We start from the raw sequence: 69,265 nt of genomic DNA, 5'->3' as shown, positions 1-69,265 counted from the left end.
ACATTATGTCATATATTATAACTCAGGCCCACACAGAAATGAATTCCAGCAGCTGTTTTTATTATTAGGCTGTAATCTCCCTTTGCTGTCCAAACAGTCTACAGCAACATTTTTCACTAAACGGACCGGACACAGTTGTCATATCTGACGGACCGGTAGCAGGGACGTTGATAGTATTTTGTGAGAGCTGGTGTTGATCATATTACAGGGGGTTCGGGGGTGTCTCCCCCAGGAAAATTTCGAAATTCTGGCTGTTAAATATACCCTTTTAACGCAGTTTGGAAGGGGCATACAAACTTTAACAAAGCAAGCAGGGCCCGTTTTCTGTCTGACTCAGGTGACGTGAACATTGGCTACCTGCATGATAAGGTTTTCACTTCACTGCTGCTTGACACTACCCTGGAAATCCAGAGTTCTCGCGAGAGCACAATTTGAATTGTCTTAATCTGAAAGATTCCAGGGTCTGGTTTACCAGGCTAGCTTGACACTACCTTGCATGGAGACATATTTCACGTTAACAGTGGAGATGTTACCAAAACAATAGCGTTTGGTAAATGGAGATGCAGATCATCTCCCTAATTAATTTCTTTGCGCAACAGCCCACATTATGCGCTCACTCCAGCGAGACGAGTGAAATAAGTGTAGGCCTGTCGGTCATCGGTAGCCTGGGTGTTCCCATGCGGCCTTGCGCGCGATTTGATTCACACTGCTAAGGCAGCCTGGAGACCATGGAGCAAATTTTCGCCTGAGATAGGGAACCAATCACAGAACAGGGGGGGAAAGCAAGACGATGATGAGCTATGCACAGACGCATTTGATAGACATCCGTGGCACCCAATAAACGGATCTGGGCATTTTTTTCAAATACGAGAAAATGAACGTTTGGTTCCCAGACCACGTCTCATTGAGAAGTGGTGGCGCTAGCCAGGCTAGGTCATCGGCATCGCCATAGTCTATTTGCTACGCTATAAGCTACTGTTAGGCCAAAAAGTCGCGATTTATTAGGCTATCCAATCGCTAGGGGCGCGTCTAGATTTCTAGGCTAATCGCTATGCTGTTTTCATGAACATTGCAGGAATGCACTTCATTCACCTACCCACGAGTGGGTCAGTTTCACTTTCGCAAACACGCATACACATTGAATGAGCACTCATAGCCTACCACTTCCACCTAATGTTATGCCTCTATATTTTATGAATTAAGAAGTATTTATTGATCAGGAAAACATTTAGTTTATTTTTAGTTTATTACAGAAGCACCGGGCATAATCTAGCCTAAATTCATAGCATTTTTTTTTTAAATCCGAGGGCCCCCATTGGCTGAGGGCCCCTGTACACGTGCACACTTAGCACAAGCCATGATCCGTCCCTGGCTCACACATAGACATAATAGACACTTTTATTTTAAACTTAACCTTCCTCTGATTTTAATCACCTCAGTTATCAATCAAAGCAAACAGGGAAAAGAAATGGCAACACAATCATGAAAAACACTCAAATAAATAAATGTGCAGATAAGTCTGAATGAAAAGCAGCACTGGTTGAAGCCTGGAAATATTGTAAACAAAGGTTATCTTAATTTGCGATAGTTTATCATAGTCTGGTTAGACTGTTTCCCTACGTGTGTTTAAGTTTCAAATGAATACTTTTTCCTCCTTGGGACAGGCCCATTTGAGTCTTGGAAAATACTTTTCCATTTGCATCGGGATTGAGATGATTAGAACTTAGCAGTCAATTTGAATGCAACAGTTTTGAACAAATTCGTGCAGCGTGCTAATGATGCTAACCGGATTTAATAGCAATTTAGCCAGTCGTCTTGCACGATTAATGTTTGGATTACATGTGCATGCTGAGGAGGGATGTGCCTGTTGAGAGGGAGAGAGAGAGAGTGCACGGGGCAAGGAGAGTCTGTTGAGGTAGGCCTACTGCTATCGCCTACTCTGGTAGAGTTTGACATACTACAATGCAAGATATATTTAGCCTATATTTATTTATGGACAACGTAAGGCAGGAGGTGTGTGTTGATTTTAATTATGAATGTTCTATCGAACGTATTTTTTTATTGATATCGATTACATGTCTATACATATCGCTATCGTTTTATCGCCCAGCCCTATGCTCAATAATAACAATTTTAACACACGCATAAATACTCAGCCTTTCGTGCACTTAGTCTATTGACAGATACACTGCCCTCTGGTGGACAGAACACATAGAACTTAAGTTTGATACCAATATCGGTCTTACTGAAGACATATAATGGTTAAAATATTATTAATACATATTCGAATTTTAATATTAATAAACAAACGAACTTCGAATATGATTTTTGGCCAAAAGTCAAAGCCCTAGTGTGTGCTTCACCTCACTGTGTGCCTTTCACTAATTCACGGATTGGGATAAATGCAGAGACCAAATTTCCTTCACGGGATCAAAAGAGTATATATACTTATACTATACTTATAAACATGAACCAACAAATACAAAAATGCAGCTGTCACACTCAATCAACAAAAAAAAACAACAACTGAAAAAAAAATGAGGCCAACCTTCCTTGACAACTCCGCCCTTCATGAAGATGACACTGAGGATAGTGAAGAGGAGGCCATATTTGGGGTTTCCGGGGATCCTGGGAATGTCACACACAGCGAGTTCAAACATATCGTCTCAGGCTTTTACTCAGACAAGTTTCAACACATTCTCACTCGTTTTTGTTACACACACACACAATAGATCTCACATGCTTTTTAAGTCTCCTCCCATTAAAACGTCACACTCTAAATCCACGGTATTAACAGTACAAGTGCATCTAAAAACTGTATGTCATGGAAAAGTCCATTGCCTTGCACAGACTGAGAGATTAAAGGCTCAGTAAACCATTGCCGGTGTTTTGACTAAATTAGCTGATTAGCTGGTTCAACTCAGGTCGACATTTCTGTATCATAAATTCTTTACTGTAATATTTTAAGATTCTGGATTTTTTATTTCCATGATTTGTAAACTGTAATCATCAAGATTAGAACAATCAAGATTAAAACAAAACAAAAAAAGGCTTGAGATATTTTACTGTATGTGTGCTGAATGTAGATTCTATGAAAAGTTTCACTTTTTGAACTAATTTACAGGAAAAAAGAAAACTTTTCCATAATGTTCTAATTTTTTGAGATGCACCTGTATATGAATGTGAAGCATTTATGGAAAGCATCAAAAATATTTTTCAAGAAACACAGAGGCTGTGTGAACTGGTGCCCACATCAACAAAAAATGTTTCTTGCAGCAATAAATAGATGATCATGGATGGTATTCAAAGTTTCAAAAGCTTCAAAGTTTTTGTGGAAAAAGAGACCTGAATATTTTAAAATCTTTTCAGCTTGATAAACTTTTAAAGTGAGTTTTTTGGGTGTAAGGTAGGTTGGGTTAGTCTGTCTGAAGAGTGAGTGACTGCATTATTTAGGAAGCAACCATGTTAACAATACATGTTGTGACCAGTAAACAGCATCTGATGGATCTAATTTGGGCACTGCTGGTGTAGTTGGGGAACTCGGCTTCCAAGTGGAAGCAAGAAAGTTTTCGGTTCAATTCCCGGCTACCACCATTGTGCCCCTGACCAAAGCACTAAAACCCGGAGTTGTTCCCGAGGGACTGTCCCTGAAATTGCTCACCAAGACGATGTGAATAAGAGTCTCAGCTAAACACTCAAACAAATAAATAATTTCTAGTTTCACCTACAGGCAGACTGGCTCTTCAGCCACAGACTCCAGTTTGTTGATGAGGATGTACACATGGCTTTTAGGGTCGATCTCCACCAGCTTCAGTCCAAACACCTGAACAGAGGAAAGCCACCCATCAATTACTGACAAAGAATACTCCAAGTCAACAGGTCAAGAAATCTAATGTGCATTGACATGATTCTAACTTGGTTATACAGACTGTTGTGCCTTACTTGTCGCATTAAGATGGTCTTTTTACTTATATAGTAGTTATGTATAAACTATCTGTCGGTAGTTGAACTGTGAACTGTAAACATTTAAACACCTTAAAACTTTTATTATGTCTACAACATTAATTTAAACTTAAATTGGGTCAAAGTGCTGTACCAACTGACTTAATAAGGTCTCCTTTCCGTGCGTTTACTTTGATATTACTGAATAGGACCATAGAAATGGACACCCCACCTGCTCGAAAGTACGGCAGACACGCTTCATGATCTCTGCATACATAGCCCTGTATTCCTTGATGACATGCTTTGCTATGTCTGGAAAACAGAGTAGGGACAATGGTGAGGAGGAGCACATTAAATTAAATTCAGTCTGAAACAGAACAAGGTGTTAAGAAGTATATAAGTAAATGCAGACGTGAAGGGATGGCTGCACACAGAACAGTAACAACCACCTACAGAGACATGAAGGTGATACATGTCCCAGATGACAGTCTTGATCAAGTGTCCGTTTTGACAGTGCTATCTTCATGAAATTAGATTAAATTGATTCAACTGACCTGCTCTTCGTATGGGCACCTTCTTCTGGTCCTTTATTAGAATAAACTGGACGACCTCTGCTACCTTTAATGATAATACAAAAAAAGACAAACTGTAAAGAGAGATATTGGATGCAACATAGCAAAAAGAAAAACAGTAAATAATCATTATTTCTTGGAAGAACTGACTGTAAGGACTAAGAGCTACCTTGCAGTTTTGTGATAATGTTGTGATGACACTATGCTGAAACCTCTAAGAACCGTAATGAGGACTCACTTTGCGGTCAACCTGGACCGGAGTAAAGTTCTCTCGTGCCCGCTGGACTTGAGTTGAAGTTAGCTGGGTGAATGACACATCCTCCTCGTCATCCGACTCTACCTCTGCTTGTTGTGAGCGCGGCAACTGATTCCAACACAATTAAATAAGTCAGCCATATTTCCATATCGGCATGCACTGCAGGCTAAACAACAATTGATAGGTTATTACACAGACACAGCAAGGGGTTTAATGCAGCCTCCTCGTATGAGGCAGGTCTTACATTTGGTGCTTTGTTTTGGGAGGCCGAGAGCCTCTTCCTCTGTGACATCGTGCCCAAACACCTTAAGAGAAAACAAACGTTACCGTTAATGTATTTGCCCACCCAAGTCAACCAGTGCGCTTACACAACATCTCAATTATGTTCATCTTGATCATACCGTGTTGTATGCAACATGTAACATGAACGTTAACGTCAGATCAAAATGTGTGTTTAGTTAACTTACCTAACGTTAGGCTACTTCCCTTTTGTTGTCATGTAATGTTAGCAACATCTAGTTAATTATGAGCTCAATCTTAGCTATGCTGATAATCAACACCAACACAACATACTCGTTAAACTAAAATATACAGTTATATAAAAATGCAACATTATTGTAAAACAGTTTCCAACACTCACCAGCTAGCCTGCCAGCTAACTTCCCGCTTGATTCTGAAACGACGCTCTAAAATGACGTAGGAAGATGCATGTCAGCCCTAAAACCAAAGACCCTTGATTACTAGCTCCGCTTTAACCCTCTCTGCTAAACAGTGCTTCTGATGCTACCAGGTCAGTAAGCCTATGAACATGTTATAATTTAGCCCCTCTGTGCCAGTGACTGGACGTAATTATAAGCATAGATAAAAAATGAAAGAAAAAAAAAAAAAAAAAAAGAAAAAAAAAAGGTGTTCGATTATGATGCACAAATTGAACATCTCAGTTGAAGCCTAGTTGGGCACAGAAGTGGGAAAGATTTTAGAACCTAGATTAGGCCAGTCTCTCAGGCCTACCCGCCTTTCATCTGAGTTTACAGTGCAAGTAAATACAATTTTTTACACAAAAACGTTCGTTCACATACATGTTCAAAGCCACCACGACACAAGTGAAATGAACGCATGTTGTCTACAAACTTGCGCCTTATTTGGTCCGTAGCCTTAACTTTAAATGTAACATGCCTTATTTCGTGGACAGAATGACTTTCGTGTGACGAAATACATATATTCATTACGAAACCATGTTACATCGTAACGCCTTTTGTCCACGGAATGCACAAACTGGTTCATTGTGTCCACGAAACACTGAAGAGAGCACATCATTTCGTGGACGAAATTGACTGGTGGCCTTTTCCTTTCGTGGACATAATGTTGAATGCAGTATTCACTGCCGTAGACGAAATGTTTGGTCAAAAGTAATTCTGTCTGTAAATACGGAATGCACGCATCATTCTGTCCTATTTCAATTTCCACAGAATTATTGTTCTGTTACAGAAGGCATTCCGTCCACGCAAGTTACTTAACAACTTACGAAATGCATTCAGTGACATATGCTTTCATTATGTGGACGAAATGCATAAAATAATCACGAAATCAGTTTTGTGACTTGCTACATTTTGTGAGTCAGCAGTTTACGGAATTAATTATGTGTCACGGTCATTCCATTACGTGGACGAAATGCATAACAGAATCACGAAATCAGTTTTGTGACCTGCTACAATAGGCTACATTTCGTGAGTCAGCACTTTATGGAATTAATTATGTGTCAGGATAATTTCATTACGTGGACGAAATGCATAAAATAATCACGAAATCAGTTTTGTGACCTGCTACAATACATTTCGTGAGTCAGCAGTTTACTAAATGAATTATGTGTCAGGATAATTTCATTACGTGGACGAAATGCATAAGAGAATCACTAAATCAGTTTTGTGACCTGCTACAATACATTTCGTGAGTCAGCAGTTTACGAAATGAATTATGTGTCAGGATAATTTCATTACGTGGACGAAATGCATAAGAGAATCACGAAATCAGTTTTGTAACCTGCTAAAATACATTTTGCGAGTCAGCAGTTTGCGGAATAAATTAGCCAGTGGGTCCCATTTAGAAGTGGCACTTGCGCCTCCCGTTATTCACAGAGCTGCGTGAAATGTATTGCAACTTTTCGCCAGGAGGTGGCAGTTTAAGTCCGCTGTAGCATTGCCGGTAAACGGGACAGCTGGCTGCATTCAGAGGCTTTGCAACGACAGTGTGATTGGCAATCCGCGAACCAGAGCCAATGTTTCCCTGATCAATGCATATGCCTACTTCTTAATTCATCAAATATATAGAGGCATAACATTAGCCTATGTGGTAGTGGTAGGCGTGAGTGCTCATTCAAAGTCTATGCGTGTCTGTGCAAGTGAAACTGACAAACTCGTGGGCTAAGCAACGATATTTAAAACAATGATTGAAGTGGATTCCTGTAATGTTCATGAAAACAGTATAGCGATTGGATAGCCTAATAAATCGCGACTTTGTAGGCCTAACAGTAGGCCTAGTTTATCGTCTCGCTGGAGTGCGCGCATAATAGGCCTAATCGCTATGCCTACTTGCCTGTCAAAATAAAGGGCTTTCCTTTGTTTCACGGAGCTCTGACTAACTTGAAGTGGCCACTTCTAAATGGTAGCTACCCACTGGCTAATTCATTCCGCAAACTGCTGACTCACGAAATGTATTTTAGCAGGTCACAAAACTGATTTCGTGATTCTATTATACATTTCGTCCATGTAATGAAATTATCGTGACACATAATTCATTCTGTAAACTGCTGACTCACGAAATGTATTGTAGCAGGTCACAAAACTGATTTCGTGATTCTGTTATGCATTTCGTCCACATAATGGAATTATCATGACATGGGTAGAGTGGGGGAAAACGCCCCCCTTAAGGAATGTGATATTACTGTGAAACAAAAAGCTAAATATATGTAGAATTGCTATCCTAGTTTTGAGTGACAATGTCATGAATTATAAACCAAATATTAATTAGTATTTTACCAACAACAAAAATTGTGCAAAAGGGGTGTTTTGCCCCAGCGGTGGGGTAAAATGCCCCCACCCTTTCAAAGCAATGCCCCTCATACATTAATAGCAAAACCAAAAGTAAACAACTAAAGTAAACAAAATCTATTGTGGAGCAATAAAATATAATCAATAAATTGATTACAAGCTACTATATTTGATCAATATATTGGCAATATCCAACTTTGTTTTAGTGACTGCTGAAAATTAGAACACTTGCCTAAAAATCCATTTTTCTTTTGTTTTCTTGAAGTACAGAGCATGCATCCATTTTATGGTGTGTACTTGTACATTACCATTGTCAACATAGTGCATAGAAATAAAAACAACAACATTTTACTTCATCTAGTGATTAGTTTGTGAAATATAGGAGGGGGGGCGTTTTCCCCCACTATACCCTAATTCATTCCGTAAACTGCTGACTCACGAAATGTATTGCAGCAGGTCACAAAACTGATTTCGTGATTCTCTTATGCATTTCGTCCACGTAATGAAATGACCGTGACACATAATTCATTCTGTAAACTGCTGACTCACTAAATATTGCATCAGGTCACAAAACTGAAAAGGCCACCAGTCAATTTCGTCCACGAAATGGTGTGCTCTTTTCAGTGTTTCGTGGACACAATGCAAACCAATTTGTGCATTCCGTGGACAAAAGGCGTTACGATGTAACATGATTTCGTAATGAATATATGTATTTTGTCACACGAAAGTCATTCTGTCCACGAAATAAGGCATGTTACATTTGGCGCCCCATATCACTTAGGCTACTACCTACTGTATTTTCAAACAGACTGATACAAAAACTTCCCTCAAGTTTGAGCAACACTGACACGCCTCCTTCCCGACAAAACATGCCACTGCCAGTAAGTTAACAGCCTACATCAAAGCTCATGCATGCGTATAAAGAACCTGACCAGTCGCTGTACACAACTAAAGATTGAATGAATATTCGGATACCATGGGGCTCGGTTGGGCAGTCACTCTTGCGTCTTCGTTTTGTGTTTTATTTACCTGCGTAAACTTAGTGGAGCACGCAGGGGCGAACAGGCATGTCAGATCCACAAAGGTAAGTCTGGAATCCACAATCAGCAACAGTTTTAAGCTATAAGCTATAAATAATGGACTTACTAATAGGCCTACAGATGTAGGGGAGTCCGGGTATGGTTGTAATACTTTTTTCTTTACCACCTGTAACTATGCTAATTTTTTGAGCTACAATCCTGTATCCTTTTTTTTCTCTCAAAATACCCACATTTGTGTAGGTAATTTTTCTACAAGAAAATCACAGACCTTGATGTAGAATACAAGATGATCGTTGTTACAACCTACCCCACTACCGTTGTAACATAGGCAAAAGACAGAAAAAGAGGCCACCATGCAATATGTGGGGCATTGAAATAGGTCTATGAACACAAGAAAACATTGTATTTTTTTGTTATTTTGTTTTCCTTTGACTAGAACCAAAGTAGCTGTATGTGTAGCCTACATTTTTGTAGGCTATGAGATGTGTCACGTGTGTATGGGTTTGTGAGTGTGTGTGTTTCTCTGTGTAAATTTGACTCAATATAGCATGTTGCACAGAACTTGTACTATCTGCCAGTGTTAATAATTACATCTGACAAAAACAATGCCAGGGAAATTACAGTGTAATGTCTTAAATCATTTAAAGTCATCTGGAAAGGAGGATGCATTTTCCAAGTGAGGTGTGGGAAAGGTCAACCCTCCCCCCACCCCCCAATAGCCTACTGAAGCATTCTTTAAAAAAATTCAAATCTAGCAATTGTACTAATTCGAAAACATGTGGGGTGGATTGTAACACAACCTACCCCGACCACCGTCAACCATATCTTGCTGTATAGGCTAGGCCTAGTGATTTGGTTTATGCTTGGATGAAATGCATCATTTTTTACCTCAGAGACATTTAATATCATATGAGGCATGTGGTTTCATCTTCAATTGTAAAAGTGCTAAACAAAATAAAGCCTCAGTGAAACATTTTACTTTCTTATGTCAAAATTAGTTTTTCCTCTGTAAAATTATAATGGATGTCCTTCTAGGCATAAAAATCACCATGTGTGATAGTGTGTAATTGTGCAAATGCTAATGCGATCACATGTCTTATTCCTGTTTTGTGGAAATGGTGGTGTTACAACTCACACCATGTTACAACCATACCCGGTCTTCAATATTGCAATTACATCCAGGTACAAATGTGTAGGCCCACAACTAAGAGACTTATGAGCGTCTGCCTTCCATCAACATAACCTATCCACGCGGCCACAGTCTTCTGTGATTTCGTGAAGGAATTATGTAGGTCGACCTAGGCCAGCAAACATGGAATTCAGTGAAAGCTTATGACATGCTTACATTTTATGTTGTTAACTGGACACTCTTACTCCACTGAAAAGAAAGAAAAAAAAGTCATAATGTAAGTTGTAATGCCTGATTTCATGTTCACATCTGGTCCCACAGCTGGAAATCACAGATTTTCACGTGAAGAGTACTGTGGTGTCCAGGTACGCACGCACCACCGTCACCAGCACTGTCTTCAATCAGCTGCCTCAGGCCACAGAAGCCACCTTTGAAGTGGACCTGCCTCCCACTGCCTTCATATCCAACTTTACAATGTAAGTTGTTGTGATTGAGCGGACTGCCAACTCTGATAATGCACACAGCTCCAGCCTCCTGGTGCATGTTTAGGCATGCTGATGGATATCAGATGTAGTCTTTCTTCTAGGAACAAAAGATTTAGATCGATAGTAGATGCTTTATTCATCCCAAGGGAAATTGTAGGCATCCAGTAGCTTAGACATAGCCTAGAAATCTAGAGGGCTAGTCTAGCAACTCTCCGTTGGCTTGTGAGCTCGAAAAATTAAACTTCTATCAGGCCAATCAAATCGTGCACGAGTCGTTAGGCGGGCTTAACATAATGATTGATGGCAGAGTTGCAACGGTTTGGCTTGAATTCCCTGCTACGTGAAAACAAATAAGATAATGTTGCTGTTGGCGAACAGTGTGACACGAGTTAAGCTTTTATTAAGTTGGCAAAAGTTTGAACTAGCCAACTAGCTCCGCTGGTGTGAAACGCATGGGACTCATAGCGCTGTCCTATTGCGTGCAGAGAGAATTTGAAAGACAACCGATTATCCCGCCCCTCGGACTGAGCACTGCGAGCGGTGAGTGCCCAGACCCTACATTTTAATGTGGGTCTGGCTCGTCAGGCTAGCTTAGACAACCATAACACAACAAACACACATAAACACATATATCTCACATACATAAAAATTAAAAAAAGAGTTAAAAATGTGTGAAGTGGTTACACAGGTCTGGTATGGACTGACCATGTGATGCAACAACCATGATAAGGTGCTATAGAGTGCAATGGTGGTAGTGCAAAAGTGAACAGTGCAGGGATTAAACAGTGCGATAGCTTTGCTTATTATTACATATTAACTATGACTATAAAAATACAAAAATGGAAACATAATAGAATTGTTTGACAAACAAGAACAAAATAATATACTTTAAGAACAATATATAACAGTGAATAAGTTCTAAGATGTAGATGTTGTCACCACAGTCCATTGTGTAGGTGGGCTAATAGCCTGTAAGACAGTCAGGTATACAGCAGACAAAGTGATATAAACGTAGGGGCTAGGAGAGACAGACTCAAGCTGAAAAGTAAATTTCTCCCCTCCACTTTTGTGTGGTATTGACGAGTTGGATGGCCCTGGGAACAAAGGACCTCCTCAACCTGTTGAGCATGACAGTGAAAGAAGTATGCCACTGAACATGCTCCTCTGTTTAATGAACGTGCTGTGTAGTTGGTGGCGGTCATTGTCCATGATGGCCAGCATCCTGCTCATGGTCCGTTTCTCTGCAGTTGTTGCGAGTGACTCCAGCTCAATGCCAACAACAGAGCCAGCTTTCCGTACCAGCCTGTTCAGTCGCCCAGTGTCCCTCTTCTGCAAACTTCGTCAAAAACGTCAAACTTCTGCATGATGTGACTGAAGTCAGAAGTGTACAGGGTGAACAGGAACGGTGAAACACACTCACAGTGAGATGCAGTCCTTCAGCCTGACAAACTGGGGTCTCTCCGTCAGGTAGTCTGTGATCCAGGATACCAGGTGAGCATCAACCCCCCATCTGCACAAGCTTGTCTTTCAATCTGACAGGCTGAATGGTGTTAAAGACGCTGGAGAAATCAAAGAACATGATTCACACAGCACTTTTCCCCTTGTCCAGATAAGATTGCACTCTGTGCAGTAGGTATGATGGCATCCTCCACACTCACCTTATCCTGGTATGCAAACTGGAGCCGGTTGAGTGAGTGGTTGACCTGGGGTCTGTGGATGTGAAGTAGCAGTCGCTCCATTGTCTTCATCATGTGTGATGTTAGAGCGATTGGCCTAGTCATTTAGCTCACTGGGATGTGGCTTCTTAGGAACTAGGATGAGACATGATGTCTTCCACAGTGCTGGTACCTTCCCCAGTCAGAGGCTCAGGTTGAAGACATGCTGCAGAGGCTCCCCCAGTTCCACTGACATGACATGACATGATGTCCTTAACATCGCTGGTGATCGAAGGCTTATTATTTGGAAAGCAGCGTACAGTTCTTGTGGGAACTACAATGTCCATACAGAAATGTAGGTAGTCAGTAGTGCAGTGTGTGACCCCCCCTCAATATCATCACCATGTGATTCCTGCAGCACATTCCAGTCTGTCGACTCGAAGCAGTCCCTCAGGACCCCCCTCTGCCTCAGGAGACCATTTCCTGAAGGAGCGTGTGGTGGTTGGTTGTCTGCGGACGGACGATTGGAATGTATTGTGGTTGTAGGAAGACCAGGTTGTGATCTGCTCTCCCCAGCGGTGGCAGTGAAGTGGCTGTGTATGCATACTGTGTAGGACAATTAACAAACTGATAAAAGGCAGACAGGGTTGAGTTCAGTGTTATATTCCAGTTAGCTTGGCTCTCTTAGGAATGTTTTTGCGTGAGCAAAGACTGAATTGATGGTCACTGTAATGGATGCCATTCCTTGGGCCTGAAGCTCTTAATGTCTGTGAAAGAGGTCTTTGTGCATTTGCACGCAGACAGGCATATAAACACACATATAAACACACAGACAGACAGACACACACACACACACACACACACACACACACACACACACACACACACACACTGTAGTCATCATGTAGCCATGAAAATGTCTACCAGAAAATTGACACGGATTGCATCTCAGCAGAAACAATAATTTATAGTTGCCTGTTGGCGAACTGTGAGTCCTCCTAATTTTTAATTCATATCCATTACTTCTTTAGCACCTCTGATGGAAAGGATTATGTGTCTCAAGTCAAGCAAAAACAGGTTGCCAAAAAAATCTACGATGATGCCAAGAAGAAAGGGCAAACGGCAGGACTGGTGGCAACAAGGTGAGCAACTGATGTTACAAAGCCTATCATGTAAAGGTCGTGGATTAATGACTTGTTATGTTGACATGTTGTCACTTGCCATGCCAAACAAGTTGTTTTCATGCGCATACTGTGCTCAGAGCAGGTCCTATAAGACTACAAGTCAACAAAAGTTCCATGGTCTACTTCCCTTTCAGACCTGCACCCTTTGCGTTCTAGGTGGATATTTTATTGCCTATATGCCACACACCTCCTTTTTCAGCCAGCACAAACATTTCCAATGGACCATCACCAATATTGTTTTAGTGTACCTGTTTACACGGACCCGGTTGTGTGTTACACCTAGTGAATGAACATGTTACAGTTTTTCTCAGTCGCTTTGGTACATTTCTCGGATCATCCTCGACATTTGCAAAACAGTAAGTGCTTTCCTCAATGCCACAAATTCTCATCCACATCACACTGAATATCATCTTGCTTGACATGTTATGACAACTTGTTCAACCATTTTGCATGTAAAGACTTATGCTATGAACTAATGCCTAAATGTTGTGGGGGTTGAGACTATTCAACAGAGACCCATTATAATACATTTTGATCAACATGACATAAGCAATTGATAATGTAGGAAACCGGAGAGAATTGTACATAATCATTTGCATGGATATACCAAAGCATTTGCAACTTTTTCAAGGAAATGAGAAACTGTTTTTCTGATGTGCACAGATGACACAATGGTGTGAAGATTGAATGAACAGGTAGTTTTGAGAATTTCAATTCTGATCTGAGAAATGTACCAAAGCGACTGAGAAAAACTGTAAAATGCTGAAGGATTTATGCGTGTGTCGAAGTTGAATAATGAGTTACCCTGTTGGACATAAACAAGGTATTTAGTGTCGGAGTGAACATGAAAGGAGGAGGATATAGCAGAAGATGCCATTACTGATGCATGTAGAACAAGGGAACACACATTCAGAACAACACAAGACAAGCAGCGGGGTGTACTACGAATCTCGATTAGTGGGTTAGCGAGGTATGTTGGGCTCAAAGCCATGCTATGCTGTGACACGAAAGTGGATCTGTTTTAGGGTCGCTATATCACCATGGTATCTTATGCTGTCAACCAAACCTGATCGGGAGGAGGTTATGTGCTAAGTTATAGCTCAAATCGTGTAATCTACCGCACACTGACCAATCAATTGTCTTAAAAACGAAGTTCTCTCACGTGTAGGATTCTGTCATATATCTGACAGGTGGAGCTCCGCCTCTACTAACATTTTCGATCTCGAATGTGCTTTAATAGTGCTCTGCGTGCAAATATCCCACTATGGACGTGCATACCATACAACATCTGATGACAATTGATTTATTTGATGTTATAGGTTAGACACAAAAAATTACCGCAGTGTAGATTAAACTATCGCTCATGAATGCGGAAGTAATTGTTTTTAAATAGAGGCAGTCTTGTGCGTCTCCACGTTTCACGATTGGCCAACGTCATCCCAACACCGAGAATGCGCACAGATCTGAGCTGAAAGCCTAGTTTGACAAATATATCACATAACTGCAATCGTAGTATCACTTAAAGGAGAATTCCGGTGTGATATTGACCTAAAGTGTATTGAAACATGATACCGAGTGTGAACGTATGTCTCATAGCCCATCTCGGCTTGTCCCCTGCACTCCAAAATCTGGCGCTAGTTAGCCGATGCTACCAACAGCTTTTTCAATAGTGGTGCTTCGGCATCGGGCTAGCCATGCAAATAAATCACTGTTTTACACCCATTTACGAGGCTCAATGTATCTCCACACTTCATTGGTAGACTTCCGAGGGCCCTGACATTTAAAACGAGACATTGAGAACTTTGAAAAAGCACTGGTAGTTTACTTACAAGACGATTTATAAAGACAGTATCTTCACGAAGTTTAGCGTTTGCAGCCATCTTGAATTTAGTCACGATAAGTCGAGCAACGAGTAAGAATGAACAGGTATGATAAGGGATCAGATTCCAAAAATAATTCAGTGGAAATGCATGGATTCCAGTTGCTGCTACTGGAAGAAACTGGAATCCATGCATTTCCACTGAATACTGTCTGTATAAATCGTCTTGTAAGTAAACTACCAGTGCTTTTTCAAAGTTCTCAATGTCTCGTTTTAAATGTCAGGGCCCTTGTAAGTCTACCAATGAAGTGTGGAGATACATTGAGCTTCGTAAATGGGTGTAAAACAGTGATTTATTTGCATGGCTAGCCCGATGCCGAAGCACCACTATTAAAAAAGCTGTTGGTAGCATCGGCTAACTAGCGCCAGATTTTGGAGTGCAGGGGACAAGCCGAGATGGGCTATGAGACATACGTTAACACTCGGTATCATGTTTCAATACACTTTAGGTCAATCACACCGGAATTCTCCTTTAACGTATACCCCTGAGTCAAGGCGTCAAGCCTCAATATGTCTACATAGCCTAGATATGTCTAACGTGCTTCGTAGTATACCCCACTGGTCATTCTAAACTCAGAGTCCAGTGCACCCTGAGCCTGGGGCCCAGTCCACTTAACCGATTACACACACATGCACACCTGTGAATCTGGGGATATGACAAGTAACTCCATTCTTAGGGGTAAGAATGTGAAGAGTAAAGTCCAAGTTAGTTTTATGCCAGTTTTGTTTTGTAAGAAATGCCTGAAAAGATATCTATTTGTGATTGATTTTAAGAGCATATCTTAAATTCACCAAAAAAAATTAGCCATTCTGATTCGCCCATACTGAGTGTGTGTGTGTGTGTGTGTGTGTGTGTGTGTGTGTGTGTGTGTGTGTGTGTGTGTGCGCGCGTGTGCGCATGTACACGCATGAATGTGTTGTCTGTAATCTCAGGATCTGTTCTGAACTCTTTGATGTGTGTAAAAACTCTGCTCCTTAGGAAAGAGTTTTCGGACAAATTCAGCATTGCGGTCAGCGTGCCCCCTGGTAAGCATCTCTCATTCCAGCTGTCCTTCGAGCAGCTGCTTGCTCGGACATTGGGCCGCTACGAGCTGGTCCTGGGCCTGAGACCTGGCCGGCCGGTCCAGAATCTCACAGTGGACGTGTCCATCATTGAGCGCACTGGGATCAGTTTTGTACGTGTGCTGCCTCTCCGAACTGGGTCCAGTGCCCTGGGAGGTGGGTTTTTATGTTGACGTTACAGTATGTTTACGTTTGTGTTTGTGTTTCTTGGCCAACGGTTTTGTCCAAAGTGATTTATTACAATAAACATTACATTACAATAATTAATTGGTTAATAGTTTATAGTTAATTAATAGTTTCCATGGGGTCTGACATTTAATAACATGAATTTTAGGCCTTAAAAAGTACATTAAAGTATTGAGCATTAGGTCTTAAGCACATTTAGGTAGATCTTAATTATGTTAACACTCATTTCACATCTTAATTTCCGTCATTTGAAAACAAACAAAATACCTTGAATGCCCTGTAGGCCACACATGAATGTCATTTCTTAGTCAGTCAGACCTTCATTAGTGTTAAAATCTATAGAAATACAATGACCAAAACAACCTTTTTAAAAGCATAACTTCTAATGACTTTTGCTAGAGTGCAGCTTTGAAGTCAAATGACCAAATTATCCATTTATTAATCCAAATGAACTGACAACCCCACTGTTTCCCCACATCAGAAACTACCCCCCCTCCCTCTACACTGTTGGAACAGACAGGTCCAACGAGAGCCCAAGTGTTCTACAGCCCCACCATACAGCAACAGAATAGCTTAAGGGGTCTCAATGCAGACTTTGTCATCGAGTACGACGTCATCCTCACCAACCTAATTGGGGATGTGCAGGTAATATGGTATGGTGTGCACCATCATTTGTTATTTTAACTCTTTATTTTTCCATATTTCAACAACGTTTGCAGAATGCACTAACATACAGTGCAATCTTGAGCCCCCACACAGCACAAACGAGTGCAATTAGCAAAGGCTACATAATTGGAGACGGCTCTATCTACGGCTCTGACTACATCTGGCTTCTGGCATCATCTACTGGCTGTTTGCAGAACAACATGCATTATTAAAAATCTGTTTTATTGAATATTATTAATGTAACGTACCCTCCTGTACATTTTGAATGTACAGTGTAATTCTAATATTCCTATTTTTATTCTATAGTTTCCACATCATTTTTATATGCATACTTGACATATTTTAAAAAACAAAGAAGGTACCTAGCTCCTCCACCCTCCAGGACTATGTGTTGTCCCTCAGCATACATGACTGAACTTATCAATAAAACCAAACACAGCTGATTTAGCTCATAGAGTATCAGAATGCACTGACTTAAATTCGCTGTTCTGAATGGTTAAGTTGTATGGAGTATTAACCATGGTAAAGCAGTGTAGCAGCAGGCGTGTATTCCATAACTCTTATGACAACACGATTACGTAATTAAAGGTGTACCCTTTCACCCGTTCTCGTGAAAGATATTTGAGCTCAACTGCCAATAAAAATGTGCCACTCTTTCCTGAACAGCAGCGCGGGAAACTTGTTTTCCTCAACACCTGTTTTCCTTTCAGGTGTACGATGGATACTTTGTGCACTACTTCGCTCCTCGAGAACTGCCAGTCGTGCCGAAGGAAGTGATCTTTGTCATCGACGTGAGCGGATCAATGTCTGGGCCAAAACTCGCTCAGACTAAGGAGGCCATGGACACCATACTGACTGACTTACGGAGCCACGATCACTTCAACATTCTCACCTTCCACTCCAAAGTGGACGTCTGGCAAAACCATACGGTTCCAGCCACAGAAGACAACATCAAGCGTGCCAGAGCATTTGTGAGGGAAATGAAGGTCAAGGGTTGTAAGTGCCACTGTCTGTTCGATCATCTCAACAACAAGCTCATCTTTACTTACTGTAATTGTCAATGTGTGATGCAATATCAACATTGTGAGAATGTATGATATACACAATCAACATCAGCATTATGTGCACTGTGAGGATGTGAATATGTATATCATCAATATCAACACATATGCATTTACTTTATTATATATATATTGTTAAATACTAAAGCTTTGCAAGGATATGGGAATCAGAGGTGGATAAAAATGCTGTTTTTGTGTCACGCTCTCCTGCATCATGGTCAACACCAGCCACAAACATCAACGATGCCCTGGTGAAAGCAGGGAGGCTCCTGCAGCGCTCCTCCTCTCAGTCAGACACTCGGCTGGTCCCTATGGTGATCTTCCTGACCGACGGATCAGCCAATGAGGGTGTGACCAATAAAGACCAGATGCGAAAGAACGCGAAAAAGGCGCTTGGGTCCGCCGCCCTGTTTGGGCTGGCTTTTGGCGACAGGGCCGACTACGACCTTCTTCGACAGCTCTCTATGGAAAACAGGTATCTATCATTCAAAGATATCTATTTAAGCAATAAGCCCCGAGAGGCCGTAGGTTACACTGATTCTACAACAGTTAAGGGGCGTTGTTAGGCACGACGCGCTAGCGGAGTCGAGTGGCTTATTGCTTTTCTAAAGCTGTTACTATAAATACCTGGCAAAGTTTCATAAAGTAAAGGCACAGCAACTAGAATCTGAATGGTTGCCAAGCAACGTCGAGACGCAGCTACTTTAACTTTTTTATCAAGTTATGGTAGCGCAGTAATATAGAACGAAATGCGGTCAAGGTGTATGTTTATGCTGCATTTTACAACGGCATTGAACGTGATTCAGTAAAGGACCAGAACTATCAGTTTAAGAACAATCAATTTATCATTCAATTAAAGTAAATTGTCCAGTGAGTGACTGATGATAAATGTTCATGCAAACAGGGGTGTGGCTCGGAGAGTGTATACGGATTCCAAAGCAATCCTCCAGCTTAAAGGCTTCTACGACGAGGTAGCCAGCCCACTCCTCTCCGATGTCCAACTGAGCTACAGTGATGACCAGGCCTACGATGTGACCCGCTCCCTATTCCCCAACTACTTCCAAGGCTCTGAGCTGGTGGTGGCAGGCAGGGTGCATCCAGGAGTGAATGACCTTGGCGTGACTTTGAACGCCTTTGACACCAAGAAGCACCTGACCGTGGAAAACAGCATTCCCATCTCCGATGTGGGCAAACCAGGCGACCTTGATCCTGGCGAAAGCTCTCAGCTCGACCAGGAGGAAATCTCCGGGTTTGTGCAGCGCCTGTGGGCGTATTTCACCATTAAAGAGCTGCTCCTGACCGCCGAAAACACCAGCAACGCATCCACCCGTGCCCTGCTGGAGCAGAACGCCACAAGCCTCTCTCTGAAGTATAACTTTGTCACACCAGTCACCTCGCTGGTGGTGGTCAAGCCGGACGTGGAGGAAGACACAGAGGCGCTGCCACCAGCAGACTCTCCTCCCCCAGAAAGCAAATCCAGTCAATCCAAGTCAAGCAGTCATAGTGAGTCTCTTCAGGGCTGAAGTGGGGATTATCTGCCGTGTCTGGATCATTCATACCAAACCATTCAAAATCTTAAACATGTCCAATTCAGTAAAGTCAAATCAATACATTTACATCACTTCTGAAATATTTGAAGAAATCTATGGTTCGAAGGATGATGGCTATTTAAAATGTTTAACATCTATAGGTTATTCGGTCATAATTAAAGGTTTAAGAAGTCTGTCTTAGCTATTCGTAAACATGTCAGCATTTCATTTCAGATATTGAGGCTTTCACTGTCCTGATGTGGTGATCTCAAACTATTTGATATTTCCAACATAGGTTCCCGCAGAGCTCATTCCTCAAGATCCTTTTCCTCCTCAGGTATGTCAGAATAATGTCTGCAAGATCTTTGCCACAGCTGTTCGTTTTTCTTTTTTTAAAATCTACTTTTTCATTGCTGTTTCATATTTACAGCGTATGGCGACCCACATTTCCTGGTGCACCTGCCACAACTGGAGGCGAATCTCTGTTTCACCATCGACGGCCATGCTAACGATGTCCTACGCCTTGTGGAAGACACTGAAAAAGGTATATCGCTCTCCTAGTCTATTCTCACACAGACCGTGAAATATTACATGTCATTTTGAAATTACTGTACTAAATTACATTAACCAAATACTGTATTATAATTATGCATACATCTGGAGCATTGGATCATTGGCTTGGAAACAAATGGGTGAAATACTGATGTACATGGAATTGCAACAGTCCGATTCAGCCTTGGCCTCCTGTTGTTAATGTTGCTCAGGCATTACTGTCGACGGCCATCTGATGTGGGCTCCATCTGACGTGGACCACGAAGACCTGGAGCGCACCTACTTGGACCAGATCGTGGTGTCCAGGAGTGGACCCAAGGCAGTGGTAGTCACGGTGACCCTGAACTCGGTGAACATCTCCAGCCATGGGCGTCCAGACAGAACCCTTCGCACCGATGTCATGGGTTCCATCCGTGTTCAGGACTTCCGGGTGGAACTGGACGAGCATCTCCGCTGCTGGGTGGATCTGGGTCAGGGTGTGAGCTTCCTGCTTCTATTTCATCATTACAAACACCCAAACTACATGCAGCTGGACCACCTGGGCTTCTACATCGCCATGGGAGATGGGCTCTCTGTGCGGACTGAAGGACTTCTTGGTAGGGGAAATAAATATTCGTTATTTCTGCCCTGTTAATGGATTGGAGGGATAAAGGTATAGATTTTGACCATAGCAGCATACTGTTAAATGCTGCTGCCTTCAATGAGAGGATGCAAGAAGTTATTTTGGAATGCAGAAACAATTACGCCAATACCTTTAATAACAGACTTACTTACGTAAGATACCTCTGTGCAATGTAATATGTCCGAGGTATACTGTTAAGAGTACAGTGATAGTTGTCATAAGCATTTATATTGAAACAGTAAGAAAAATTAATATAACAGGATCTATGTATATTGTTACTGTTCCATGCTTGAATTCAAATGATTATGGGCCAGATGACCATCTAATTAATTGATAAAAACACCCCTCCCTTTAGACTTTTAGAACTATTAAGTTTCAGTATTTGGCAGGAGCTTTTGTATAAAGCAACCTTGTAAACATTTAACAAGACTAGAAAATGACAACATCCGTAACAAATTAAGGATTGTGCATAATGCAACCAAATGTGCTGTTGTCGTTAAAGTTGTTTCCGTCACCGAACTTACACAGTGAGTTTATTTGTTTGCCCTCGAATAGGCCAGTTCCTGCACGCTGATATTATGATCGAGGAAACAGAGAAGACAGGACACCTACGCAGGGCCAAGGCCAGAGGTCACAGTGCTCCACTAGCCTTTGGGACGCTGCAGAGAGGTGAAGCGCAGGTCCCTGTTACCTTGAAGAGGAAGATGATAAAGGACACGGTGAGGAAACCCCATGCGGGACTCTGCTGGGAAGTGAGCCAAGCCAATGTGGACAAGATCTTGGCCAAGCCCTATCAGGCTTATGTACACTGATGGCCACTCTCATCACTCCACACGCCAAGTGTGCCTGTGTGTGTGTGGTCGTACACATGATGGCTCTCTTTTATACTGTTCATCATACACCTATCTACACCTCAGTGGACTTACGAATTGAAGTTACAAATCATCAATCGGTTGTTTATTCAGTGGAATGGACGGAGCATTAAGCTCTTCCATAGTAAAGCCCTGGACAAAAATAAATGCGGAGAAGGGGCCAAAGTTGGGTGGAGCGGTGGCAACGTCACCAACTGGGTCAACCCGGGTCCGATTCCCACCATTGTGAGTCTGTGACGCTTTGGACAAAAGTGTCTGCTAAATATAATTTAACTTCAGATTTACTGTGCATTACAGGTTTAGAAAGCTAAACCCACTTGTGCACTTAGACTAAATGGCTTAATGAAAATGCAGTATGGAGTATGGCATTGTTATCTGAAATCCCATAAATAATCTTTTTATAATTGCCATATAAAAGTGTCACTTGAGTTCATTACACTAGATAATGAGACCAGAACTCAGAAGTGGTCCTTGGCTTATTTGGTGCCTATTATGGACCACATTTGTGCATTTTCTTAGGTTGCTTCATGGGTACCATCACAGATACAAAGGGTCTGAGTTTATGTGTCAAAGGTCAAAAATATAAATTGTGATAAACTAATGTTTTTTTTAAAGTGAGGTATATATTTTATTATAACTGGTTGTGTTAACGACTTGGAAATGCATTTCACATTTCCACATTAAGAAACTGTAACTAAAGAATCACATACTACTAAAAAGAATATGTTAAAACTCAAACAAAATAAATACACAACTATAAGAGTCTGTCATGTGCCTTTTTATTTTTTAATATTTTTATTTTCATATTTCTGTTTGATGTACTTTGTTGTACAGGACATTAGGTACTGTTCACACACCGTACTAGTGTTCTAGCCAGAACCATGAGCCATCTAGTCATCAGTCCATAATGGTTGGGAAAGTTTTAAGGATAGGTTGTGTTGTCTCTGCACATCAATCTCAACCAAATGACATGGCACAAAAATTTGAAATATAAAACATTTGTCATACTTAAATTAAATAAATAAAAGCATAGGGTAAACAATAGCGATATGAATGTAAGGATGGATAATCAAAATCTGAAATGTTAATTAAAACCTTAAATAAGTTCCAGTCTCACCAGTCACTGATATCACAAAGATACTCCACTTGGATGTGGTCCCTCTGCAACTCAATGCTTTCAAATTGTCATGCCCCATAATTCAGAGTGTGGTTAGCGTTTCTTAAGTGGGGTGTAAATGGGTGTTTTACCAGACTTGTAAGTGAATGATCGTGTTATTGGAGGTAGTCAGGGGGTTGTGGACTACCCCACCCTTGTTGCACCCCCCAAGCTGCACGCTATGGGAAAGCTTTGTGACATTTCTCAGACGATAGGCTATTTCATGGAGCAAAGGCTTCAGTACAGACTCTACTCGACATTAAACATGTTAGTAATCATTACTATCATTCAACCTAAACACAACCCCTCCAAAAGCATAACAATCTCTAACTGCTATTGGTAGTTCCTTTTAGGCATAGAGATGAATCGATGCTAATGGTCAATGGGTAGGAATGACTTCATTTTGATGCACTATAATTAGTGTCTCACGTCTCACTTCAGTAAAAACAAACAAACAAAATAATCATAGTAATTCAAGTAGAAACATAGAACAAACTCAAATAAGAGCATTTGTTTTTAAGACATAAAATGTAAATTGTAAATCCCCAAACCACTACGCAGGGGCTTTAAGAAGAGAGAAGGGAGGAAAGGGAAGGAGAAAAAGAACACTTGATGGAACACAGGTATGAGAAATCAGTTCTACTGAGAGTAAGAGAGGAAAAGGCTAGAGGAGGAGGAGGGCATGTGGTAGTGGATGGTGATGGTAAGGGGAGGGCAAGTCTGTGGCAGGTTAAATTGCCCATGTGTTAGGCTGGCATTCTGTGGCAGTGGGGTGTCTGGCACCTCGACATTGGGGCATCTCGGCCAACTCCCCTTTGAGATATGACCGTTAGTAAGATCTTCAGAAATCTCTCGGACTGCAAGAGATAAAATGTCCTATTAAGCATTTTCCTTTGTAAAGGGGAGACGGGAGGAGATGCCAAGCATCCACTCCAACAGTCACTTCCATTTTTGCACAGGTACCATCTGTAGTTCATTATTTCCTGAACGTTTTATGTTGTTGCTGTTGTTGTTGGAGTTCACAGCCTAAACTTCAGGAGAGGTGGGCAGGGTGGGCTGAGTTTGGGTCAGGGGAAAAGGATGATGGGAAAAGTGGCATCTGTGACATCACACTTATTCTGTTGATTACATGAAAGGCCTAAGCCAATCACAGCACACATCTGAAAAGGCATGTCAACACGCACTCGACTTGCAACGTCATCTCCGTAAACACAACTCCGTAAACATCATAAGATTGCGTCCATTTTCATGTGCTGGGTTCAGCTGAAATATGTTTTAACCTGTCATCAAGTTACAGTTATTCTTACAGGATGCTTGTCATTATGTCACACTAGACATCCAGTCATTTCCCTTCACACAAACACACTCTTTCTCTCTCTGGTTCACTCTTTTTTCATCTCAACCTTGTCTTTCTCCCAATCAAACACATATTCTTTTTCCCTCAAACTCTCTCCCCTTTAGTTTCCTTGGCAACATACCACTGTCCCTTATTATTTCACTGTTAGTCTCCTGCTTCTCATAAACATGTGTGGTAAAAACTCACACACACTCTTTGTCGCTAAGAGACACACTGCAACCACCTCTGCGCACAGAAATAGCCTATTTCTCAAACAAATCAAAAACAAAATCAGTGGTCCTTAAACTGAAACTGATTTCTACAGTCCCAATCCTCACTGTCTGGCACCGTCGTGGTTACAGGTCTTGTCCTACACTTGCCAAAAAACCAAAGTATCTCTTGATAATGTCTGTGCTGACAGTCCTGGGAGCAGTGAACAGGGTGTTTTTTGAATGTAAGTGGAGAATGTATGGAATCAGGAGATGATTTTAGGTCCTATCCACTCTAGTGTTGTGTCAGCGTGGGCATTAATGTGTCCCAAGCAGGAAATGAGCATGCATATGTATGAGCTATGACTGTGGCCAGTAGAAATAGTCTCCTTTGTTACTCGCTTTCATTTGAGCTGGACACAGCCATCTGTCCTGTCCTTTTTTTTTTTATTATTGGTCGTCATACGATATGAAAGGCATTGTATTCTGTTGTGTGCATGAGTGTGTTTGTGTTCCAAAGCTTGATTGTTATGTCAGATACCTGACTGATAACTGAACTCGTATGTGATGCAGTCTGATTTCAAGGTGCTTTCACCAAGGATTTCAGAGTGTCTGTGTGTGTGCGTGCGTGTGTGTGTGGTGTGTGTGTGTGCGTGTGTGTTTCTGTTTTGTGTATGTATATAAGACAAAAAAGTGTGCATATAACAATGTAACAACGCAAAGCTACCATGACACAGGTCTGTGAGTTACTGAAACAGCCTCAACCAAACACTCAGCTAAAAATGGAAAAAGGAGGAGAAAACCAAAAGCAACCCAAAGGCAAACAGAAGTCATGGAAGCGGACTCTCTCCTTTCCCCCCAAAAAAAGCCTGGAGCCACGACACCAAAAACAGTCACACACAGAGTCACGGACGTTCTGTGTCCGGACAAAGCAAGGAATGTCCAAAGAACCACACGGAACCAAAAACAGAATGAAGAATCTATACAGCATAGAGAGTGCAGCAAGAAGGGTAGGGGGGTTGTGGGGTTAAGGGTTGTCGGAGAAAAGAGGACAAAAAAAAGAAGGCTACACACACGTGTCTGTGTCTGAGTGTGCACAGAGAGAGCAAGAGAGAGAGAGAGGGGGAGGGTGTTTGTGGGGGAGAAAAGGTGTGTGTGCGTGAGATGTGGGCTTTGGGGTACAGGTGAGGGGTTTAGGGTTGTTCAAAGCTGTTCCACAACTCCTCACCTTTCTACCCCAAACCCATGTCTCCCCCCTCCCCTCCCCTCACCCCCCACCCCTCCCCCACTGACACACACACCCACACACTGTGGCACCGCTCACTGCTCGTCCTCGCCAAACACATCGTTCTGTTTGCGCTTCATGTTCTCAAAGTCAAAGTCACTGCCCGTCATGCGCTTGTAGATGTCTTTGATGTCATTGCAGGTAGTCTCGAAGTGGGTGGTGGCGTCGTACGCTCTGGAGGCGAAGACCTGTCGCGAGGAAAGAACCGTGCACAAATCTGAATTAAGAACATGAGGCTATGCTACTGTCAGGACAACCTTTGTGTGTGTGTGTGTGTGTGTGTGTGTGTGTGTGTGTGTGTGTGTGTGTGTTCCTGGGCAAAATGTTTTCCTCAGGAATAATGGAAGCATTCAAAACATGTAACACCCAAACTGCCTAAAGGTCTGGCTGGTTTAGTTCCCTCCTTCCTTTACCCTGGAAATCCAAGGGTTGAGCACAATTTGAATTTGCTCAAGGAGTCACTCTGGCAATGAGTAATGATGCCAATTACTTATGTCCCTTGTATCGTAGGCTACCAAATCACATCGGTGCATCTGATATAGGCGGGCCAGAGGCGAGCTAAACTGATGACGACAGCGCTGCAATGAATCAGTAAACATTGGTCGTAGTTATCCAATTGCGTGCAGTGAGATTTTCAAATGCATGCTTGGTGCCGCCCCTCGAGTTGGGCCAATACATTAGTCATGGACAGACCCTTAATGTTTCGGATTTGGGTCTGGAATCTCCAGGCTATCCTTCCTCCTAAATGTATCATAATTATCTGAGCAACGATTCATATGTATATGTGTGTTATGCCTTGTGTCTGTGTGTGTGTGTGTGTGTGTGTGTGTGTGTGTGCGTGTGTCTGTGCGTGTGTGTGTGTGTGTGTGTGTGTATGTATGGGCGTATGTGTATGTTTGTGTCTGAGTGTTTGGTCATTGTGATCACTGACCTGGCTCTCAGATCCGTCGTCTGAAGGCTCGTAGAGGTCGCTGATGGCCACAAACCTGCGCAACCAATCAGAGGGCACAGCATGTCAAATGAGTTCCTGCTGGGTGTCACTTGACTGCTCTCTGGCCTAGTTTTTGAATTGTGTAACCTTGGACTGCCAGCAGAGACAAGCATACACAAAGCAAGTTCAAAAGCAACTGATACCCAGTATACCATACAGTAGACATACAACTATGTGCAGATTAGATGTCACAGTGGTCTTGTTTATATAGGAAAAACAATGTATATATTACAGTATATGATAGTCATTTATCATTACTGACAACCCACTGCATAATACTGTAACTTTTTTCTCCAGAAACCCGAGTACAATCATTATGACTAAAGGTGCTATTATTTTTCCCACTATGAACATAAAAGGTTTATTTCTCTCTTTTTTTCCATAAATGTTCAAATCCATGTCAGTGAGCACTTCACCTTTGCATTCATTTTAAGTGTAGTGTAGTGTTTATATTTTAAGTTCAGTATAGCGGTAGGTGAGGAGATAGAGCGGAGAGTCTGGAGTACTACTGACTTCTGGTCGATGGGCTCCAGTAGTTCGAGGGCGGGCTCGATCTCAGCCTCGGGTTCGCTTGTCTCCACGGTGGTGCTGACAATGGCGATGTACTTCCCCTGGGCAGCCACGTTGTGCGCATATGAGATCATACACACATAGATGTCTGCAGGCAGGGAGACACACACACACACACACACACACACACACACACACACACACACACACACACACACAGGGAATCAGACATAGGCATGTGATCCACACAGCTTCATGCCATATCAGGGTTGGTTCAGGGTTGGCCACAATCTTCAATGTTAGAGTATATCCTTCTAATCAATATCAGAAAAGGATATTTTGTGTATATATTGACACACTAAAAGTTCCTTATTCTTTACAAAGTAAACCTGGGAATATGTTCTGTTCATGTTCTGATTCATGTCACTTTAATTCCTATTTTGTGAATGACACAAGGCTCTGAATACATTGAAGGATTTCTCATTGTTTTCCTTAATAACATGCTAGTTATGGTTACTTATTAAGAACCATCTTGAGTATGAATGAGTGTAAGCACTGAGCTCTTTTAAATCTGTTGACATGGTGTGACCCTGGCCGCTCACCGGAGTTGCGGTTGACCTGATTCTGGGGAATGATGATCTGACAGGAGTTGGCATCGCTGGTATTCTTGATGGGGTGGCTCAGGACACAGATCACCCTGATCACCTGACCCGCTTTCCGCACGCGGTCAGGGATGTAGCTGGGGTCACAGATGAGCTGCTTGCAGCGTGCGACCTACCCCCCCAAAATCAAAAGAATTGATCTCATCTCATCTCAATCAATAAAAAGGTCACAGGAAATGGAGTAAAAACAGATGGTGTATGTACCTCTCCCTCTGACTTCACACCGACCACACGGCCGTTCTCCATCACAATCTCATCCACTGGTTTGTTCAGCATGTATGTGCCACCATAAATCGCACTTAACCTGCACAAAATAGATAAATACATACAGTATAAGTGTCATTGTTATCAATGAACAGTCACACTTTATATGCGAAATGACATATTGACAAGCGTTGAAAGGGGCGGTGGTAGTGTAGTGGTTAAGGAGCTGGGCTAGCGTGCAGTAGCCTGAAAGTTGTCGGTTCAATTCCCGGCTTCCACCGTTGTGCCCTTGAGCAAGGCACTTAACCCCAAGTTGCTCCGGGGACAACTTGTAATATACAGTAGCTGACATATGTAAGTCACTTTGGTCAAGAAGTGTCTGCTAAATGTAATGTAATGTAATGTAATGTAATGAAAGGTCTACCACCACCTTTCGGACCATAATCTATGCATAGAAGCCACTGGGAATGAGAAGCACTCACCGGGCGAATCCCTGAGGCAGTTCTCCCAGCCCATAGAGGGGGTAAAGATAGGGACTCTTGCCATAGCGAGCAAGGGACTCGCTGTACAGCTTAATGCGGTTAATGGTCTCCAGGCAAGGCTGATCCATGTAGCTGACAGAGAAGCACACAACACAGATGCAGATATAGTCATCATTAGCATCAGGTAAAACACACCAAGAAGTGTCTAAACCTTTTAAATGGCTTTGTTAAAGCGATACGCCACCATTGGGGGAAATACGCTCATTTTCCACCTCCCCTCCCATTAAACAATTGAGTTTTACCTTTCCCCAGTTAATCCAGCTGTTCTCTGAGTCTGGCGATACCACTTTTAGAAACAGCTAAAAGAAATGGCATAGATCATTGAATCGGATTAGACCATTAGCATCTCGCCTGCTAGCATCACGGTGAGAAATGACTACGATTCTCAAGTTAGAAAGTGTAATAGGACTAATGGAAAAGGAAACGTGGCGATTTTCTAGGCTGATTTGGCTGATACTAGACATGAACTATGCTCTCATTCTGGCGTAATAATCAAGGAACGTTGCGAGTTATAGCCTACCGGGACTATTTTCAGGTGCTGTGTGATATCATTGTGCTGCTGCGCCCATGGTACGTTCACACGTATGTCAAATCAGCCTAGAAAATCGGCACGTTTCATTTTCCATCTTATTACACTTTCGAACTTGAGAAGAGACAAGATTTAAGTAGGAAAATTACTGGAAACCTAGTCACTTTTAAGCGTGATGCTAGCAGGCGAGATGCTAATGGTCTAATCCAATTGAATGATCTACTCAGAGCAGCGTACCCAAACTTTTTCCCCGCGGACCACCTTCTACATCCTGACTCGGCTCGCGTACCCCCACCATCCAACACATCAAAAAGTAACACATTCTATTGACGCATTCCAGGCATCGTTGTTTAATTAGCCACCCTACATGATAACATAATCAAAATGTGCAACTGGTCTATGAGCTCTCACGTAAAAAAAAAACAGTGTGGAGAACCACATTAGAATGGTTAGGTAGCATCTTACTGCAGACCACGCACTGTGGCTTTGGGCAGTCTGTCTCCCAATCCACGTGAAGCCTAGGGCTATATGCCTCATCATACTTTTGTTTTCTTCGCGCAGTCTTTTCTGTCTCGTTCTTTCTTTTATTCCCCTGCGCTCCATCTCCACCTTCATTAGTATGCCCCCCACCCCATTCCATCGTTACCTGTGTCCTGCTCTGTTTCTCTCGCTTCGCTTTAATTAGGCCTTTTGGACAGTGTCCCTGTTTTTAGCCAGTTTTCCATGTTTACGCAGCCTTCTACCTAGCCTATACTTCAACGAAACTAACGCGCCAGATATTCTGGCTGCCCGCAGGAAATCACGTGTATTGTGTGTAGCTTATTTTTTAATGAAAACATAGCCTATTATAGAGTTAACAAATGATTTTCATTTAATTTCACGTTTCCATATCATTATAACCCGATTCGAAATTATGTATATTATTTATTAATTAATTAGAATATTAATTAATTAATCATTTTTAACTCCTTTCCGCCATTGCCCTTTTCATCTCGCGTACCCCCTAGTGGCAGCTCGCGTACCACCGGGGGTACACATACCACAGTTTGGGAATCCCTGACTCAGAGAATGGCTGGGTGAACTGGAGAAAGGTAAAACTCAATTGTTTAACTCGAGGAGAGGTGGAAAATGAGTGTATTTCTCCAAATGGCGGCGTATCCCTTTAACTCTAAAAATGCATTCAATATGGTTATGGTTATGGTTGCTTGGAAGACGCTTTTATCCAAAGCAGCTTAGAACAGAATAACAATTAACATTACAGTAGCTTTAAAATAAACAGTTTGTTGTTGTAAATTAAAATATAACGACATGTCAGCTTTACTTTATCGCAGCACTCACTCATCTGTCCTATAGAGAGCCAGGGCGTGGCCCGTGAAGTCGATGACATCCTGGCCAAGGTCAAACTTCTTGTAGACGTCTCTCATTGAGGTCGCCTTTGGATCAACGCCCTCAAAGGTCTTAGGGTCGTTCTCGTCAAAGTTAGCCACAAACACGAGGAACTTCCTGAACCTTCTCTTCTCAAACATGCCCATCAGGTCTGGCAGTGAGAAGAAAATAGTTACAATCACAAAAAAATCAGGTTTTTAGATGAAGAAACACTCTCTACTGTTTATTGTTGCCCATCTAAATGAACTAACTGGTACTAACTTTTCTCAAAGGAAATACAAATCAATGAGACAATCTTGAAAACTGTTTGACATGTATCATCTCTGAAATGTTTTGAAACAGATACTCACTGGAAGCCAGAGCCTCCGTCTCGGTGGAGGGCACCTTGTAGATCTTCCCTCCCTTGTAGACAAAGCTGCCTTCCACCACCTTGAAGTCCAGGTAGCGAGTCACCTCTGTGTACAGCAGCATCTTCACCAGCTGCCCTACAGGTTAGAGAGACATATACACATGTGAACAGAGGGTGATATGTCACACACAGCTCTCTCTCTCTATCTCTCTCTCTCTTTTTTTCTCTCTCTCTCTCTCACACACACACAAACACACACACACACACACACACACACACACACACACACACACACACACACACACACACTGTGTTGACGACTTACCATTGGCCATGAGGAACTTGGGGATGAGGTCCACGTTCCAATCCCTGCCTCGGCCCATAGACTCAGGAGGGCTGTCACTAAGGCCAAAGCGCTTGTACAGCTGGGGAGATCGAGAACATTTTTCACAATCACATTTTCACAACCTATTTCATAATCACTTAGGGTAATAACCTAGAGAATAGTTATGGCATTAGCCATCACTCACTTAGTCACCAGACAAATAGCACAAAATGTTTTTCAATATGATGCTCTCATAAATTAAATAAAGTAGGCTACATTTATCAGGAAAAAGACACCTGTGAGAACTATTTCAGTCTGGCAAAAGATGTGCTGTGACGGTGGTCTTACCTCCTCTAAAGGGGTGATGGAGGAACTCTCGCCCCCATAGTAAGGGTTCCTGTCCATGTGTAGAACCTTCTTGCCATTTACGGACATGATCCCAGACAAGATGCACTCCTATGTAATTTAAAACATATCATTTAAATCTGTTCATTGTATTGCATGACCCTCCCAATAGCAAAACAGATTTAAACATGTTATGCTTTGTCAAATTAAAGGTAAAAATAAATGATTAATGCAAATTCAAGTTCAACTCATGATTGTAATATCACGTAAATATTTCACTATCATATTATGGTCAGTCAGGATAGACAAGTGGAATTTATTTCAGGACTTTGCAACGGAACAGCGTCTAAATATGGCAACTCCATGATTTTCCAAAGCATGTAGCTGCCATAGTTTTGCATTATAACCTCTAGACACCAGGAAGCTAAAATCTATCGAGATTAATGTGACACTAGCCATTTCTAAAACAGACACATATGACCTCCCGCACCCAAAACTGCGATCAATCGCATCCACAGTGTAGAAGAGCAGTGCATCATGGGATATATTCGGTTAGCCAGAACCCCACCCATGCAAATGAAAATGGTCTATGAGTCTCGCGGAAGCGCGCAAATCACACTGTTTACATCGCATTACAATAAATGCACATGATTATACAGCAGTTGTGCCAAGAGCAGGACTCGTTATTTAACCAGAATGTTATTCCAATATTGCTGAGATTCTGTTGTCTAGGGTAGGGGCCGGTGGTGGAGGATATCCATATGCCATGGCTACCGCTATTATGTAATTTCGGTGCCGAGTTAATGCAGCTCGATTGCTTGGTCGACACTGGGAAACTTGGCAAGATTAGTGTAGGCCCATTCATTGCGCATCGCACAAGGCTTTCAATGGTAAACAACATTTAAACCTGTTTAATTGAGCTGAGCAAAATGTGCCGCGTTTTGTTAGGTCGGTTGCCACTGGTGCCCATAACACTATCGGCCAGTAACTGCACCGCAATGACGCTATATTACTGAATTAACACCAGATAATCAGAATGTAACTTCATTCGCCAACTGTTCGCTGTCAATGGTGGTCCTATTTCCTTGGGTTACTCGTACGACAGACCACGTAGTACTGGGCGTGTTACCAGGCCTCTCCACGTAGCATCTTTATTGTGAAGGAGAAAAGGGTACTATATAAATATTTTCATCCCATTAACCAACTGTGGTTTCAGTATAACATCGTACATTATGCTGACATAGGCTGCTGTCAATGTTTTTTTTTTTACATAGTATGGCCTAGAAGACCGTCGTGTTATCGTTGTTAGAGTTACTGTGTCATTACATGCCTTCTGTGACTGAGAGCAATGAAGTCATCGTCACAGCCATTGTCTGTATCAAAAAAATGTCGCAAAACGAGGAAATGTTTGCCTTTGTCATCAAATGCGCATATTATTTGAGAACAGCACTGTTGATGTTATGTAACAATGCACAAACCACAACAATTGAAACTGTAATTTAATTTCACTTTGGGCGAGTGTCCATGCAATATTAAATGAAAAACATAGACCCAACCATGACACACTACTGTTGTCAGTTTAGCATATGCCTCCTATCAACCAGAGTGGTCAGGCTACTGGTTCCCGATGGTTGACCGTGCCTTACCGTAAGACCAGTGCCCAAAACGATCACATCATATTCCTCATCCATGGCGTCCTTTCGGTCCTGGTCTTTTCAGGCTCCCCTAGTCAGTAAAATGTTCTTCGTAAAGGCGTAAAATAGCTTTTGGCAGGTTGTGGAGTCCTGGTATGGCTTATGAATCCAACCTCTGTATGAGAATTGAATAGGATGCGCTGCACCCGGCGAAAAGCAACGAGGATGTGACCCAGGGCACAGAACTACTCTCAGATGAGATCCTTTCGCGTCTGAAAATAGGGCGTCGATGGTGGCACTGGTAGTATCAAGTACTACTATCACCTCCTCAATGACTGCCATTCTTTTCCCCGCTTTTCATTGAATGAAATAAACGCTCCTTTGTTAACTTTGGAATATTGATTCTCCCTGCATTACAAAGACAGCGTAATAAGAGCATAACATGTAAAGCTACAATTAAACATACAAGCTTTTGAAATCAGTCACGCACTCACGTTTATTGGAAGAGTGACCTTGTTGCGAATGCTGTGTTCTTCCGCCTGTAAATCAATGCACAACGTTTTTATAGTAAAAATGTTGCATTTTATCTGAATTCATTTTCTAAGGAATGTGTAGCGTTTTGCTCTCTCTATCTCTCTCTCTCTGACATGTATCACGAAACCATGAACAATTTCACCTGGACCAAAATATGAACTGTGGACCAACAGATTTGTGGAAATCTTAACTAACTTAGGCTATTAGTCTCCTTCTACAAAGTAAACGTTATGCAACACTGAAGCAGGACCTACGCAAGGTATAGTAACCTGGTTTGCCGCACACGGTGCGCAGGTTAAAATGTCAGGACCATGGACAGCGAATTTAACTCTTTGATCTTTGAGCACTAGTTAATGCTTAACGATGTAATGCCTTTAACAAGAGACACATAGCCTATGTTGGCATGGAATTGTTACTGCATCAAAAGCCACTGATGCTTGAATTTCACAATAGGCTAAATCCATTAACACCTGATATTGAAACTGAATCATGACATGAATCCAGCATTATGTACACCCACTCACGCTAACCAAAATAAGCTGAGAAAACAAATAACCTGTATTTGAAGAGAAAGAATATCAGTATGACGACTGTAATGTCACACCCCCATAGAAATTGAGCAGTATGAATGGCGTTCAATGATGTGTAGGCTCTAAGATGTGATGACTTCAGGTGCCCCTCTGAATGAACAATTAAAGTAACTTTGTAGCATTCTGTGTGCCCCACAGATTTTGCAAACACTACTCACTCCAGCACTTATTGGGTTAATCAGTGTACGTTTGCGAAATTCTTCTGCTCCTAGGCTACTCAGTCTGTGGAGACAGACATATTCTTCATTGCGCTTGAAAAACACTTAGCAATTCATATCAAAGCTATGGGACCCGATTGTGCCACTGCGGAATTCTTATGAGCCACGTTTTAAAAATCATGTTAGGTATTTGGCAATGTTGATTTGGTACCACTGTGCTGATTCCTGTAGAAGCAAGGGATTTCGAAAAACCAATGAAAAACGCGGCATAACTTTTTTTCTGCATAGTTGATTCAACTGCAGTACATATCTGTAGCCAACAGAGGATGCTACTGTGCAGCGTGACAGGAAGTAAAGTATTAACTTGCAAATCACGAGCTTAAGCAAAGAGGAGTCAAAAGTCCGGTGGCAATAGATTTATAAGAGTTCAACTGGGAGTAGGCCACTCAGTTGGAAGTCTGAGAAGGGGAGCCGAAAACTCTTCTTTCCGAGACTGAAGCGATAGTGAGTTGCTATCGAGTCTTTTACCCCATTCCTATCGGAAGACTAGGATGGGAGAGACGGAGCCGGGGAGAAGGATTTCCCCGGTGAAAAACTTCGTTGCAGGTGGAGTCGCCGGAGCGTGCCTTTTATTTGCTGGACACCCACTTGATACGATCAAGGTATCTTCAAAGTATAACTGTATTCAGCTGTCAGCATAGCTTGTTATTTGTCAGTCAAACCTACAATTACAACAACTCTAGATCCATACATTGTGTTAATTCCGCAAGGTGTAAGGCGTACAGGTCCATTCATTGTCCCCTGGATCATACAGGACACAATCAGGCTAAACCTGCCCTTCGATTATGGGTCAATAGGCTTCTGAAAAAATACCTTTAGTGTCCAGCATCATGCAGAAAGAGTTCGTGACATCGAAGTGCTTAGATAAATCCACCTGCTGACAGATTGCTCTCTAATCCCTTGTGAATCAGACTAGGTTTTTAATGACGCCATGTCTCACGTTTCTAACTCGTTTGGCCACTTTGTACATTGCATTTGCTCACATTTACACCTTGCAACACTGGCTTGCGCACAGTCTTGTGGTCTTGTCAGTCACAATAAAGCTGTGTAATCTCCAGAATAATTTACAGTCAGACGTAGCCTATAAAGTTCTCTGTTTGTAGTCTACCACAGACGGTCCGAAATGAGGGAATCAAACTAGATATTTAAAATAGATGAACTGGAGTTGAGGCAACGGTCGAGTCAGACGAAGTGTCGAGTGGTCAGTGTCAGTGTCAGTGTCCGTTGACAGTTGCTATTTGCCGGCTACAGCATAACGTCAGCAATCTCAACGTGTCAGTCAGGCTTCTACTAGAATAGCCAAGGGTAGGCCTAGGTATTGTTTGACAGAGTAGAGTAAAATAGTAAAAGGCTTGGGTACAACACAATGGAAATCGCTAATGTAGGTAGCCCTGTGGTTTAGTGACAAGTTCAAAGTGGCATTGCCATTCAATTGTGAACTGAAGGTTACGAGTTACGTCTATTTATAACTTGGCGTGCCATTCCACGTTACTTTACGCAGAAAATGTACTTTTATTTGACCCGACGTACTGTGAAAAATTGGACTGGAAACTCACTTTGCTTTTTACTGTATGCGACAACCCCTCTCAAGTTTATCTGAAGAATAGCAGACAATAGATTAAACACGAGGCAGTCCACCCTATCCCAGAAGATCCTCCTTATCAAGGTGAAGCAGGTTGTCTGTGTAGGCCTACTTAGAGTCTTGTCATATTTGTCAAAGTGCTGTTACTTAGACTGACAATTGAAGAAAATACCTCTAAATGATTTTCTACTTGTAAACTGGCATCTAACATGTAAAGTTCCATTTAATTATTTTTGTTGTTGTTATAAATAGTGAAAAGCAATGGCCCCTTAAGTAATGCATAAAACCTTTCCTAACTAATCATTTCTAAACAGGTTCGCCTTCAAACACAACCCAAAGTCTCCCCTACCCAATATGTGCTCTACACAGGAACATATGACTGTTTTAGAAAGACAGTGTCCAAAGAGGTGAGAGTCAGCTGATGTGAAACCAGTGGTATTTCTCTTAAAGAACAATTCAGTTCACTTCTTACCATTTAAATAAATTCCACATTGATATGTCTTACATTTACCTATCTATCTATCTATCTATCTATCTATCTATCTATCTATCTGTCTATCTATCTATCCCTGTCTCCATCTCTGTCTATTTTCAGGGAATTTTGGGTCTTTACAGAGGCATGGGGGCCCCTCTGGCTGGCGTTGCCCCGATGATGGCCATTAGCTTCTTTGGCTTCGGACTGGGGAAGCAGCTGCTTCAGTCTGACCCCAACATCCCTCACACGTGAGTAGGCGGGGGGGGGGGGGGGGGGGGGGGGTTGGGGGGGCTTTCTCAGCGCAAGTCAGCGGTCAGCTTGGTACAGCAGGTGGACAGATTTGTTGTCTCTGTGTGGTATGGTGTTGTGTATATGGTGTACACATGAGTGGGGGGAATGGCCAGAGTACTCGCTTCAGCAGGTCTAAAAATAACAGTGTGTTTGAAGCCCCCCATGTCCACCTATCACTCTCTTCCATTTCACCCACCCCTTCTGCATCACCGACTCAATGCCATCATCTGTCCTCGCCCCCCTCCCTGTGTCTGTGCTGTCCCTCTCTAGGTATGCTCAGATCTTTATGTCTGGTATGTTGGGAGGAGTCTTCACCACCGTGATCGTAGCACCTGGAGAAAGAATAAAATGTTTGCTTCAGGCAAGGGATACTCTTACATGGTTACATTTAACAGACTATGCATAAATATAGCTTAGCTTGGTCAACCTATCCAGTGATATAATATGAGCAGGGCCATGTCCCAGAGCAATATGTGTGTATTTGCCTCTGTCTTTATTGAAGTACTTGTGTTTGTGTTTATGTTTATGTTTACTTATTTGTTTTTTGTTTTTTCACTGTTTTTAGGTTCAGTCCACTTCTGGTCAGTTAAAGTATGCTGGACCTGTGGACTGTGCAATCAGGCTTTACAAGGAGCAGGGGATTCGCAGTGTTTACAAAGGAACAGTACTAACTCTTATCAGAGGTATCAATAGTGGACATTTGACATGTTTGTGTTGTTGTTTGTTTGTATGTCAGAGATGTCTGACTGATGTATGTTTTCTAACAATCTGTCTGCTACAAATATTCCAAAATATTCAGTTTGAAAAGGTCATCGGGTTTTAAAATCATTAAGCACATTGCCTTCCAGACCTCTGTCCACTACCTGTTCAGCAAACAAACATTAATTATAAAAACAATTTTGAAGGATCTCTGTTCATGTGTATAAATGACTAACCTAGTTTTAAATTATGTATTTTCTACCTCCTTCAGATGTGCCTTCCAATGGTCTATATTTCTTGACCTATGAGTATGTGAAACGCCTACTAACGCCAGAAGGTGAAAGGTAGGTTATATTTTGACTTCCTGTATCTTACATATCATGTTATTTACCATTTTTCTTAGTCACTTCGGTGCAATTCTCAGGCAAGAATTGAAATTCTTGAAACGGCTTGTTCCAACTCCTTATTATCTTATCACTTTTTCACATCATAATAGCAGTTCTCATTGCTTCGAACAAACAGTAAATGCAACAAACAGACCTTATTTCATCGTTTGAGTCATTACATTCAAAAGTGTTGAACTAGTCGTCATAATCTTTCAAGCATGTTTTAAATGAACAAAAATATGTGGCCTGACAGACAGGAATGTCAGGATGTATAGAAAGATGTATCTGTACAGTATATCTGGCTTACAGTGGGGTGCCCAAAGTGTGTTTCCTATGTTTTACTGTAAATTAGTAATTTCTCATTTGCACAATGCTGTAAAATCCTTTGTTTTCTTACTGTAACACTAGGTGGGTTTACATGGGCGATTTTATTCCGATTAGAATCGGAATAATGGCTCAATATGAATAGAAATGACACATATGATCGGAATAAAACCGATCCAATTAGAATTTTAATCGGAATGAAAGGGGCGGGGTATTCCGTTCTTATACCAAATGTATATGGTCAATAGGGTTGCCTGCTGTAACTTCTCAAGCAAAAGTAAAGCAGCAAGAGCTATTCCGATCACATTCTAGAGTGCTTGAGAGCACCTGATTGGATTATAATGTACCCCATGTAAACAGATGGCATGACATTTTCAGTCGGAATAGTTTAATTGGAATGACAAAAAACCTACCCATGTAAACCCACCTACTGTGTGCCAACGAATTGCAGTACGAACAGTAGAGTACAGTAACATTTTTGAAACATATCCAGTCTCTTGCAATCAATCCCTCCGCCCCACACACAGACACTCATTTGTAACTTGAAATAGCTATGCCGCACAGAAAATAGTACTTCCTTGTGCATTATTCATTAGAAAATTCTTATAGTCAAACTGCTTTGTCATATTGATGACATGACAAAGCAGATTGACTATCTTGTTCATAAACGATGGTGTAAGCGGTGCAGTTTGCACTAATTGTGAAATGCGCAAACTGTTGTGCAAACGTCAATGATGATTCTAGAAATGCACCAAAGCAACTAAAATGCACCAAAGAACTAAAAACTTTTACACCTTTATTTTCATTATATTTTCTACCTATAATGAATGAAAGGTAGTATAGTTATTTTAGGGTGATCATAATCGTATATTCCTTTTCACTCCCTGGTTTTCTTCAGTGTTCACCACCTCAGTACTCCCAAAATTATTCTGGCTGGTGGAACAGCAGGCATCTTGAACTGGGTGATTGCCCTCCCTCCAGATGTGCTGAAGTCCAACTTCCAGACAGGTAGGCTATAAGTGATAACCTGCTTTTGGGAACCTTTGATCAGCAAATTCCAAGCTGTGTGCAGTAACTGACCACATGATGATCTCAGGAGGTGTTTCTCAGGTCAAAAAAAATTAAATGTGGGAATGATGTGGGGTCTGAAGTTCAACACTGCCCCCTGGTGGTTATGACACAACACAACGAGTATTCTGCACACTTATGAGCACACTTGACCATGCATTATGTAGTCGGGTCAAGTCAAGATACCTCTTTGCATTGTACAGCTGCGGATGGACGCTACAGGGGACTAATGGATGTTCTCAAGGAATTAATACGAGAGGAAGGAGCCCGTGCGCTCTACAAGGGCTTCACTGCTGTCATGCTGAGAGCTTTCCCTGCCAATGCGGTAAATAGTAGTTTACTGTTTGATCTATATTCTTTCATTTATTAACAGTGACTCAGAGTATATTTAAATGGATACATTATGGTTATGGTTATGGGATTTTGCAGACGCCTTTGTCCAAAGCGACACACAAATACAAAAACAACATAATATTTAAAAATTTAACAGGGAACAGATTATAATGTTGGTCAAACTATAATAAGGAGAATAGCAATAATAAACAACAATGTCGATTCAATCAATAGCCTAATAAAATAAGCAATGAAAATGAGAGAAAAAACAATAATAAACAAAAGTGTCCATCAGGCTTGTGCAAAATTCCAGAATTGAATTGGAACTGGCCCTTAAATTCCAATTTAATTCTTGAATTTCACTTGCATTTCAATTGAGGTAGCAAACAGGAAGCAGAATTGCAATTCGAATTGTGCACAACCCTGATGTCCATTCAATCAATAATATAAAAAACAATGACATGGTAAGAATACATTAAGGAGAATATCAATAATAAACAATAATGTCAAATTAATCAACAGCCTAATGGAAATAAAACAATAATTTACAAACCATAACGCATACGAAGTGCTTAAAGAACTAAGTGCATGTTCATTATGCATGAAATGTACAAATATATTGTGATCTTGGCTTATTTATTGATCATCATGGCTAATGCTACAGTCAAGCGAATTTCCTCTAAAAAAGGGTTATCTCTGTGATTTTAGACGGAGGCAGGTTCTAAACTCCATGTGTTTCATATTTCAAGGCTTGTTTCCTGGGGTTTGAAGTGGCCCTGAAGGGCCTGAACTGGTTGGCTCCTGGCTGGTGATCTATGTGATTCTGAGGAGACCTCCTTCAAGTGTGCCTCGCCTCAGCACACAATGGATATGCCTTTAGTTCTTACACCTGACAGTATTGGTCAGTAATGTTGTATTTAAAAGTGCGAGCTGTATGTAGTTTTTTGTATAAAAAAGTACAATTATTTTAAGACTACAATGATGGTATTCTACAGGCAAACTATTGTGGAGTTTATAAAAAAAAAATTATATTATGCTGTGGAACATCTGTGGAACCAGTTGTTTACATGTATGTTTTATTTTCTGGGCCAAAAATGCAGACAATTGTGTACAAACTTTATTGAAACTAAGATACAGGTTTTGTGGAATGTAACAGGGAAAACTAAAAATGCAATCATAGGTAGAAAAGTTTTTTTTATTTTTTTTATCAGAAACTACATGCTGCACTTTTATCGTAAATTACATTTGTAATTGTACAGTTTGAATAACATATAAGATGTGCATATCTCATGATGTAATGTATTAGGCATATTTATATAACTACACACATTCTCAGAAATACCAGTTTTACACCAATCAACCAAAAATATATGCATAGTGGCTGTCTAAAATCCACATGTTAAAACGTTTGTGCCCAAATTATGTAAACTGAATGTTTATTTTGTATCATTCAATCAACTGTGGAATATCTGATGAAAAGCCAAATGTGGAAATATTTGAATATGTCATTTTTATTCATTAAACATTTTCTTCGTAGATTTTGTTATTTTTTTTTAAATAAACATTTTATTAATCAGTTAGTGTCCTGGTTTTATTTTAAATGTAGTTCTCTGACAACTTGCATTTTCAGGCTACCTTTGACCTAATTACATCACCCATTCTAGTAGTAGGTATGAGGTTTGTTCCTATTGGCCAGGGATATGATGAGTCTAATGTGAATTGTTCTGAATAGTTCCAAATCAAATATTGCAGTAAAACTATACAATTAGCAATGAGCTAGATATATGTGGTATGGACGACCAGAGATAACGCCTGATCATTGAAGAGTCACTAGAATTCGTTCACTGCCATGTTTTATTTACATTTATAAAACTACAACATCCATGCATCACCCCAAGGTCATAGTCCATCAAATCACTTCCTGTGCCAGGATCTCTACCTATCAGCTGACGGGAGAGAAGGTGAGGGTGTTACTTTCTTGAGAAGTGGCTAGTGTTTTTTTTTTTTATTATTATTTGTTAACAATTCTTCAATTAATCTCAATGAAAGGTTAAAACATTTCTCCCGATAACTTGTACAGACATACATATGAGTCCATTGACATAATTTTTGATTTTTGGTTCAAGACTTCTGAGGTAGCAAGCTAGTTAGCAGGCACTGGTATTTCTCTTTGCAATAGCGGCTGCAGCATGTAGCTGCTAACACAACATTATACCACGTTTTGTGTTTAGTTGTTAGGAATAACAAGTCCGTTAATACAAGTTACGTCAGAATATGAGAGAAACGTAGAAATTGTATTAGACAAAGTATTTAACAAAGATCATGGATACCAGTGTTTGCAGCACCATGCCTTAGATAACGTCACGTTGCTCTTTAGCAGAAATCTACTTGCATCAGCATATTAATCCCAGGAACTACAACAATTAATAATATATTTCTGTATTCCATGTACAATGCATATTTATATGCATGACAAAACTGAAGTGTATTGTAATTGCTTGGCTTGAATATTATCTACTCTTAATGAGTTTATTAATGACTCCTCCACAGTGTTGGGAAGAAACGTTAACGTTAGTAAAGGGTGTTTTTTGTAATGAGCATTATGCTTTCACTCACTGTTGCCAGCTGTAATAAATTACAACTAACTTCTCAGTAAACGTAGTAATCTGATTCATTAGAGATTAGTCAGGAACCAACGGTCCTGTTGTGAATAACAGCACAGGTGGTGGTTATATTTCCCTTCTTGTCAAACTTTGTTTTAGTTTGAATTAAGGCTCCTATGCGGTCGCAATGCCCTTGGAGGTGAGTTGGCCTTTCCCACAGTGCCCCCGACTGGGATGGAGGCTGTCCAGCTCCCTGGTAATGGGCATGGTGGGATCCTATAGCTTCTTATGGACCAGTGAGTCTTCCCCACATATCACATTTACACACAATCAAGAGTTGTAACTGTTACTATAAAAGAGGCTTTAAGTTTGCAGTTGCAGTCTTTTTTATCTCCATTTGTCTTGTCATGACTCTTGATTGCAGGATACATGAACTGCATGAAAGTCCACAACCAGAATGTTCTCCTGGACTTAATTGATCAACGTCCCAAGGACCGTCCTCTCATCACTCTGTCCAATCATGAGTCCTGCATGGATGACCCACACATATGGGGTAGGAGACGTGTTTTGACACTATATTGTAGACTTTTACTGTTGTGTATGTCCCTTGCTGAATCAGAAAAGCCATGGCAAGTTGTAACTGCATGTATAGCAATGCTAAGTCCAGAAAATCTTATTTACATGGCACAATTCATACTAGGGGTGTAACGGTACACAAAAATCACAAAAGTCACGGTTCGGTTCATTTTCGGTACAGCAAGCCTGTAGGTACTGCTAACTTAAAACGGACAATATGTAGGGAACATATTCTGCATTACAAAGACTTAATTATGAGTTATTTGTACACTATTAGCACTTGTGGTTTAGTGCCTAGTTCCATTTGAAAAGAGCATCTTTGATAAGTATTATTAGGAGTGAATAACTGTTCTTGTGGTACTACCACCTTACAAGCCCCATACTGAGCCATGCATATTTAGGTCATAATTCATATGTAAACAACTTATTTAATAACTATGAATAAGGGGTAATTAGGAGCTTACATAGGGGGAATTCTTAATTAAGGGTCTAGTAAAGGTAGAATAAGGTCTTGCAGAATAAGGTATTAATTAGTGACATATAATGACTAACAAATGGCTAGTATGCTACTAATATACATGTTAGTAGGCAGCTAATTATTGGTGAATATGCGTGTCTTAATATAAAGTGTTACCAAGAATGCTTGCTTTGTGAGGTTACCAGCTAATGAAGTGTTTTTGTTGTTGTCATTGTAGGGGTGCTGAAGCTTCGGCAGTTGTGGAACTTCAAGAAAATGAGATGGTAAGTTTGCATTAAAGGGGCAGTACCAAGTTGAAGAGAGAAGGTAAATGACCAGGATGTGACTTAATTAGCATCATTTTACCTTTTTAGTTAGATTAATATAGTGCTTGTTTAGATGGCTTAAATTGCTCTCCTGTATGTGTCTGCATCTTTACCCTGGCCATAGGACCCCTGCAGCCTCTGATATCTGCTTTACCAAGGAGTTCCACTCACGCTTTTTCAGTAGAGGGAAGTGTGTACCAGTGTGTCGAGGTGAGGCGACTTCTCTTCCCCAGGTGCTTTTGAAAGTTGTGCAGTCATGGTGTACACTGCTTTTCAAAGGTTTGGGATCACTTGCTTTTGAAGAAAAGATAGAATTCTTTGGTGCCATTTCCTAGTCAGCCTATAAGGCTTTAAGTGTTCAGGCACTGTCTGAATTCAGTCAGGCATGGGATGTGCTGTTTTAGAATTGAAAATGGGCAATATGCCCATAGGCCTACAGTTGAGGCCAAAATGATTAGCCCCCCCAGGAATTATGGAACATTTTAATGTTTGCAGCATTAATAAAACTTGATATATTCAAACCTTCACCAGTGCTATTTAGTAGCTTTTGGTACATTTTGGAATATAAAATACATTTTTAGCCTTGCTTTATATCAAATATAGTGAAAAAGGGGGTGGTCAAAAATATTAGCCACCATGATGGGGTGGTCAATAATATTACCCCTCATGTGAATTTTTGCTTTCAAAACACACCTAATTAACCAATCAGCTTTCAAACCACACCTGTGCAGTCAATTCGCCTTATTCACCCGGCGGCCAGAACGAGGTTACAGGGTACACTGCCCAAAAAAACTCACTGAAGGTTTCCAGAGCTCTGGCAGGCCAGCGAACCCTTCTTTTTCTGTTTGGCAGTTTGCAAACGGAGTGCATTACCACCATCTGCTGGACTGAAGTGTGATGGGAAGTGTACCCTGTAGCCTCGTTCTGGCCGCTGGGTGAAATAAGGCGAATTGGCTTCCTAACACTTCTGCATTCAATCAGCATTAAAGGACTCCAAGGAACAGGGAGCTTGAACCCATTATTGAGAGGTACTACTTTTACTCACCATGCCAAAGACAAAGGATATCAGTCTTGAGCTCAGAAAGAAGATAGTGGAGGCTCATGATAAGGGGGAAGGCTATACTGCCATTTCCAAGCATTTCACAGTCTCTAGAACCGCTGTACCTTGCATCATTGCCAAGTACAAGGAGACAAACTCTGTAAGATACAAACCTGGGCGTGGCCGTAAGCACAATATTTCCAGAACTATGGAGATGAAAAATAGTCAGAGATGTCAGGTAGAAGCCCGAAGCATCTGCCAAGATGATTGTTGCTGACCTGGGGCCCATTGCACAAAACTAGAATAAGGGATTAAGCCGGGATATCTTGGTTATCCTGGCTCAATTTATCCGTGATCCGGTTGCACAAAAGCAGGAGAGGGGGCAGCAGAATATGTTATGGTATAAGTCACCATGGCGATTTATTCTGTGGAGCTAGCCTGCTCCAGACCAGGCTAAGTTCCAGGATCTATTTAATCTCATCCCTTATCTCAGTCAGCAGTCACCACAAACGGAAACCAATAGTTATTCCACTGCCCACTACATATTGTTATCACATATAACTAGACCCACTGTCATTATTTAAACATTTGTGATCATTAATTAACTTTTACATATCGCCATTTCCGACCTGTCATGCGACAATGTGACGTCACAAGAGCGCCGTAACCATTTTGTGCGTGGTGGTCGCGACACTACTGTAGTTGCAATATTCTCCTAAACAGAGGTGTTGCTGTTTGTTGCTGTTGTGAAAAGGCTATCGCTACCTACTTTACACCGTAGAAGAAGCAATGAAGCCGCTCTAGTTGCCATGGTGAATCTGTGATCGGTGGCGGGGTCTCTTTGAGGGAGCCGTGAGTGCGCACTTATCCAGGATAGGTTTCACCTGGCTTGATGAATCCTTATCTGCTCATCCTGGCTTGGTCTTTGCGCAACCAATTAAGCCTGTACGCTCTTGTTTTGGATTCCTTGAGCGCAGCTCAGTAACTTATCCCGGATGTCTTAATTCTGCTTTTGTGCAACGGGCCCCTGGCCTCTTCTGGAGTTGATGTTTCAAGAACACAGTTGTGCTGTCCATTGTGGTGGGCTTCAGGGCCATCGTCCCAGAAGAACCCCTTTACTCAAAGAGCGGCACATCACAGCCAGACTGAGGTTTACCTGTGAACATTTGAAAGGTAAAGATGAGTTTTGGAAGTCTGTGCTTTGGTCTGATGACACTAAACTGGAACCATTTGGGCCCATGGATGTTGCTTATGTTTGGCGAAGAAAGGGAGATGCCTTCAACCCTAAGAATACAGTTCCCACAGTAAAACATAGTGGTGGGAGCATCATTCTGTGGAGCTGTTTTGCAGCCTCAGGCACAGGGAGCCTTGTTTGGGTGCATAGCATCATGACAAAATAAATTTATGTTGAAATTTTGAGGGATAATATGCAGAAATCTGCTCATAGTTTAGCCTTAGGTCATCGCTGGGTCTTCCAACAAGACAATTACCCAAAGAATACATCGACAGACATTTCTGAGCGACCTGAAACTTTTGAAAAGCAGTGTACATTATGTAACTGAACCGTAAGTTTTGTAAGTGATATGTTACTTGTTAGAGCCTTTTCCTATATGTTAGCCCCTCTCTCGCTTCGCCAAGAATGCATTCAGAATGCGTTCTTGCGCTCAGAATTAATAAATTATCCCATTTTATTGCTCCCTGTTGTTAAATGTAATTTTCTGTGATATAAAGTAAAATGAAAACAGTTGCTAACAGGACTTGTGTCACAGGTGATGGGGTTTATCAGAGAGGCATGGACTTCCTTTTGGACAGACTCAATCGAGGGGATTGGGTACATATATTCCCTGAGGGTATGGAAAGTGAATTAGACTACTCTGCAGCTTGTAGTCTTTATGCAGTATGCAGTCATTATGCTATTATCAAACATTGGATTTACATTTAGTTAGATAATTTTTTATATTTTTGCAGGAAAGGTCAACATGACCCACGAGTGGATACGGTTGAAATGGGGTAAGACTACTTTTACCTTGTCATATTTTTTTTTTCCCCGTAAATGTTTTATTCAACATCAGTTTTGTAAACATGTTGTTTTTATGCTTCTAATTCTAGGTGTGGGAAGATTGATAGCTGAATGTACTCTTGATCCAATTATCTTGCCTATGTGGCATTTGGGTGAGTTAGGCTACATTCGCATTGCAAGCCTTAATGTTCCATTCAGAGTTTTTGCTCAAAATACACAATTTTTTTGTGTGGCTGTTTTTTTAAATGTGGTCAATATCAGACTGGTGACAGTCCTGAACCGAACTGACTCAAATGTGCAAATGATCAAAATCAACAAAACAGCATGCTACCTTATAGAAGTACACATGGAGACATAACAGTGTCATTTATGAGTGAGTCCAACCGATATGGGATTTTAAAGACCGAACTGATCTGTTAATCTGATATTCATTTTTAACAAATACAATGTAAAAATATACTCTAATATTTAGTGCATTGAACTGAACAAGGAGGGACATTGTGTTTAAATAGGTCTAACTATCTTCCATCCAAATGAAAGGCTCATATACAATAAATTATGAAATAATTTAATTATTATGAATAATAACGTCAGGTCTTTGTTCTTATTTGTGGTAAACACCTTTGTTACGATAACTTTCAAGTTATTTACTTTATGCTTTATGATGGTATTTGTTGTGTTTTTTACACACCGTTAACAGCTTTAAACAGTGTGATACTAAGGAAAATTGCATAATGTAAGTTATTATACGGCTCTTCACAATGTAAGTAGAACGCTCCATTGACTTGGATGGGATTTCCCAAAGTACTACGGTCCTTATTTGCATCTAAGGACATCTGAAATAGTAACATTTTCATTCAAAAGTGAAGGCAAACGGTTGATCAGCTGTGTTCTAAAAAACGTTTAATTTAAGTTCAGCGTGTGTTGCAAACTATTTTTCGATTTCTCAACAAAAGCCTCAACGAAACGGTAACAAATAAATGTAAAGAGACATATCGTGGAGTTTATTTTTTTGTTTTGGCAAGTAGCCGTATAATAAGCTGGATAATGTATAGAACGCCGGTCATTATTGGGAAAATAAGTCCCTTCAGGGCAAAGCAAGACCCCTCCTGTGGCGCGTCAGTGTCCGGTTCGCCCTGTCGGGACTTATTTTCCCAATAATGACCGGCGTTCTATACATTATCCCTTACATAACGTCCATACTCTCATATGACATAAGGCTTGAACACATTGCAGTTATTTAAGCCACAGGGCCATATCCGTGCCATATCGCCACCCATGTTAACAGGTTACAGAAGCCACAGTGCCTCTGCCATATCCGCGTCTCAGGCATGGCTTAAACCATGCTGCAACCACGACCCAGCTAGAGAATAGAAGGGACGCCTATTTTCTAAACTGCGAGCAGTTCTGTGCAGAAATACACTGTAGATAGTCTATATATAATATAGTCTATATATACTATAGTTGATGGTGTTTAAAAGGGGAAGTGGAGGTCACACGTGTGCTATATAAAGTAGTAGAAATAGGGTGACCACCAACCAGACTCTGAAAAGGAGGAAGTTGTGTCTAAAAGTAAGGAGAAATTGGTCAAAATGAGGATCGATATTTGGCTTTCCTTTACTTAATTTTAAAATAGTTATCAGCTGTTATAAACGCCAATACAGATAGATCGACAAATAGCCAATATCACCGATAATATCAGCACACCAATTTATTGGTCAGGCTCTATTTATAAGTTGGTGTGCAGTAAAGTTATTTTCTTTGCATATTTTGGTCGCTTCATTGGCTTGAGTCTTTAGCTTATTTAAACTTGGCTTTAAGGTTCGACAGTGCAGCAACATTTCACTCCATAGGATGGGATGGGATAATGTGAACGTAGGCTCAAAATTGGTGAATCCACTGCATGTTCATTATGGTTTCACAGTTTCTTTTGCAGTCAAACTCATTTTTGAATTGTGATGTTAATGTTTTAGTAGCATCTTTATATAGATGTCAGCACCTATCATTTCTTATCGTTTCTGACCTGTTTCAGGTATGAACGATGTCCTACCCAATACTCATCCCTACATACCCCGGACTGGAAAGGTGAGAGCACTAAAAGGTTATTATTGACCTACAGTATGTGATTCAATTAGGTTATATTATTATGATGAAGAGAAATAACCCAAATATCACATAACCCACTCTTGCAGCCAATTACAATTTATGTGGGGAAGCCTTTTACTGTGAAACACCTTGTGGATTCGCTAAAAGCAGAAAACAAAAGCCAGGTGACTTGTATGGTTTTCTTTCCAGCATACAGGCACCTTTCTCCAGGCGTATAACCTCAATAACAATCAATTTGCTTTGACACAGATGGAGATGAGGAAGGTCCTCACAGACTTCATCCAGGAGGAGTTCCGCAGCTTAAAATCCCAAGCGGAGGCCCTGCATCAGCGGATACAGAACCAAGGATGAGGCCTTGGCTGGCACTTTCGACTACCCTCAGGGACAAGGCTGAAGAAGGCCAGAGCATATGACCAGATCAGCCAGCCTCCTGAAAAATCACATGTATACACACACACGCATACATACACACAAACATACATACATACCAGACCAGACACTCACCACAGCAGCAGGTGGACCACAAATATATCTGATACTCATCAGATAGCAGGATTCCTTTTTTACAGTTTTCTGATTATCCTGTCCCTCTTGAAACAATCCCAGCTGGAACAACAACTGCAATGGGCTTTTTAAAAGTGCATGTGCCAAATTGTTTAGCCTGGAAGCTGTATTTACCCTGAGTGCTGAATAATGAAGACATGTCATGTACAGTTTAGAGGCAATCACTTTCTGATTGCCTCATTAACATTACTGAGTGTCTCAACCAAGAAGTGGACTTGTGAAGGAACTTGGTTGTGAAGGGGAATTAGTATTTTTTATAACTCACTATTTAACAGTGGTGTTTCCATGAGAAATGTATGCCCATTTTTGCCAGTTTTTCAAAAGTTTCAAAAATGTAGTTGCTATATTTAGATTTTTGAGGCAGTCAGTGAACTATATATACACTACTCACAAAAAGTTAGGGATATCTGGCTTTCGGGTGAAATGTAATGTTTCAGTACAGAAAGTGTTGGACATGTGCATTCAAAAGTTTAGAAAAGGTCACATTAAGTTCACCTGTAAAGAGTATAATGGATTTTAGGTTTATCCTAAAATTTCACCCGAAAGCCGAATATCTCTGACTTTTTGTGAGTAGTGTATGTATAGCGAATATACACGTTTCATATCTATAAGTGCGGTCTATGCCAGGTAGACTGAAAATGGCCTAAAGTGTCTGTTGTACATCATTCATTGATAACCTACTTTACAATGAAATGTTTCTAGTGTATGCAAATTTACAGCCGACTGAATCATCTCCCCTCTAAAATTATCTGGCATTAGTATTCTATCAGACTGAAATGGTTTTAGTTATTGCATACTGAGACTCAGCAAGTATTCTAGTTGATATTTGACTTGCTGATGTTTAAGGTTTCCGAAATTGTGCTTAAATTATTGATGTAGGAGTATTTATGTTGGTGCCATGGTTTTTCTCTGTGCCCTTTCCACTTACTTGTTTGTAATAGAGCAGCTTGGAATGACTAAACTGTTTAATAATTTACCTCATATTTTTATAAACAGTTATTTTGAATTACCTCTTGATTCTGTACCCTTGTGCACCCCCCCCCCCCCCCCCCTCTTTTTTCCCCCATCTCACCTGGCAGATAGCACCAAATGGATTTTGTGTCCGTCCTGTCAGCATGTGATTAAAACTCCGCCTCAAGTCAAATTGTTTCACTTTACCTACAGTGAATAAAATATTTATTTGATAATGCCTCAGAGTCTTGGAAGCAATGCAGTCAACACTAACAGTGTTACAAAGATGGCACCGAAAAGGGCTCAGTTTAGATTATTTTTGTTCGTTGTTCCTGGAAGGTGCTGTCCGTTGTCTAGTGAATTACTTCTATACTCTTTGGTGATAGCCTTGGTACATTAGAGAAACATCTAAAAACTTTGTAATCAACATCCAGCTATTTAGTCCAGTTAGCTGACCCATAGGCCTTCTTAGTATTTTTTTTACTTAGCATTTTTTTTTTTTATTCATGGTTATTGTTACTACGATTGTAATATTGTTATTTACTTGTGGCCTCCAAACAACTTAGACGAGATTTGGGAATGATTCATGAAAGATTAGAGTCGTTTAACTAATGCCCCCCCCCCCCCCCCCCCCCCCCCCCCCCATTCAAGCTTTACTCAAAAGACTACAATCTTTCAAAAATCTTTCCCAAATCTTGTCAAAGTTGTTTGGTGTAAGGAGGCCATTAGTTGATTTGATCTTACTAGGTTATGTATTGTTTATTATTTTATGATGAAGCCTAAGTCCCTTTGGTTTGTCGAAACGTATGTACACAGAAAACAGGAAAGAGGTGTTGTGATCCTTGTATTTTCAAGTCTCTGGACCATGGTCTGGACCGTGTAGGCTACTTTGACAGAATCTTTACCACGTGACTTATCCCTACAGCTCCAGAGAGCACTCAAAGCAACGTCAACAACGTCATTCGTTGAGGATCCTGAAGATGGCGGACCGAAAAATACTCAGCTGTAGCATCATTTTTGCAGTGTTATTTTACGTTGCATCTTTCGGGAAATGCAACGACCAAGTACCTTTGATGATGTGGTCAAGTGCAGGGTAAGGGGAACATTTATTTTAAACACCATCAGTGTTTGTTTTTCAGTTTACTGATGGTAGCTGTCCAGTGCTGCAACCTGCTAAGCCTAGTTAGCGTTAGCCACCTGCAGGGATGACATTTTGTCATTCATCGCAGTTCACTATGCTGGGGTTTCTTTACATCTATTTCATACTCCGCTCGTTGACATACCAAGACTGGATTACCCCAAATGTACTGCATTAGAATCCAGAACTGTATGTATTGGACGCCAATATTATAGAAATGATAGCTAGCTATCCGTCAAACATCTTCATCGGAATGAATCCGTTAGCTAACGTACCGAGGTTCGCTTATGCCTCGTTAAAAAGAATTAGCCTATCGTGTCTACATACTGTTTATTCTCTAATGTATCAATTAAAAAAATCAAGCTGTAGTCTCCTGTCAAACTTGACGAATGCCCCGTGTTTATTTCCCAGCTCCCCGTTGCAGTCTCAAACGCCACCGGCGGCGGGGCATATCGTTTCCAGCTCTCAGCTGGAGTCCTACCTGAAGACGGCTCTTAGTAATACCCCACACAACGTACTGCTCTTCCTGCAGGACAAGGTAGCCTTTACATTTGTGTGACAGGATATTCGAACAAACATGGCACCACACAGACTTTCCCTCATTATACACCTGAACTGACTCAGACCTAGTAATTAAAACATAACCCAAGTGTCTAACACATACATGGGAATTTTGCCAAGCTAATGTCAGTGGCGTCCACTGTAATACACTAGGCCCTACTTCTGTTGTTTGGCATTGGTGATGCCTCCTCACTGTTAGGCTTAACACCCAAAACCTACTTAATTACATGGAAGATGTTACATTCTTGGGTGTAATTTGTGACGTGTGTACCCCTGTTCAATGGGGAATTTGAAGCCTGGTGTAATATAAAACAAATGTTTTTTTTTTTATAGTTTAATCTTTAGAGTGCTGTTTTTTAATATATTTGTGGAACATTTAATTTGTGAAAAGGTGTGACCTGTCTTGTGACCAGTGCTTCACATTTGTGTGCATCATCTGCAGCTGACTTCCTTGTTTTGCTTTTGTTTCCAGTTGAGTGTGGATGATTTCACCATGTATGGAGGAGTGTTTGGGAACAAACAGGATAGCGCCTTCTCAAATCTCGAGGTACACACAGGCTTCAGTCCTTTTGCTCTCATCCATTGGCCCTGTTACTGCGCCCTCCTTTGCCCATGCAAGAACTGCACACAAATGCTGATAATGAGTTAACTAGCTGGAAATGTAAGGCTCATTGCCTAATTAGCCTATAGCCTTGAAAGAAAATATATATATTTTGTGACTGTCGTCTTCTGTCAGTGCATTTGCATATACTTCCTTGAAGAAGTCCTGAAAGACCATGTAAGAGAGTAAGGGAGGCAAAATCATCACATAGGTTAAAAATGAAACGCATTTTGCTAACCATGCTTTCTTCAGACATACTCAAATTGATTGAACTCAAAAAAGCCAACTCAACAGATTGACATCAGTCTTTGTAGCTACAGCACAGTCCCTCAAACGCTGTCCTTCTGCAACCTCTAGGCGGCGCTGCATTCCTCCAACCCTCTGATGCTGCCGTCGGTGGCTCGTCCTGTGGCCAATGCTGTGACGGGGATCCTGCAGGAGCAGCTGGACACGTCCCCCCTCTACATGGACCCTGAGACCCTCGCACAGCTCCGACTCAACGCATCTGTTGCCGCCCTGCTGGTGTTCCGCCTTCCCTATGCCACAAGGTAATTTCCGTAAGAGAACAGAGCTCTGAATCTTGGCTGTTCCTACGCCATTGGAAATCTTCAATTAAGTTCTCAATTCCTGCATGAAACTCCTGCAGTCAGTGTTGACACTGCTCTTGATACAGCCTTGTCAGGAGAAAAGTGTGTAACATTACTAGGTCGCCCAAAGAGCAATTAATGATTACACTTCAACCTTTAGATTGCATTCCCATATGGTACTTTAAGGTTTGATTAATATTGGAGTGAAAAAAAAAAACTGTATCACTCCAAGTGGGAATGCGGTATAATAAATAAGGTGTGTACAACCAATCCAGGGTGCTCCTGATGAGTATCCAAGTTTGCACAACCAATCCAGGGTGCTCCTGATGAGTATCCAAGTATGCACAACCAATCCAGGGTGCTCCTGATGAGTTTATCCAAGTATGCACAACCAATCTAGGGTGCTCCTGATGAGTTTATCCAATCCAGGGTGCTCCTGATGAGTTTATCCAATCCAGGGTGCTCCTGTAGAGTTTATCCAAGTATGCACAACATAGAAAGGTAGAAATGTATACAGATAAGGAGGCCTAAGAGCAGGATCAAGACATCCTTCCTTAGAAAAAATGTAAATTCTCTCCATATCATCCTTAAAAACCTCTATGTAGTGATTGTGTAGTGCTTTCAAAGACCTTTTGGTGATGAAATGGCTTTGATTGTTCACTTCTTGCACAGTGCTGATATGATGTCTGCTAAAGAAGTCCTTAGTGGAAACGGTAAGCACAAGACTTCTGTTTCTTTGACTCTTTCTATTGTTTGTCTGAAATTGTTGAACTTGTTAAAGCTGCTTATTTTCTGAATTTATACATTTTTGTGTAAATAAGGTAATTAGAATAATATGCAATATTAGTGGGATAAAAAGGTGCTGATGTTGACATTGGTGAACTGTGTTTGTTTTCCTTGTCTGTAGATGAGGTGATTGGTCAGGTCTTGAGCATCATGAACAGCCAGGCTGTCCCTTACACTGCAGTTTACACAGCGCTGCAGCCATCTCGAGTAAGTAGCTCTCTGTGTCTTACACCATCCTTAGTACAAGTGTACCAACAGTACAGATGTACCTCTATAGTATTTCTGAAGACTAGTTCACTCTGCTCCAACCAAAAAACAAATGACAGCAAATCCCAACACAACATGTAAATGTTGACTGTTCTTGGATCAGTGTGTCGTCCCTTTTAGTGTGTCATACATTTAGTTTCTCAGAAGATTCTGACTCGACCACCGTTATTAATAGCCGAAATATCAGGGTGTCATTGAGTCTATAAGTGTGGTGTAAACTCAGTATTCTCCACCCAGCAGCAAGGTTAAGGATGCTTGTGATTGTTGGAGTAGGGTGTGGAAGAGACTTTCCATTTGGTGCTAGATAGCTCTCTGGTGTGGGTGTTCCGATGACTCCTTGACTGTCTACCTCCCTCCACTCTTCTCTAAGGTGATCGAGGACTCCTCCCTAGCCGTTCAGTCTGTGGGAGGACGCTCCCTCCTGCAGTACCGCAACAAGGGCTCCAGGCGTGGTGGCAGCAGTGAGAGGGCCAGGGAGAGGAGTGGCTCAGAACCCTACCCACCCGTGGAGTTCAAGGAGAAGGATTCCCCCTGCATCCTGCTGTGGGCCGAGAACCTGACGGTCAGCTTCCTCAGCGATGGCAAGTGGAAGAGGCACGACCTGTCCCCGCAGACCTTTGGAGAGGGGGCCTCCGTCACGCTCGCTGGCTCCTCCTGCAGTGAGAGCAACTCAAAGTAAGGGGAGCACAAAGATACTCTGATGTAATCCGCCACAAGCGTACAGCCTCTGGGCTCTCTTTGGTAGAATCTTGATTCAGCCACTACTGATTATTTTCTTGAAACCATCAAAACGTGTTTAGTCACACTCTTCAGTCAAGTACGTCCAATGCAATTAATAATTCAAATTTTTCTTAATATATATGATTGTATACAATACTCAAAATATTAAAATGGCTTAACTGTTTGGAATTGAAGTTCCCCAAACTTCAAGTATTGCATGCTATATGACTGAAGAAGAGTGTAAAACTTGGTTCACACACTGACACACTTTAAACTGAACACTTCACACTTAAGTGACCACGGAGAGACTTTCAAAATATTCTGTTTATTCTCAGACTGGTCCTGAACTATGAAAACGTTCTTGGATTCCGTTCTTTCAAAATGATGTGAGTAGAAGTAAAAAAAAAAAAAAAAAAGACTCCTTGTTGATTCACTTCTCCTGATTCACTTCTCCCACTCGGACCCAAGGGCATGAGCTGTAACTTCCTGTTTCCTCTGTCTAGCTTTGCCATGAGCCAGCGCCACTACAAGGTGTCTGCTCGCCGCTGGTTCACCCTGGACGAGGTCATCCTGGAGTACGAGGGCAAGAAGGCCACGTTCAACGCCAGCCGCTCAATCTACGCGCCCGCCGAGTATTCATACCGCTGCGAGTCCGTCAGCAGCTTCCGCTACGCCCAGCTCACACCACGGACGCCCAAAGACGCTGCTAAAGACTGGAGGGTGTCTTTCGAAGACTTCCAGGTAGCTTGGACTTTGGCTGCTTGTGATAGCAGCTTCTGTCTTTTCAGTGCAGGGGAAGCATAAGGAATATAAGATAATCAAATTGAAAAATGTGATGAAGTTTACACTCTGGCACCTCCAACATGTTACATGTTTCATCCAATGCCATGTTTAAAAAGAAAGGAAACAAAGATAGGATTGACTGACTTATTTGGTTTTGGAGGACACCTTGATGGTATCCGTCTTTGGGGGAAAAATCAAACGGTACAAGCTCTCCTCATGGTTAAAATATCCTCTTGTGTAAATCAGCAGTCATTCACCATCTCTCTTCTTCGCTTTCTGTCGGTCACAGATCCAGGGCTTCAACCTTTCCAAGAAGGAGTTCTCCTACGCCAGTGACTGCGCTGGCTTCTTCACACCGGGCATCTGGATGGGTCTGCTGACCTCTCTGCTGATGGTGCTCATCCTCACCTACGGCCTGCACATGATCATGCAGTTGCGCACCATGGACCGCTTCGATGACCCCAAGGGACCTGCCATCTCCGTGCCCCAGACCGAGTAGGAACAGCCAACTAAGCAGCCGGCCAGCCATTGAGGCAGTGGTGGCTCATTTAAACCCCATGCTCTCCACTCCACCCGTATACCCTCTCCTCTGTCACTCTCCCGCTCCCACCTGTGTGTGTGTTTTTGCCTTTCAAGCTTCATGTCCAAAGTCGTCTCGTCGCCTCTCCCGTAGCGTGTAAGGCCCCTCAACACTCATCCACCACATTCCATGCAGCTTCAACATTCTTCTCTTTTGTTTGCTTGTTTACTTTTGCCCCTAATTGCTTGAATAATTTGGTTGATACATTCCACTTATTTACATTATGTAACACATTGTATGATGTTACATTTTGTTTGTTTGTTAATTAATTTATTTATTTATTTGTGAGTGTCACATTGATTAGAAAGGGCTTGTTTACATCCTCACTGTTGAGGCCCAAACTATTTGCTTCTAAGGATACACCAGAGAAGGGAAGTTCATCTTACTTTTGGTTATTTGATTAAAGAAGTTATTTTACATTACCTGAGGGAAAAGGTAGCCAGGGTAGATCTATTAGCTTCTGCCACCTTTTACCAGATCTTCCATGTGTAAACGTTAAACATCTTCACAAATAGGATTTGGTTGTGTTGACTGGATAGATAAGCCTTCTTCCTTTCAACCTTAATCTATTGGCAACAAAAAGGTAATAAGGATTTGAAGAAATTATTATTAGACATTATTAGCAGCCATGTGCAATACACAAGAAGGGACATTGTCATAATTTTCATGTTTTTTGTTTTTGTCTTAATCAGCCTTTCATTGGTGCAACACTTGTCTACAGATGAATTGTGTTGTGTTTACTACATTTCAATCATTCAATGGGTCCTACAAAATCATTTCAAGCATGGATACATTATTTTGTTTGTTTGTTTACCTGGGTGTAGTAGTGTTTAAAAACTTCAAACCACTGCAACTCCACGCAAGTCTGGTAAAAGCATGAGTAGTTCTCCTACAGGTCATCTTTGGGTCAGTACTGAGGGATCCAGGTCCTCAAGAGGCCTGTGCTGCTGTGGGCGGTTTTTTTCCGAAAATCACTGTTGTGCTACGACCACAATGACTGAAACAGATGGCAGAGGCTATCATGCAACTATGACCGTTCCACAGCAAAGAAAACTTTTCAGAAACCCAGTCTTACGCTGTCATTGCGCTGAATTGCCCATACGCAGAAGTCTTTGCTCAGGCAAAGACAGAGCATTTCATTTCAGGTCATGTTTCAGAAAGAGCTGCTGTCTCAAATCGTAGGAGATTTTGATTCAGAGATTTACAGTGAAACTTCACATCATGCTTTTACCAGCGTATGTGCAAATGGTTTTGCTTTTGGTGGTATGCGATATTAAACTTGCTGTACAGTGAACAATGCTTACTCCATGAAATGAGTTTTGAAATATTGTAAATATGAAGAGATGAATATATTGCTGTATTTCAGTTAGACATTTATTTAATGGGTAAATCCTTGACATGTGTTTTGTTGTTGTGTGTGTGTGTGTGTGTGTGTGTGTGTGTGTGTAATGACCGTAGCTGCCCTGTAGTTGATGTGTTTGTATGGCTCGTCTGATCACTTCTGCTTAGAGGGAATATTGGAATGCTGTTGTCAAGTCATATTACATTTTAAGGGAGAATCATCAGCTGTCATGACTCAATGAGCTGTGACGCACTTAACAGGCACTGCAGTTGTGTAGCCCAGGTAACGTTAAGGGAAATACTGAAGATAACCAGATGTCTAATGTGTTGTTTACTTGAAAGGGATCTGATTGTCCAATTGGTTATTGCTGTGAATTGATTCTTATGTATGTTCTCAACTGGTTATAACATTCGGAACATTCTGAAAGACTAGGACAGATTATTTGAACAAAAAAGGACTACATAATTCTTGTTGAATGTTGTGAACACAAAATGCAATAAAATTGTGTGGGGAAATTTTTTTTCTTAATCTTAATATTTCTAAATAAGATGTGACTTTGTGTCTGTCATAATAATAAGCTACAAATCACACCGTAAATTCATATTTACCTTCATTGTATTCTAACTAATTACCATTTGATTTGTGTATCATACAATCACATCACATAATGCCCAGGAAAGGGTGTTATGGCTGTGTATGTTAGGCCCATCAATAGTAGTAAAAGTGTGCCCCCTTGTGGTAAAAAAATAAGCGAGGCTGGAAGATGATGTACATGCTGTAATGGAAGGATCCATGTTATTTTTGGTATATGAAATAATGTAACTATGTCAAAAAGGAGCAGATGGTCTTCCCTTAAAAATGGATACAGAGCAGCTTCTGCTTTAATTACCCAGGGCTCGGAGACGAGACTTGTGTCCCTGTCCTGTGTGTATGTGTGAGCGTGTGACAGCTGAGAACAAGGTAATTGAAAATGATGCTCCTCTCGGGGGAGGTTTCATTCTCAGCTGTCGGCACACTGTCATGATCACCGTCTGAAGGATGTTTTGAGAATGTCTGGGTCAGGTACAGGATTAAGAGGCCCAGACAAATTACACTGGGAGATAATAATAGTCATGTTTTGTTCTTATATGAGCATGGTTTTTGAGAAAGTTTTGAGTTATAACTTTGGAATTCTGATTTTATTAAATGGCATGCAAAAATAACTGCTACAGTACTTCAAATGTCAAAGCTGCAGTTTTGGAGGAATTGTTTGCAGTCATAGGCAGGAAACAAAATATTTTCTCTTTTTCTCTTTTTTTCTAAAATCTTTTTCACTATGTGAGTCCAAAAAATGTTGGTTGTTGAAAAAAAGTTTTTATTATATTATTCTATTCTAAGTTGACTCTGACAACCTCCATTCAGTACTGAATGTGGTGAAGATTCTCCATCCCACGCCCTCCCTCAGGATACCTCATTATTTCAGTGTATTTCTGCAGCTCTGAAACAGGGATAGATATTACTGTCACTGTGACACAGTGATGGCTGCCTGGGCTGAAGAGAATACACGATTCAAGGAATCACTGTGTGTGTGTGTGTGTGTGTGTGTGACAGACATGTCCATCAGTGTGTGAAGACAGACATGTCCATCAGTGTTCAGTTTGTGTGGTTACAGCTGATTTTTGGTACTCCTGTAAGAGTGTAAGTAAATGTTTGTGTGGTGGTCCAGTGTTGCAACACACAGTGCACGTTTGGCACGTTTGACACGTTTCATGCTCCTAGAGTCTCTCATTGATATCTACTGTATGCAAATGCTATCAAACTCATGTCTAAAGAATGGGAGTAACTTCATTGGAAGCCTTGAGGCCACAGAATAGCATGATTCATGCAGCTATCAGCCATATGAAACAAGCCTTGACCAATTCTAATTCAAATTTCTCTGTTTACTCTGCCTTAATGATTCAGTATTTGTCCCTGATCCTAAATCTTGAATGCTAAACAAATTCATTTCTGGGCCTCAATTCTTTCAACCTTGAAATTAAATTGAGAGGTGGTTTTGAAGGATGCTTCTCCAAAACTGTCCAAACATTACTTAAGTTTGTAGAGTTAATTCTGAAAAGACTTCAAGACCCAAAAGGCTGAACATGTGTATAAGATGTGTGCCCCTTTGCCTGGTATACTGTATAGTTCTGTTGAATGATGGTAGCATTGACGATCACACACTCATGAAATCTAATTCTAGAGCCTAGTCTTTGCATCTTGCAAACAGTTGTTTTCGTTTTACAATAATAGGCTAGTCCATTCACTGAAAAACAACATTATGCTCTATATTCATAAAATGGAACTTACAAAAATTGTTGACCACTAGGTGGTGTCCAAAACTTCATTTACATTTTGTTGAATTTTCTCTTGCATCTGGAGAAAGGTGCAAAGAATTACATGACGAAGGCACTGCTTTAAGGATGAGACGTTTTTTGATCAATCTGCAGCTATGTGACCAGTTATCATCAAAAACGTCTCACTAGAGAGCAGCCATCAGGCCTACACTATGTGGACCACAATTACTCGCGATAGGGACAAAGATATTTGCCCACCAATGCACACAACACTGTCATATACTGTACATCATCATCAATGTACTGGTGTGAACGAAATTGAGAAGTGAGAATCGATAATGATGTGTATATATATATATATATATATATATATATATATATATATATATATATATATATATATACACACACACACAATGTGTACACGATGTACACAATGCAATGTGTATGTTTTTGTTGCAAAAGAAATGTCTGCAAATGTCTTGGGTTTATGGGAAAAACAGCCACCACAGAGTAGCCTACATCTGCTTAGGTTGTAGGAGGAGATCGTGAGCACTTTGAAAAGCCATGTACTGCCACCAAGGACTGCATCAGCAAAGGCTATCGCTGCCTCTCATGATGGGGTATTATCATGATAACACGCACTCTCCACAGTTGCATAAAGAGAAAAACTCCACAGTGGCAAGCAGCCACATTATCTTGAGTTTAATGTTATTGTATGTGCAGAAAATTTATTTGCCTTAATCTCTCTGTTTTAGCATCCTATGTGTGTGTGATGCAGAGACATATCAAATATGATACCGGTGTGCATTTATCAAGCTAATGGTAGACCTGCTTTATGGATACCGTGAAATTATGCATAATCTTAAATAAAATACATCATTTTATTTGAATAGGGTGCAAAATGGGTAATTTCACAAATTTGCTCCATGATTTTTGGGAAGTGCAGCGAGGATCCTGCTGATAACGCTACGCTACTGTACTGTAGGACACTGCAGATGTGATGGTGAGCGTCTGCTATACTCGGCTCCTCCACGCATTCCTCTAATCCAGTCGCTGCTCCACATCTGTGCGCATGTGTGTGTGTGTGTGCATACGTGTGTGTGTGTGTCTGCTGCACTCACGTGCACAGGCAGATGATCTGCGTACATGGCATCCTTCCCACCCATCTCCCACCGCCTCCCAGTTCCCCTTCATGAGCACGCGCACGGAAATGAACAATCCCTCCCTCGTCAGCGGCTGCTGCTGTTTTTGTTACCTTTGCAGGCCTACTGCTGTGTCCTTTTCTCCATCTCACTCTGTCCCTCTTCATCCTCATCCCTCTCTCTCTCTCTCTCTCTCTCTCTGTCTCTCCCCATCTGTAGTGTAGGGCATGTCTTAGTGTGTATTAACAGGTGCAGACCTAAAAAGACCACGTGGCCTTCAATCAGATAGCGATGCGTGTGAAAGGCATAGAAGCCCTTAGGAATCCCATGGTAGGCGCTGAGCAGATGGACATCTGCTTCCTTCAGTCATACTTAACAAGCTGTGAAAGTGCCCGGGCCTTCATCCTTCTCTCTCACAACACCCCCCACCCCCACCCCCTCGCCTTTGCAGAGGCATGGCACCTGTTCACCAAAGCTCACAGCAGGGACCAGACGGCCGAGCTCTGGAGCCTCTTAACGGGGGAAATCTCTGTCACTTCTACCTACTGCAATGGATGCATAGTGTAATAATTACAGCCGTTTTGACATTTTACACAGGGTCATGCAATATAAGTGAGCCTATTGAGTTTGAAATGTTTAATGACAGAATCACAAGGCTTCGCTTACTTCACAACAACATGTAATGATGTCTGCACGGATGGATGGTTTTGATAGTGCATATAAAAACTGTAGCCTATGAAGTAGAAATGGAATTGGCTAATTAATAAGATTGCAGTGCTTAGCCAATTTCAGGATTTTTGCCTGACACACCTGTTGACCACATATGCTGTCATCATCACACATCTCTGACCAGGAAAAAAAGTCAAGGCTATTTTTGTTTCTTTTTTTAGCTTAATAATTTATGGGTATTTATTCACAATGTTAATATCATAATATTACAATGTTCATATCTCAAGTCAGCACACACATAGGGCTTATAACTAGCCACAGATGATTTTTCACTGAGTGCTGACCTGTCAAGTAAAACTGGAAGTAAGCTAGGCTAGTGCTTGCAGCCACTGACCTTAATCATGAATGTACATAGTGTGAACGAAAGTGAGAATCGAGAATGAAGAATCAAGCACAGGATTCCAAAGAGAACTTTTGGCTCCTCCTTTCGTTTTTAAAATGCTGAATAGAAAACTCCTCCCTCTTGTGTGACACCATTGTAACTTAACCATACCACACTATGCTCAGTGAAGACGTGCCTGACCCAGAAGAGCGAAGACGCGGTAATTAGGTGGATGTAATAACCGTTGTGAGGTGAAGAGCTTTGTCTGAAAGACACGTCTGTGTTTTTCTTCATATTTTTGGAAGTGTGCACGACCTGTCGCGTCCACGGGTTCCATCACTCCCGCTCGAACGCACGGTATGTCGTCATGAAATCCCGCATCCTGAACAGCCAGTGTTGAGAGTTAGGCTTGCCTGTTACTGTAGTTTATGGGTCTTCGCGTTCGTTTCGAAATTACCTATTATTGTAAAAATGTGATGTGAAATAACCGAGTCGTAAACAATGATGACGGGTAAAAGTGTGGAATGGCTGCAAGTGGAATTAGAATCTGGTGGGAATTCGCTGTTGCTGTTGGATTGCCGATCGCATGAGGTCTATGAGTCATCTCACATCGAGACTGCTATCAATTTGGCGATCCCCGGGTTGATGCTTCGCAGATTTAAAAGAGGAAATCTACCGATTCGATCACTAATTCCGAATAATGAGGATAAGGAAAAGTTCATACGGCGGTGTACGACGGACACGGTGATTTTGTACGATGAATGTACTTCAGAAATGCACTCTGGAACGAGTTCAGTTTTAGGACTTCTTCTGCAGAAGCTTTGGGACGAAGGGTGCCAAGCATACTACCTGAAAGGTAAGTAGTCTGTTGGTATTTCCAATGTTTCTATGACTATGCCATATCATATTATAGACCTATCTTGTTTCGCTCTTGGACTATGACAATAACAATATTGTTGATTGGTTTTGAATACGCTGCTTGTTGCTTCCTGTAAACAAGACCACACACACAATCAAAAAGAAAAACAAAACTGTAGTATAGGCCCAGTTTCCTTACAGCTGGCGCGACACAATATGTATTAAAGTACATTTACTATGTATTCACATTTAATATGTAGGATACACTACATGTGTATGGCCTAGTTATTTTTCGTCCATTCTAAAGCCTGTATAGTAGTGGACTGTTGATAGTTGGACTGCTCAGTTAGGTGCAACATTCTCAGTGAATCATTCCTGAACTAAAAAAAGTAGTGTGCAGTCAGTAGGCTAGTGTGTAGTGTGTGAAATGGTTCCTCTCCTTTTACTTGATGGATTGCAACACAGGAAACCAGTAAGCTGTGTGTTAGTCTACAAAAATACAGGGACGTTTTATTTGAACTAGACAAGTATTGAAACATGCTGCATGCTTCCTAACACTTTGGACTGCATGTTACTTAGCCTCTCTCTCTCTCTCTCTCTCTCTCTCTCTCTCTCTCTCTCTCTGCCTGTCTTGCCGTAGGGGGGTTTGTGACATTTCAGACTGAGTACCCAGAGCACTGCGAGACACTCCTGGACGTCTCCTGCCCCAGCACATCTCCGCCCGCCTCCGTCCTGGGCCTGGGCGGCCTCCGGATCAGCTCCGACTGCTCGGACGGCGAGTCGGACCGCGAGCTGTGTAGTGCCACCGAGAGTGAGGAGAGCCCACTGTCGGGTGCCCAGGCGGCCTTCCCCGTGGAGATCCTCCCATACCTGTACCTGGGATGCGCCAAGGACTCCAGCAACATGGACGTGCTCAGCAAATACAACATCAAGTACATCCTCAACGTGACGCCCAATCTGCCCAACATGTTCGAGCACGAAGGCCAGTTCAGGTACAAGCAGATCCCCATCTCGGATCACTGGAGCCAGAATCTGTCCCAGTTCTTTCCAGAGGCCATCTCCTTCATTGGTAAGTGGAGTGGATCATCGCAAATATGCCATATGGCCTTCACCTTTATTTGTTGGCATATGCTGCATTCCTGTGGATACGTTGTTGTTTTTAAGTTAAGATGTTTTAGAAGTGTGATAGGCCCACTCCTGTTCTGTAAGTTGTTGGTGGATAAGGCCTGTCAGGCCTTTTAATATATTTTTTTTCATACTGGCAACTCATGTCAAACATTTCTTCTTGCATGTCTAGCATGGTACCTAAATAGCCGCCACGTATACAGCTTCTCTGTGTGTCTCCCATCAGCTCGTCTGATTTCATGGCTGTGGGAGATGTATTGTTGTCTAGAGAGGCATTTGCACGAGGCGCTAAGTAGGCTAGTACTGAAGAGATGAATGGAAATAAGCAAAAATAGCCTAATACACCATTGAGTAAATCCCCAGGAACACCTAATCACTTTTTGCAGAGTGTGCTACTCACATTAGACTGCAGAGAGAGATGAGGCGAAGGCACATTGCCTGGAGTATATAGCTCACAGCATTATTGCGAGCGTGAATAACATATTCAAAATTAATATGGGAAGGCTATGGTATCAATAATGCACATAAACATGAGCTGGGTCTTGAATCAGAGGAGTGAAAAGTTGTGCAGAGGTCTGTCTGCCTAGACAATATAGGACTTGGATTAAAACCTGAATTAAATGATCATGATAAGGCCGATCGCGGTTGTAAATGTAGGCCTAAGTGGTGAAGGTGATAGCTTTGATGTTGATAATGATTATGAGGGGGAGGACGAGGAGGATAATGATGATGATGATGATGAAGGTAAGACAAAAGAGAAGAGGCTGATGTATTTGAATAATGATAATTATGAAGTGTTGGTGATGGCTTTTGGCTTGATAGTGATTAGGGGGGGAAAGATGGTGATAGTGGCTAGTTTTATGGTGATGATGGTGATAATGATTATCGTGAGAAAGGACCAGAGAAAGATGGTGATGATGATTTCTTTTGTGTTGGTGGTGATGATGGAGATGATGATGATGATGATGATGATGATGTTGGTCCGCAGATGAAGCCCGCTCTACAAGGTGTGGGGTGCTGGTGCACTGCCTGGCTGGTATCAGCAGGTCAGTGACTGTGACGGTGGCCTACCTGATGCAGCACCTCAGCCTGTCCCTCAACGACGCCTACGACTTCGTCAAGCGCAAGAAGTCCAACATCTCGCCCAACTTCAACTTCATGGGTCAGCTGCTCGACTTTGAGAGAACTCTGGGGCTCAGCAGCCCATGCGACAACTGCCCGGACAGTGGACAGCTTTACTTTTCCACACCGACCAACCACAACGTTTTCCAGCTGGACACTCTGGAGACGACATGAGGGCTGAGGGACTTATGTGGCCCGTGATGATGATAATCACAGTGCTGAAAGGGGGGAACCTTTCTTGAGCGAACCATCACTTGAAGACCTAAGCTATTTCGAAGGGAGCACAACGAAAAAGCTTGTTGTGTGGTTCCAGGAACTCGGTTGTCGGAAATAATGCACATATGATGCAATGAATTTATGAAATGGCGACGGAGAGGAAGTGAACAAGGGCACTTATTTGTCGGAAGTCACATATGTGCTGAAACTCTCTATGAAGCCACAGTATGGTGGAAGACATTCATTCCTTTTCTAGGAAAATGTATTTCTGTGTACACTTTAAAAGCTCTCTCAGAAACACACTCATATGCATGAATGTTTAATTTCATAATGACATAATGATATAAAATGTATTTTACTAGAGTGGGTCACTTTAGACTTAGTAAACAAGACAGAATAATGTCTTCTGAAAACCAAATACTATGCTAAACATAATGCTTTGTGCTAACATAAGACATTTAAAAAAAGGTATTTTTTTGAAGGGCTCATTTTGGTAGTAATTAACACGCAATAGAGGCTTAAGCCATAGCCCTGACTACAGATTATAAAATAGTTATTTCTAAAGTCTTATACATAGAATGTACAGTGAACAAACATCCGGATAGTATCTATTTACTATCAGTATGCCCCATTACAGCTAGTCTGCCATTGCAAGTCACATGTTATGTAATATTGTGAAAGTTTCAGAACATTGATGGTTCATCTAGTGGAGGTTTCAGACTCCAACCAAAAGATTGCATTTACTCGGGGATAATCTATACCACCTGCAAGCCTTGCATAACCAGCATCTGTACCATGTTGTAATGTATGTATACCATAATGTATAGCTATTATTGAAATAATGACTGTTATGTGTGTGTGTGTGTGTGGGGGGGGGGGGCATTGAAGGGCCTGGTTTGAAAGGGAGGGCCTGTGTGTATGTGTGTGTGTGTGTGTGTAAGAAAGATGTATGTATGGAATTTGCAATGGGATTTAGGAGATGCTTTTAAAAAGCATATTTACAATTTACATTTGAAGAAAAGCACAGGAGTGTGCAAAGAAGACCCTATACCGGGACCAAAGCTTTCACACAGGCATTTCTTATACGCTACCCTGTAGAGGGCAATGGGTGTCTTTAAGCTGGCCTTAAATTACCATAGCATTTCTATTGACTGTTATTAAATGTATATTTTCTCAGCAGTTCTCCACAAGGATGACATGTTAAATATTATGTACTATTAACGACCAAATGAGTTTAAATTTTTCTGTTATGGGACATACTTTCTAAGTCACATAGTAATCAGTTTTGCATGTCATAACACTTCACACACAAAGCTATCTCATTGAGTTGTTTTGTTAGTGGGACTGAATGTTCAGCTCTGAAAAGCCCAAAAGAATCCACTGATTTAACTTGTTTGGTCATTGTGTCATGTAATTCCTGTTGCCTTTCTTTCCATGATGAATTTACAGTATGGTTCAGCCCCGTCATCATTCTATGGTTCAGCCTGTACACAGAAGTGTTGTCACTGGGTTGGCTTTTTTTTTTTTTACTTAGTTTCAATTCTTTTTTCAGTCAAGGAAGGTGATCTCTATTATGTCTGTCAACACTGATGGAAGCGCTTGTGTGGTGTTGTAAGAAAGTATCAATGAAGCCGATGCCAATGAAAGCCAGCTTGTCGGTGCAAACAAATGAGAGAGATTTGCATATCCCATAGGGGCATGTTTCAGGGATTTTCAAATGTGCTCACCACCATTCATTCTAGCCTCTAATAATTGTCAAAAGTGCTGTTGTATGGATATGCATTTGTTAAAATGCAAGCTTCAGTGATATATTATGTATACTGTATTTACTTCACATAAGGGTTTCATTGTCCTGTTCATGAAGGTTTCAATTCTACTGATGTATTTCATGACCAGTGGTTTGTTTATACAACAAATAAATGAGGTGTCATTTTTCTAGTCTGAAAAATGTTTTCCTTGTAAATGGATTTGAATTCATGAGTTGTGATTAAGTAACAAGTTACATAAGCACTGACTGCTCATTGTTATATATATTTTTTTTTTAAATAGGAAGAACTTTGTCGAAAGTCTAGTTGATGTAGGGCGACCTTATTTTGTTTGACAGCGTCTGCAGTTGAATGGAAACTAGCTGTGTGTTTGTGCTCTGTGAGGGAGGATGTGAAGCGCTTGTGTTTGGGTCTGCGGCCCCAAGCCTTAGGTGTGGTTGGATTTCCTCATTCTGTCAGAAGCTCGGGCGGCCCTGAGTTCCTGTTCCTCAGGGGGCCTGTCAGCCAGCAGAGCCGGCCTGCGGCCCAACCCAGCGTGATCTCGCTCAAACCACAACACAACCACTTCCCTTTCACTCACAAAAACTGACATGCGGAAACCAGATATTTTCAGCAGTATATCAAGCGGGCCAGGGACGCTCTGCATCCTGTTACGCCATCTCTCTGCCGGCCGCCACTCCACCACCCCCCAGCAAAAACAAACTCAAAAACCTTTTTTTTGTTTTTTTGTTTTTGTTCTGCATCTTGAAAATATGAGGGAAAACAGGAAAAATAACTCTTCTGTCAGAAATAAACAAACAAACAAACACAAAACATTGTTTTGTTAATGAGATTATGTTCTGGTATGTTAATATTTTGTCAAAGTAAAATAGTTGAAGACAAAACTAGATAGTTGAAGCTCATTTGAAAAACAGCCGTCACGGAAAGTGTGTCTCCCTTATGTTGACATTCACAGGACATGCACCATTAACGTTTCTTAAAGTGTGAGAACTGACTGCTGACGGATTGTAGAGTTTACTGAGCCTTGGGGGTAAAAGGGCAAATTTCACCTTGTGATTCCCATGCAGCCTGCAGCTATGAGACCACATTCCTGCAACCAGAGATGGAGAGAGTTCTTGTGTTAGATAAGTCTGTCGCTGCAAGGTGTCTCAGTCAAACACAGACGCAGGGAGGGATGCAGGTGTGACCATGAGCATCTCCTGGAGAAGGACATCTGAGGTGATTCCCCCACACACCCCCTCTTCCCCACCCAGAGTTGAAATGAAAAGATAATTAGAATGGAGGAGGACAAAAGTACTGCCAAGAACTCAGAAGTTATTACTGTCTATAAATATTTCAGAGAAATGTGCTTCTGCTTGCTTTTGGCTTTTAGGGGAAAGTTTTTTTTCTAATACTGAAGAAATTATTACCATCTTACACTGGGACCAATGTATAAATCTCTGCATTCAGTGGCATATGCAGTACCAACTATCTTGAGCTGTTCTGCACACACACATGAATATGAGATGGAGGCTTTAGCATCAGATGCTGGAACACTATGCTGAATAACTGTGAGAAAGAAGCTCAGTCACCTCTGTTCCAGTAAGTGAAATTGTGCACACAGCCTTGTGAAACTCTGTGGTGTGTGTGTGTGTGTGTGTTCGGTGTGTGTGTGTCTGCTGAAGAGGAAGGAGAAGACCGCTCACATTCAGCATCGGCTCTCACCGGAAGAGTACGGGGGTGGATGGTTCGCTTTTAAAAAAAGAGCTTGGTGCGAGGGCAGAGGAAGAGCAACACCACCAACAGTCCCGGTTTTTAGAGCATTGCGAGCACATCTGGTGCCGTGGAAAAAAAGCTCATCCTCTGTCACTCACATTTAGCACATTGCATTACAATTAGGCAACTTCACAGCTGCGGCTGGACTCAGGCGTCTTAGGCGTGACTGCAACACAATCACCTTCTCATCTCATCTGCAAAGGCCC

General features: G+C 41.4%; 7 protein-coding genes across 9 annotated transcripts in view; 5 read left to right on the top strand and 2 right to left on the bottom strand.

The window, feature by feature from the left end:
- ndnl2 (necdin-like 2) overlaps positions 1–5,542 on the bottom strand; it is an 8,411-nt gene extending 2,869 nt beyond the window's left edge. The window contains exons 1-7 of one of the 2 annotated variants that reach the window (XM_042097632.1): positions 5,411–5,542; positions 5,015–5,075; positions 4,753–4,878; positions 4,497–4,560; positions 4,175–4,254; positions 3,729–3,823; positions 2,549–2,628 (exon numbers count right to left, since the gene is read on the bottom strand). In XM_042097632.1, coding sequence (XP_041953566.1) covers positions 2,549–2,628; positions 3,729–3,823; positions 4,175–4,254; positions 4,497–4,560; positions 4,753–4,878; positions 5,015–5,062 — 493 coding nt within the window. In that variant the 5' untranslated portion in view covers positions 5,063–5,075; positions 5,411–5,542. Of the gene's footprint in view, positions 1–2,548; positions 2,629–3,728; positions 3,824–4,174; positions 4,255–4,496; positions 4,561–4,752; positions 4,879–5,014; positions 5,076–5,237; positions 5,351–5,410 lie in introns of those variants that run through there. The other variant, XM_042097633.1, reaches the window with a different exon arrangement.
- Positions 5,543–8,710: 3,168 nt separating this feature from the next.
- LOC121713174 (inter-alpha-trypsin inhibitor heavy chain H6-like) lies at positions 8,711–22,504 on the top strand. The gene is made up of 12 exons (XM_042097615.1): positions 8,711–8,901; positions 10,308–10,462; positions 13,158–13,268; positions 16,169–16,407; positions 16,919–17,082; positions 17,814–18,099; positions 18,393–18,639; positions 19,069–19,667; positions 19,989–20,030; positions 20,124–20,237; positions 20,458–20,841; positions 21,423–22,504. The coding sequence occupies exons 1-12, from the start codon at positions 8,794–8,796 to the stop codon at positions 21,677–21,679; spliced, it is 2,706 nt and encodes a 901-aa protein (XP_041953549.1). The 5' UTR covers positions 8,711–8,793; the 3' UTR covers positions 21,680–22,504.
- A 3,224-nt stretch (positions 22,505–25,728) lies between these two features.
- LOC121713180 (rab GDP dissociation inhibitor alpha) lies at positions 25,729–33,449 on the bottom strand. The gene is made up of 11 exons (XM_042097628.1): positions 33,215–33,449; positions 31,572–31,679; positions 31,224–31,323; positions 30,900–31,034; positions 30,502–30,700; positions 28,575–28,706; positions 28,093–28,192; positions 27,829–28,000; positions 27,230–27,374; positions 26,657–26,711; positions 25,729–25,913 (listed from the first exon to the last, which is right to left on the bottom strand). The coding sequence occupies exons 1-11, from the start codon at positions 33,257–33,259 to the stop codon at positions 25,761–25,763; spliced, it is 1,344 nt and encodes a 447-aa protein (XP_041953562.1). The 5' UTR covers positions 33,260–33,449; the 3' UTR covers positions 25,729–25,760.
- A 1,395-nt stretch (positions 33,450–34,844) lies between these two features.
- si:dkey-150i13.2 (mitochondrial carnitine/acylcarnitine carrier protein) lies at positions 34,845–41,278 on the top strand. The gene is made up of 9 exons (XM_042097630.1): positions 34,845–35,146; positions 36,441–36,533; positions 36,722–36,849; positions 37,163–37,253; positions 37,458–37,575; positions 37,863–37,935; positions 39,200–39,309; positions 39,573–39,694; positions 40,452–41,278. The coding sequence occupies exons 1-9, from the start codon at positions 35,036–35,038 to the stop codon at positions 40,512–40,514; spliced, it is 909 nt and encodes a 302-aa protein (XP_041953564.1). The 5' UTR covers positions 34,845–35,035; the 3' UTR covers positions 40,515–41,278.
- A 332-nt stretch (positions 41,279–41,610) lies between these two features.
- On the top strand, positions 41,611–50,575 carry tafazzin (tafazzin, phospholipid-lysophospholipid transacylase). 2 transcript variants are annotated; one of them, XM_042097634.1, is made up of 11 exons: positions 41,611–41,663; positions 42,465–42,601; positions 42,730–42,858; positions 43,577–43,622; positions 43,789–43,874; positions 46,473–46,553; positions 46,672–46,713; positions 46,813–46,875; positions 48,756–48,808; positions 48,916–48,993; positions 49,079–50,575. In XM_042097634.1, the coding sequence occupies exons 2-11, from the start codon at positions 42,493–42,495 to the stop codon at positions 49,178–49,180; spliced, it is 789 nt and encodes a 262-aa protein (XP_041953568.1). In that variant the 5' UTR covers positions 41,611–41,663; positions 42,465–42,492; the 3' UTR covers positions 49,181–50,575. The 2 variants fall into 2 exon arrangements, with proteins under 2 accessions (XP_041953568.1, XP_041953569.1); XM_042097635.1 differs by lacking the exon at positions 41,611–41,663 and adding an exon at positions 41,731–41,751.
- A 703-nt stretch (positions 50,576–51,278) lies between these two features.
- Positions 51,279–58,224, top strand: atp6ap1a (ATPase H+ transporting accessory protein 1a). Its single transcript, XM_042097626.1, has 10 exons — positions 51,279–51,437; positions 51,894–52,020; positions 52,516–52,590; positions 53,002–53,192; positions 53,904–53,944; positions 54,139–54,224; positions 54,655–54,959; positions 55,340–55,390; positions 55,508–55,745; positions 56,077–58,224. The coding sequence occupies exons 1-10, from the start codon at positions 51,325–51,327 to the stop codon at positions 56,284–56,286; spliced, it is 1,437 nt and encodes a 478-aa protein (XP_041953560.1). The 5' UTR covers positions 51,279–51,324; the 3' UTR covers positions 56,287–58,224.
- A 4,157-nt stretch (positions 58,225–62,381) lies between these two features.
- LOC121713181 (dual specificity protein phosphatase 7-like) lies at positions 62,382–67,472 on the top strand. Its single transcript, XM_042097629.1, has 3 exons — positions 62,382–63,073; positions 63,716–64,144; positions 65,189–67,472. Exons 1-3 carry the CDS (start codon positions 62,719–62,721, stop codon positions 65,494–65,496), a joined length of 1,092 nt encoding a protein of 363 aa, XP_041953563.1. The 5' UTR covers positions 62,382–62,718; the 3' UTR covers positions 65,497–67,472.
- Positions 67,473–69,265: the final 1,793 nt, after the last annotated feature.

The sequence above is a fragment of the Alosa sapidissima genome, chromosome 7, assembly GCF_018492685.1.
Source record: "Alosa sapidissima isolate fAloSap1 chromosome 7, fAloSap1.pri, whole genome shotgun sequence".
Taxonomy (NCBI): domain Eukaryota; kingdom Metazoa; phylum Chordata; class Actinopteri; order Clupeiformes; family Clupeidae; genus Alosa; species Alosa sapidissima.
This window is presented reverse-complemented; position numbering and strand designations above follow the sequence as displayed.

Excerpts from the sequence above, each read along its gene's own strand:
- tafazzin (XM_042097634.1), top strand. The coding sequence starts at position 42,493 with ATGCCCTTGGAGGTGAGTTGGCCTTTCCCACAGTGCCCCCGACTGGGA. Across the intron at positions 46,554-46,671 it reads GGTACATATATTCCCTGAGG|GAAAGGTCAACATGACCCAC; the intron begins GTATGGAAAGTG and ends ATATTTTTGCAG. Across the intron at positions 48,994-49,078 it reads AAGCAGAAAACAAAAGCCAG|ATGGAGATGAGGAAGGTCCT; the intron begins GTGACTTGTATG and ends GCTTTGACACAG.
- si:dkey-150i13.2 (XM_042097630.1), top strand. The coding sequence starts at position 35,036 with ATGGGAGAGACGGAGCCGGGGAGAAGGATTTCCCCGGTGAAAAACTTC. Across the intron at positions 37,576-37,862 it reads AGTACTAACTCTTATCAGAG|ATGTGCCTTCCAATGGTCTA; the intron begins GTATCAATAGTG and ends TACCTCCTTCAG. Across the intron at positions 39,310-39,572 it reads GAAGTCCAACTTCCAGACAG|CTGCGGATGGACGCTACAGG; the intron begins GTAGGCTATAAG and ends TGCATTGTACAG.
- LOC121713181 (XM_042097629.1), top strand. The coding sequence starts at position 62,719 with ATGATGACGGGTAAAAGTGTGGAATGGCTGCAAGTGGAATTAGAATCT. Across the intron at positions 63,074-63,715 it reads CCAAGCATACTACCTGAAAG|GGGGGTTTGTGACATTTCAG; the intron begins GTAAGTAGTCTG and ends GTCTTGCCGTAG. Across the intron at positions 64,145-65,188 it reads AGAGGCCATCTCCTTCATTG|ATGAAGCCCGCTCTACAAGG; the intron begins GTAAGTGGAGTG and ends GTTGGTCCGCAG.
- atp6ap1a (XM_042097626.1), top strand. The coding sequence starts at position 51,325 with ATGGCGGACCGAAAAATACTCAGCTGTAGCATCATTTTTGCAGTGTTA. Across the intron at positions 52,591-53,001 it reads GCGCCTTCTCAAATCTCGAG|GCGGCGCTGCATTCCTCCAA; the intron begins GTACACACAGGC and ends TGCAACCTCTAG. Across the intron at positions 53,193-53,903 it reads CGCCTTCCCTATGCCACAAG|TGCTGATATGATGTCTGCTA; the intron begins GTAATTTCCGTA and ends CTTCTTGCACAG.
- LOC121713180 (XM_042097628.1), bottom strand. The coding sequence starts at position 33,259 with ATGGATGAGGAATATGATGTGATCGTTTTGGGCACTGGTCTTACG. Across the intron at positions 31,035-31,223 it reads CAAGTTCCTCATGGCCAATG|GGCAGCTGGTGAAGATGCTG; the intron begins GTAAGTCGTCAA and ends TCTAACCTGTAG. Across the intron at positions 30,701-30,899 it reads GACGGAGGCTCTGGCTTCCA|ACCTGATGGGCATGTTTGAG; the intron begins GTGAGTATCTGT and ends TCTCACTGCCAG.
- LOC121713174 (XM_042097615.1), top strand. The coding sequence starts at position 8,794 with ATGGGGCTCGGTTGGGCAGTCACTCTTGCGTCTTCGTTTTGTGTTTTA. Across the intron at positions 10,463-13,157 it reads TTCATATCCAACTTTACAAT|CACCTCTGATGGAAAGGATT; the intron begins GTAAGTTGTTGT and ends TTACTTCTTTAG. Across the intron at positions 17,083-17,813 it reads ACCTAATTGGGGATGTGCAG|GTGTACGATGGATACTTTGT; the intron begins GTAATATGGTAT and ends TTTTCCTTTCAG.